This window comes from Solanum pennellii, chromosome 7 (genome assembly GCF_001406875.1).
Source record: "Solanum pennellii chromosome 7, SPENNV200".
NCBI classification, from domain to species: domain Eukaryota; kingdom Viridiplantae; phylum Streptophyta; class Magnoliopsida; order Solanales; family Solanaceae; genus Solanum; species Solanum pennellii.
Window position 1 is genome coordinate 76,900,412 of NC_028643.1, and position 66,881 is coordinate 76,967,292.

At 29.0% G+C, this 66,881-nt stretch overlaps 6 protein-coding genes and 3 non-coding genes across 10 annotated transcripts; 4 read left to right on the top strand and 5 right to left on the bottom strand.

Annotated features, from left to right (window-relative positions):
* The first annotated feature begins 4,064 nt into the window (after positions 1-4,064).
* TRNAE-CUC lies at positions 4,065-4,137 on the top strand. The gene has a single exon. It is a non-coding gene; the product is annotated as a tRNA-Glu (tRNA).
* Positions 4,138-4,360: 223 nt separating this feature from the next.
* LOC114078115 lies at positions 4,361-4,488 on the bottom strand. The gene has a single exon (XR_003579660.1). It is a non-coding gene; the product is annotated as a U6atac minor spliceosomal RNA (small nuclear RNA).
* Positions 4,489-4,813: 325 nt separating this feature from the next.
* On the bottom strand, positions 4,814-9,522 carry LOC107024177 (COP1-interacting protein 7). 2 transcript variants are annotated; one of them, XM_015225090.2, is made up of 9 exons: positions 9,156-9,522; positions 8,889-9,065; positions 8,688-8,797; positions 8,461-8,513; positions 8,316-8,368; positions 8,089-8,241; positions 7,623-7,852; positions 5,891-7,503; positions 4,814-5,790 (listed from the first exon to the last, which is right to left on the bottom strand). In XM_015225090.2, the coding sequence occupies exons 1-9, from the start codon at positions 9,212-9,214 to the stop codon at positions 4,921-4,923; spliced, it is 3,318 nt and encodes a 1,105-aa protein (XP_015080576.1). In that variant the 5' UTR covers positions 9,215-9,522; the 3' UTR covers positions 4,814-4,920. The 2 variants fall into 2 exon arrangements, with proteins under 2 accessions (XP_015080576.1, XP_027774511.1); XM_027918710.1 differs by lacking the exons at positions 8,688-8,797; positions 9,156-9,522 and having other exon boundaries at positions 8,889-9,046.
* Positions 9,523-13,295: 3,773 nt separating this feature from the next.
* TRNAH-GUG lies at positions 13,296-13,367 on the bottom strand. The gene has a single exon. It is a non-coding gene; the product is annotated as a tRNA-His (tRNA).
* A 2,527-nt stretch (positions 13,368-15,894) lies between these two features.
* On the top strand, positions 15,895-16,927 carry LOC107025445 (TIR domain-containing protein-like). The gene is made up of 2 exons (XM_015226233.1): positions 15,895-16,334; positions 16,819-16,927. Exons 1-2 carry the CDS (start codon positions 15,895-15,897, stop codon positions 16,925-16,927), a joined length of 549 nt encoding a protein of 182 aa, XP_015081719.1.
* A 413-nt stretch (positions 16,928-17,340) lies between these two features.
* Positions 17,341-22,900, bottom strand: LOC107025444 (beta-glucosidase 18-like). The gene is made up of 12 exons (XM_015226232.2): positions 22,739-22,900; positions 22,387-22,453; positions 22,186-22,244; positions 22,011-22,086; positions 21,757-21,831; positions 20,792-20,879; positions 20,202-20,454; positions 20,026-20,141; positions 19,317-19,602; positions 18,735-18,837; positions 17,670-17,775; positions 17,341-17,552 (listed from the first exon to the last, which is right to left on the bottom strand). Exons 1-12 carry the CDS (start codon positions 22,898-22,900, stop codon positions 17,363-17,365), a joined length of 1,581 nt encoding a protein of 526 aa, XP_015081718.2. The 3' UTR covers positions 17,341-17,362.
* Positions 22,901-36,678: 13,778 nt separating this feature from the next.
* LOC107026460 (beta-glucosidase 18-like) lies at positions 36,679-40,178 on the bottom strand. Its single transcript, XM_015227432.2, has 12 exons — positions 39,875-40,178; positions 39,725-39,791; positions 38,860-38,918; positions 38,710-38,785; positions 38,558-38,632; positions 38,380-38,467; positions 38,031-38,283; positions 37,846-37,961; positions 37,502-37,775; positions 37,325-37,427; positions 37,148-37,256; positions 36,679-37,057 (listed from the first exon to the last, which is right to left on the bottom strand). The coding sequence occupies exons 1-12, from the start codon at positions 40,025-40,027 to the stop codon at positions 36,838-36,840; spliced, it is 1,593 nt and encodes a 530-aa protein (XP_015082918.1). The 5' UTR covers positions 40,028-40,178; the 3' UTR covers positions 36,679-36,837.
* Positions 40,179-44,623: 4,445 nt separating this feature from the next.
* On the top strand, positions 44,624-48,124 carry LOC107025555 (ABC transporter G family member 9-like). Its single transcript, XM_015226337.2, has 4 exons — positions 44,624-44,901; positions 45,876-46,668; positions 46,791-47,104; positions 47,204-48,124. Exons 1-4 carry the CDS (start codon positions 44,827-44,829, stop codon positions 47,861-47,863), a joined length of 1,842 nt encoding a protein of 613 aa, XP_015081823.1. The 5' UTR covers positions 44,624-44,826; the 3' UTR covers positions 47,864-48,124.
* A 10,485-nt stretch (positions 48,125-58,609) lies between these two features.
* Positions 58,610-60,347, top strand: LOC107024592 (NAC domain-containing protein 72-like). Its single transcript, XM_015225580.2, has 3 exons — positions 58,610-59,000; positions 59,081-59,349; positions 59,441-60,347. Exons 1-3 carry the CDS (start codon positions 58,820-58,822, stop codon positions 60,059-60,061), a joined length of 1,071 nt encoding a protein of 356 aa, XP_015081066.1. The 5' UTR covers positions 58,610-58,819; the 3' UTR covers positions 60,062-60,347.
* Positions 60,348-66,881: the final 6,534 nt, after the last annotated feature.

The following is a 66,881-nucleotide window of genomic DNA, read 5'->3' on the forward strand; positions in this document are numbered from 1 at the left end:
ACTTTTATGCTCAAATCTTGAATCCGAACTTATTCGATAAGATGAGATCCATCAACAAACCAATTAAATCTACATACTTATATAATATGATAGTGGAATTTTTAAATATTGTAACTCTAGGCTCTAACCATATAAGTATATGTATGTCAATGTAATAATTAATTAGATCTTTGATTGTATGTGGGCTTCAAATTATTTTAAGTTTATCTACTTTGTGTACGAACTTTGAACCAAGGCTAATGTCAGTTTAGAAAGGAATTTTAAGAAAATGGAAAATAAAGATACAAAATTGATTGTAATTGATGCTATTTTCCTTTTTCAAGTATATGATCAACATTTTTAAGGATTTTATATTTTTCTTCTATGAAGAAGTTGATAGTAAAAGCACAAAGAAACAATAAAAAAACACAAGATGAAATGGGGTTGAATGATTTGCTCTCTTCATTTGGTGAATTGATTAAAGGTTCAAGATGGAGACACCATTCCAAGTGGTAAAACATCTCTCTCTCATTTCGTTTCTTTGCGGAGTAATAATTTTGATTGAATATTTATTTTTTATTTTGTAATTTTATAAATAGAATCGAAAAGTTTAGAATGTACATAAATTTTACTTTACCTTACCTTACTGTTATCTTTGTTGCGTAAAAGAAAGTTGTTTTTGATATAGTCTCGATGCAAAATAAATGTGATTGCATGATAGAAAGGAAAGGATCGATAACAAAATAACAGGATAAACAAAACAAATGAAACGACAATTATTGAGGATTGTTGTTTCACAATGTTATTATTGAGGATTGAATAATTCAATTGGGAACAATATATGTAGCCTAGCAAACTTGTGACGTTATAGTTAGCACCAAAAATTTAATCTAGTGATTTATGAAATAGATAGACAATTATTTTAAATTAAATCTCAACAAAATCAAATATAGTTGGTGAAATCATTTATCCAAAGATACAAATCGCATTCAATAAAGTTATTCAATGTTTATATTAGCAGAAAATAAAGTGTTATGCATGTTATATTTTTTTCTTTTCTAATATATGATTGTTTCACTGAAATCTAAATCTAATCCTACTTAATTATTCAGTATTTTAATTTTCAATTTCTTTGACTTATGTACTCAAAATTTTAGTTTTACTAACTTTTAACGCTATTAGTGCGATTTAACTCATATTAGAAGATTATTATCTTTATTTATTAAATTATGGCTAGGACGTATTGATTATGAATTGTTACGTGTAATTATCTTTTAAATTTTATAACGAATTTCGTTTCTACAGCAAGAAGCTAATCAAACAACTTAAGGCACGTTTAGTGATACAAAGGAATAGAAGAAATTCAATTATAAAACAATTACGTGAAGACATTTCTCAACTTCTCCAAATTGGACATTATCACCAAGCTTTTGCCAGAGTAATTTCCTCTTCAAACTAGTTTAACATTTAACTTGTTAATATTATAAGCTTCTAATTACTTACTTAATTAGTAACGAATCATCCGTTAATTACTTGTTACAGGTTGAACAACTTTATAGAGATGAGTGTAGGTTATCTGCATACAATCAACTTGACAATTTTTGCGATTCAATCTCTATGAACCTCTATGATATTAACAAAAACAGGTAATTAAAGGAAACAATCTTGTTCTAAATATCCATTTTCAATTAATTGATCAATTTCATAATGTTTAAAATTAGCGAGTTGAGTCGACTTTAATTTTGATAAGACAAAATATTTATATACGTAAATTAAAAATACTAGAATGTGACAAATTTTTAACCTTCGAACTTAAACTTATAACCTATAAATAATTTTTGAAATCTTTCTATATTCAATTGATCCCTCTTTCGAACTCTTTTCATATTCAATTGATTCATCTTTTGTCGAGCTAATTTGTAGCTTACATTAAAATAAATTGGGTCAATTTTAATAAAATAGTGAATAATAATTTAAATTACAATAAATTTTTGTTTTTATTGAAAAATTAAAAGCAGAGTATCCAAAAAAAAAATAAAATTCATAGTACTTTTCTATTCATTTTTTTGGTTTAAAAATACAAATCAATTCACCTTTTTTATTCACTAATATGCTTCCAAAGTATTTTTAAGTTATAAGATTTGTCAAATGAAGGCAGGCAGTTTCAAATTTGACTCTTCGAATGGATGAAGAGATTTCCATTTTACACTTCAATTTCCATTATATTACACATTTTTAATCCAATATTTAAATGAATAGTGTCAAAATCCAAATAGTCTAAATAAAATTAGTAATTTAAAGCTAAAGTATAATAAGAGGCTATAAATATATATACATATGTAAAAATATTATTAATTTGAGATTGTCTTTTTTATTTTTCATATTACTTGTTTTTACGGTATATTTTAGAAATACATTAAGTTTTTGAGTTCACGTAATAAAATCATTATTTATAAAAATAAGAATTAGTTCTACCTAACAACAAGTTTAAATTTGTTTGCAATACATTTCCTTTGATTTTGTGTAAAAAAACTTTATTTATTAATATAAAATTTGAGTGGTTTAACTCAAAGTTTTAAAATGTTCTTGATAAAAAGTAGATAGTTATTACAAAGTGAATTTAATACCATAAAATTGTCTATTAAAATTTTTATCTTACTCTTGAGCCACCCTGACTCAATCTTGTCAAGTTAACAAATGAATCATTTAAAAATGAGTTGATTTTGTCACGTCTAAATTCGTGTTTTTCGCAGCAAATTATCTGATGATATGCGAGAGGCTTTGTCCAGTATGATATTTGCAGCATCGAGATGTGGTGAATTGCCGGAGTTGCATTCTTTAAGGAATTTACTTAAACAACAATTTGGTCAATCATTTGATCGACTCAATGTTGAGCTGTTACCAGGTAAGTCTATTAAATGAGCAAATTATGCTAAATTTAGTTGAAAAAATAAAATGATGGATAATTGACTTACCAAATGTTGAGTTGATAAATCAGTTAATCATCTATAAATATGCTCAAATTATATCTAAAGTTATGTTTTTATGAACTAATTTTACGATCATGCAGGTAATATGGTTAACTCGAAGACCAAGCAATATCTCACACATGTCACAAATCTAAAAGAAGACATAAAGCTCCAAATCATTGATGAAATTGTCAGTACAAAGGACAACAACTCATGGGTTGAAAGCTTAAATTGTGAGATTTATACTTCAAAGAGAACCAGAAGGAATAAAACCGTCAACAACAATATATGCAATGTAATTTCACAGGTAAAATCTGGGGAGAAAAATGAAGAAAAATTGCCTCGAGTACGACTACAATCGCCTCATGTCCATCCGAAGCTTCCGGACTATGATAATTTAGTTGCCAAATTCAAAGATAGCAAAGAAGAAAATATGTATAAGACTAGTAGAAAATATCAATCTTTTTCTAAATTGATGAGGTGGTAGAATTATTTCAATTACACTATGTAAATTACTGAAGAGAAAATATGTATAAGACTAGAACAAAATATCAATCTTTTTCTAAATTGATGAGGTGGTAGAATTATTTCAATTACACTATGTAAATTACTGAAGAGACATAGATCCAGTGACGGATCTAGGATTTTCGTTGAGGAGGTTCGGAAAATAAAAAAAGTATAAACATGTAACTAAAAAAAAAACTGAAACGAAAAAATGTAAAAAATAAAATGCCAACCTAAGGATTCAAACCCTGGACGTTGTGCGTAATTTTGAGCTCAGCTACCGTTGGGCTATCTTATCCATTTGTTATTCAATGTTATTCAAAAAATATATATATGTACAAATCCAGAAAATTCACCTTAGGTATGAACACCCTGGACGGCACGTGAGTTCGCCCCAGCATAGACCGTAATCACTTCGTTTAGTTGATTCTAGATTATATTTTGATTGATGCATAGTTATTATTTTTATCTTGCACAAGAATTGTTGGCAGTGAAAATTTTGAAATTCCGCTCTTATTTTTCTTATAATGTTAGTAGGCGTGTGCTTCATCTATTACCATCCAAGCAAGTTCTTTTATTATATTAAAAAATTAATGTAACACTTTAACAAATTCCGTTGTAGTCTAGTTGGTTAGGATACTCGGCTCTCACCCGAGAGACCCGGGTTCAAGTCCCGGCAACGGAAAATCCTTTTTATTACCTGTACTACTTTTATAAAAACTCTTTATTAGAATCCTTTTTTATTCTTTTTAATGATATTCTTTTTAAAACTTTATAGTGAAATAATAAAGTAAAGTTAAAATTTTAAATTTTTTTTTAATTCTGTTTAATGGTAATAATATTCTTTTTAAATAGTGAAATAATAAAAATATTCTTTTTAAATAGTGAAATAATAAAGTAAAGTAAAAAAAAAAATTGGGTAAGATCCACCAAAGTGGGTAGCCTTAACCGGATGTGTCTGATAACAAGTAAAGCCCGAAGGCTGTTCCCGTCCCTGTCGGGGGAGATGCCAACCATCTCTCCTTTCTACGAACACAACATATGTCAAATTATGTACTGTATATAAATATATAAAACATATATAAATAAGCGATGTGGGATTACTGATAAGGCATAACATAAGAAAAAAGTTGCATTTTAAAGAGTTTTGATAGTCATGCATGGTCAAATTAAATTATTACGAGCGTCTATTAGAAATAACTCCTCTACTCACACAAAGATAGCGATAAAAGGTCTGCATACACCTCACCCTACGTGTGGACTATACTGGATATGTTGTTGTAGTCAAAATAGCGTCTAATAAGTCGCGCAAAGACAAATTCATAAAAAAACAAACAATAATGTTATACAACAAAAGAGAATTGAATGAATTCTTTCTTTTTTGATACAAGATTTTATTGAACAATAACCACAACACTCATCACACAGGATTTCACAGCAATAAGGAATGTCAAAACAAGGAAAAAATTCAGTTTTTTCTACCAAAATAAAGAAGCTTTCTGAATCCTTTCGTAACTCTTAGTGAACTTTCATCAGTTGTCCATTTCCTTCTTCCTTGATTCGTCTCGAAGTTCATTTCATTATTTGGAGGTGGGGTGGAAACTTCATTAGAGAGTATGTCTTGGCATACTGGAGTGTCCAAATGCACGTTTGATACAGAGGAAGTCAGAGGACTTATAACTCCAATAGCATTGTCAACTGCTGCTGAGGTTTCAACTTCAGACAGTAGAAACTTAACAGCCTTGTTAGGACTTTGTTTCTTGTCATCTATTGAATGTTCAGCAGAAATCATAGGTGTATCTATCTTCTTCTCGATTAATGATATGCTATGTACCTCCTCCGTGTTCTTAGCATCAACGACTTCATTAGATACCTGTGGACTCAGTTCTGCTCCACGTTCGTTTAACATTGAGTTTACGCCAGTGTTGCTATCTTTTTCCTTCTGAGGAGGTTCAGATGAAGAGTGGCCTTTAGTATCCGAAGGCTTGGACTTACGGGGACCTTGCTTAGTACTCTCTTTTCCAGCTGATTTCTTTGTTGGAGCAATCAATTTGTTCTCCTTTCGACTTGCTTTCCTGCTTGGAGTGGTTTTTGAGTCAGTGGATCGATACTTAGCTGTCCTTGTAGTTGTAGACGCGAGACGCTCTATAGTGGAACTCTTAAAAACTGTTTTTTGTAATCTATTGGTTGCCTCAGGTTTTGATTTCTCAATTGTTGAAGATGTGGCTGGATTCTTCCTTGATGTTGGTTTGGTTAAACCAGTGGCACCACTTCTTTCTGCGATTCTCTTTTGACGTTGCAATAATGATTGTTCTAATTTCTTTCGACTCTCCTCGTCCTGTTAGTAACGTTAAGAGAGAATTAAATTATCATAATAATAACAATGACAGGTGAAAAGAACAGGAAAAAGTATATATTTAGTACAAGATTGTTCATACCTTGTCAGCTTTGCTCTTCTGAAATGTGGAAGGTGATTTCTTGATTCTTGATGATGTATCAGATTTGGTCCTTCCAAGAGATCCGGTTACGGAAGGTTTAGATTTTGGTTCTTTGGTAACTGCCTTTCGCCCAAGGTCCTTACCGATCCTTTTGTTGGTCCCTTCGCCTTTAGTTTGAAGCTTTGTATCAGCAGAAGCAGGTCTGATATCAGTGTGACTCTTAAGAGTTTCAGACAGGAAGACATCATTTTTGTCATACATTTCAGTATCCCGAGAGGCTGAAACTTGCTCAGCAGCTGAATCTCTTCCAAGAACCATGAAAAGATCATTTGGTTCACATGCATCAGAAGGATCGAGCTTATCTTCCGCGTGATTAGGCATGCTGTGCTTAACTTGTTCAGCTCCGACGATGTCTGAGACCATGAAAATGTCTGTCTGTTGGTGATAATCAGACACATTATCAACCGAATGGGCTCGAACCACAATGGAATCATCAAACTGGACGCCTTTCTTATCTTTCCCCGTTTTCAAATGATCATCACGAGAGGCTGAAGCATAATCTCCAACAAAGATACTTTGATCTGAACTTTTTCCTTGATATGTTGATTTGTTTAGTAGATTGCCAGCTAACCAATCCTCCTCTTTTTGGCTCTTAAGAACAACTCGTTCAGTGGCAATGTTCGACGAGATAGACTGAGGATAGCCCTTTGGTTCCTGAGTTCTATGCGAAAATAGCAACTCTTCATCTGTGCTCTCTCTTATAATAACTGGTCCACGCCTCTTCTCTTCCCACATGTTTTGTCGCGGGATTTCATCTCCGTGTCCCATGTTTCTCTCGTTTATAATAAGAGGATCAGTTGAAGGAGTCATTTTCTTTGTCATCAAGTACTCTTCCTGGACATCTTTTGGCCTCGTGTCATCGGTTCTTGAATCTGCATCTTGCATTAGAATGTTCTGGAATATATCCCAATTCTTACCACTGTTGGTTACTTCATCCTTAGAGGCACCATTTGATATACTCCCACTGTTGTTTCTCTTCTTTCCATCTCGCTTCTTCTTGTTCCGAGACGTTGAGTTATGATGCCTCTCCCATGATCCAACTGCTTCCTCTACCTGCTTTCTGAGGGAACCTGCATCAGTGGATCCATCCTCATCAGATGAACTATCCTCGGTGCTGCTGTGATCACTTTGTTCATTTCTCTTCGAGGCTATATAGTTTATGTTGCGTATAACAACTTTTCTTGATGATTTTTTCCCATGATGCATTTTCTTATCCTCCTCATAATCATCAGAGTCACCGTTAGAGCTTGAATTGTTGCTTTCATTTCTATCCCCGTTTGAATATTTCTTCTTGTTCTTGGAAGGTGGTTTATTCTTCCAATTATAATCTGATTCAGGACCAGGACCTCGACTAGAATCTTCCGGATTTGCAGGCCATGGCATTCCAGGATAGTAACTCGGATTGCCCGAAAACATGTACCCTGGATACGGTGGAATTTGTTGAAATGCAGGATTTTGATAGTTTTGCATGTAAGGTGGCATATTGTTTGGCCACATTGGCTGTGATTTCCCTTCTGTTGAGTGAACTTTGATAGGTGGTGGTAAACCGTTTTCTGCAGAATTTAACGAAGTAATGTCATATTCATGGTAAACGGCGATTGACAAATATCGTTATGTGAGCTCATTAACAAGAAGTTTCAAGCGAAAAAAGCAAGAGGATTGTCATAGGTACCTTGACTAGTATCCAGACTTCCATGACTTAATGTATCATCATTCTGTTTTCTGATGGAAAGACCAACACTTTGATTATCTTGAGTAACATCAGCAGCAAGCGTGATCCCCGACCTCCCAAAATACGAAAACTCAGAAGGAGAGTAGGCTTGAAGAGCAGCAACTTCATCCATCCAGATCCCATCATCTCCCTTTTTGTTGCACAGCTCCATAAACTTAATGCAGGCTTCTCTGGATCGAAGCAACGTATAATTTCAATAGGTATTCGCAATAGTATTATCTACCAATCTTAATTAGTACGATAAACAAAGAGATTTACACGTTGCAGCAAAACGAGTAACTAGCTAGCAATCTACCTCATCGCTCCATTTAGCACAAACACAAAATGAACTACATAGGACTTAGCAAATTAGGTTTCGTAGTCTCTATATAGATGTCACAAATGGCTTCATTCAAGTCATACATACCTTAAACGTAGAGCGCCAAAAGCATTGGAAAAAGATATGAGATCGTCCAAATTATCCATATCAAAGCCAGATACCAAAGCGCGAGCATATGCCATTGCTTGCTCTTTCCTTAAAACTGCTTTTCTGCTTTCTAAAACGCGTTGAAGACGAATCCTATCCATAGCAACGAGCATTTTAGTCGTAAGATAAGTTATAAAAGTAATGATATGGGAAACACAAGAGCTTACTTAGGATTTTCTTCTTTTGTAGCATCACCAACACCATTAGATTCACCGTTGGACTTCAGTATCGAATTATCAGTTGTTAATAAGTAGGAAATTCAAGTAAAAACGCGATACAACATAGTTTTATCTACTCTACAAATCGATATACCTTTGAAAAACCAGCAGAGAATTTGGAATCTCCATCAAAAGCTGATGCATTTCCTGGAAACATATACAAATGACATATAAACAAGGTCGATATCTCAGATAGTCATTTAACTAGTAGTTATCATACGAAAAAGTCACATTTCTTCAACAAAAGAAAAATGACTCTACGAGATAACTGACCATTTGAGAAATTAACTGTTCATATACAAACACATTGATCAAACACACCTTCAACATTGATACTACCATTAGCTTGTTCACTCTCAATCTGCATAATATCTCTTTCTATGCTTACAAATCGCTCGATAATTTCAGGAGTACTAACAAATTTCACAAACCTGATAATATCAACGATGAAAAAAACTACCATATTAAACATCGAAAATCAATCTAACGAACTGCAGTTCATCAAATTTCAAGCATGATTACCTCTGTAAAGTTGCTTTAGTAAACCAAGAAACATTAGCAATCAAAGGTCGAAGAGTAATTGAATATCCTCCTTTAGAAATCTGATCTTTAGCGGATTTGAGATGAATGAGAAAAGGTTCAAGCAAACCAGAAGCTAATTTCTCCGATTTTTCACCAGCAAAGATTACAAGATCGCATCTATGTAAACATACAAATCAAATTTAAGCAACATGAATATGCGATCCAAAATAACAATTCTAACAATAATTAAGCATCGAGCCAATGTACCTTGTTCGTGTTGGAGTAAGCTGAAACAGAGCAAAATCCAAACGAATCCTCGAATCCATTATAATGATTTTGCACTAATAAAACAAGAATTTTGCTCTTTTTTCAACAGTAATTTAGTGTTTGTTGAAGAAAATTGAAATATATAGAGACTGAGTTACTCAAACAGAGCATATATCAAATGGGTCCTGGAAAACCATATAATAATAATTTTTTTTCAGTACAAACAATATTTCAATGAACAATTTTAGTAAATTAAGACTCCTTTCAAAAGTTAAAAAAAAATATAGTTTTTTTTGTTGAAGAAACTGAAAAATGGAGTGAATTAGCAAAAAATGGGGTCACTAAATTCAATGCCGACAAATTCATAAAATTTTAGGATAATGAATCTATGAATTTATGTAAAAACATCTTATAGTAATACTGGATATGGTGTTTGGGAGTTTTTCGTATAATATAGAGGCGAAATCAGAATTTTTAATTCAGAATAACAATTTTTGATATTGATATTTGTATTAATAAGTCTATATTATCAATAGTATGAGCACCTTTTAACAAAATTATGACCACAAATAATTCTGTACCAAATTATTAACGAAAGGTATTTCATGTATGTTGATGATATTTTTTATTTTTTTATAAAAATATCAATTTTGAATTGAAATTACTGAGTTCTGTTGATTTTAACAAAACTATGACCACAAATAATTCTGTACCAAATTATTAACGAAAGGTATTTCATGTATGTTGATGACATTTTTTTATCGTTTTAACAAAAAAATCGATTTTGAATTGAAATTACTGAGTTCTGTCGATTTCGAGTACGATGATGGGGCAGGGGTTGGGTGAGGGGTCGTTTCAAAAGTTTATAATTCTTGTAGTTGAAGACAGCAACAATGGCGGGCTCCTCTTCCTTCTTATCTATTTTGTAATTCAATTTTTATCTGATATTTTATTTCTTCTAAAAATTGATTTTTTCTTTGCTTTACTGTTACTCACAAAGTGTAATAATAAAACTCACAAGGGTGAAGTCCCACTATTTCTGCTGTGTAACCGAATTTACCAGACTTTTACACTGCCTATCATTATGACTAGGTTCGAGTTTAAATTTGAGTTTTGAAAATAAAAAAAATTATAATACGGAATATTTGTCTTCTTAATAATGCTTAATTAAATTAAATTTGAACGAGTCAAGTTAATCAATTATAATACAGACAAAAAGAAAAAATTCAACTTATTTAGGGAAATATTCCAAGTAAACCAAAATTCTATTAATAATGGCACTACTACTTTTTTTCTTTTTCTCTACCCCTATATATATATACTATAAGAAATTGTAATTCAAAGGGTAATATTCAAATAAATAAGTCTTATTTTGAAGAGATTGAATATTCAAACGTCCAAAATTTGACTAAAAAGGTCAAAAGAGTGAACTTTAAACTTATCAATGATGTAATTTGCTAATCTTTTTTTTTGTGGGGAATATATATATATATATATATATATATATATATATATATATGTATATGTATATGTATATATATATACATATGTATATATATACATATGTATATATATATACATATGTATATATATATGTATATATATATATATATATATATTCAAATAAATAAGTCTATTAATAATGGCACTACTACTTTTTTTCTTTTTTCTCTACCCCTATATATATATATATATACACTATAAGAAATTGTAATTCAAAGGGTAATATTCAAATAAATAAGTCTTATTTTGAAGAAATTGAATATTCAAACGTCCAAAATTTGACTAAAAAGGTCAAAAGAGTAAACTTTAAACTTATCAATGGTGTAATTTGCTAATCTTTTTTTTTTTGTGTGTGTGTGGGGAATATATATATATATATATATATATATATATATATATATATATATATTGTTTACTACCGAAAATAGAGATTTGTACTAATTAGCTCACTGAAAAAACACATGATAGGAAACATATTCGTATTGAAATACTTGGAACATTTNGTTGAATAATTTTTTCTAAAAAGATAAATTGTGTATATAAAAAATAATATAGTAATACAAGTCAAATATTTTTTTTATATATTTATATAAATATATACTAAAAAGGGAGATAAGCATGAGATTTATGGAAGCAAACATCACACCTTTTAATCAAAATTGAAAAGATGTAACAACACAAATATCATATCATGAAGGTGGATTAAGAAAACAAAAAAGAGTTTTGAACTAGAAAAGTACCTACCCCTTTAATTAAGTAGCTGGATTAATTAGGACAGCCTTCTTAATGATGATATTCACCTAATGTCTTTGTAATTGCATCAAAATTTCAACATTGCTTGATTAGTTTAATTTTTTTAACCCAAAATTGATTTTGATTTGCAAACAACCACCACTTCTACTAACATCTAAGATAAAAAATTTATCCTTTGCCCTTGCATGTCAACTAAATTTTATGAATTAAAAATATGCAAGTAACAATTTGACTTATAGGTGGATGATGTATGCGATGAAAATCACGGACAATATAACAATAATAGCATATTCAGTGAGATGTAAGTATCGAAGGGTGAGTCTCAACAGTCTTTTAATAGGTGATTTCTATTTTTATTCGTGTGTTTGGTAAATAGACAGTTATCAGATAAATAATTGAAGCACACTTAACTTACTCGACCATTAATATTAATGTTGAAAAAATAAGTTAGAAACATACATAAGCGGATTCATAATACTTCATTCGAATGAACAGATACCTAATGACTATTCCGTTCGAAAAATTTCATATAAAAAATTTCTAACAAAAATATTCTATACTCCGCTATAAAATTTAATTTATAGATCAAGACTTACAATAATCTTGTAATTTACATTTACCTACATTAAAAGGCAAGACAAAAGGGACTCCATGTGATTAAAACGTTACGCCCTATATGTACATGCCTTGGATCTGTTACAATATTTATTACTATTTTTTTAGTGCATATTATAATCTATTTATCTTCAGATGAATGAATATTACATTATCTTAATATTTTTTATTTAATTTGTTGCTATCATAAATCAGTTAGCAAGTTACTATTACTAATATGATGCAATTTTAAGTAACCATATTCTATTACCTTCTTATGGCATCATATGACAATTAGTTTCATATTCAGGTTAACAATGATCTAATCATCATCATTAATTAAAGTCTCGATATAATTTTTTCAAAGATTAATATCATTTTGATATTCTTTCGAGAGTTTATTGGAAACAAACTCTTTTTGTCTTTATAAGATCGGGTTAAAGTTGCGCATAAAAATTACTCTGAATATGTTATTGTTGTATATATTTTAACGTTCTTGTATATTTACCACTATTAATACAAATTAGTACTAGTTAGGTTGTGAGTTATATTTCAATTATACAAATTTGTGAAAATAAATTGTTTGTTAGGTTAGCAATTCACATCATAGTACTGTGGATCAACAGTAGTAATATTATATAGAGCTAAAATAGATTAATACATGGAGGACTTGGTAGGTGATACTACTCTACCAGATAATGTGGCACGAGTTTAAATGTGATGATTTTTTATAATAATTTTGAACTATAGATTATATCAGTTCAACTATATATAGCTAAAAAACAATTCAACCAAACAAGCCAGTACTTCTGAAGTTAAAAGTTAAATATAATTGGCAAATTAGCAAACATGAAGTCAAACTATTGCATCTTCAATCATGGAACTAGAATCACGTGAACTACGATAGAATGATTGAGATTCTTTCACTCTATTAATGTTTTAAATTCGATCCCCCTAAAAATAAAAAGAAAAATCCCTTTGAAGTGTTGCCCTAGAAATAAAACATAAAATGTACAAAAAGAAATATTGAACACCAAATTAAAATCAATTAAAAAAAGATTAAATGTGGCAAACATGAAGTCAGACTATTGCATCTTGAATCATAGAACTAGAATCGCGTGAACTATGATAGGATGATTGAGATTCTTTCACTCTATTAAATGTTTTGAATTCGATCCCCCTAAAAATGAAAAGAAAAATCCCTTTCAAGTGTTGCCCTAGAAATAAAATATAAAATGTGCAAAAAGAAATATCGAACACCAAATTAAAATCGATTAAAAAAAAATCAAATGTGGCTGCTGGGATTCGAGCCCAGGTCTCCACGGCCACAACGTGGAATTCTCACCACTAAACTACAGCCACTTGATGTTCAAACTTTATTAAAGTTTCCATATGAAATATAAAGTTTTATATTTTCAACTAAAGTTAACAAAAAAATAGAAAAAACTTAGAATGGGATAAATTATATATTTATCTGGTTGTTTTTCTATGATAAATATATTGTACAGTGCGACTAAATTTAAATATCTATAAAAAATTTCTACATCTCGAAACCTCTAATTAACAATGAAAGAGTACTCACCATTCCGCCATTCCACAACCTTTTTGGTTATAGGTTATATCTTGAAGGTATAGCTTCTCTATAAGCTAGTGGTTAATATTGTCATCAATTTAGAAAAGATCGTTAATAAGTACAATAACATATTTAATATAATTCTATAAGTAGTGGCGTAGCCACATAGTGATAAGGGTATTTAATTGAACATCTTTCGTCGGAAGAAAATAACATATATATACAAGTAAAATGATATCTAAAATGATTAAATAACATATTTTGGACACCCTTAACATAACAAACTGCTATTTCTGGACACTATTTATGAAATTCTTGGCTCTACTACTGTCTATAAGTTTAAAAAGAGTGAATTGTACGCAAACTTTACCTTTATCTTTGTGAGATACGTAGAGAGACTATAAAAGATCTTTAACAAGTAATTATTTATGTACTAATTTCACAAATCTTAGTATAAAAATATTAAAACATGCATTATCCAATATATATTAATATCCCATCTACTGGGGCATAAGTCCCAACAAATTTTTCTCATCCCATGGGCGTTTAGAGCTTTAATCACACTATAATTAGTCTTTTAAGACAAGTCTCTAGTAAGAATTGACTATCGATAAATAATGCAAAATGAACTAAAACAAAACGTGTATTTCACTATTTTGACTATTAACTAATGCATTATTAATCATCAATACATACACATATGTATATATGTGTATATTACATAAATTCGTCGTACTTAAAAATAATTATTTCGTAGAATTAATACATGCAAAATTGTTTACCAAAATATTTGTATTTCAAATATTACAGCCAAATTTGGGACTAATTAACTTTTTGGTAATGGTATATACGGTCACTAACTAATTTGTGGTGATATTAATCAACTTTGATTCAAATTATTCATATTGATTTAGTTTTTTTTTTAAAAAAAGTTTCCCTCTGGAAGCCCTGATTAATTTCGGATAGTAAAAGTTTACAGGATTCATTCGAAGTGATGTCAGTGGTGGAGCCATGATTTTCACGAAGAGTGTCTAAGTGCTAAAGTAAATTTGTTCTTTTTAAAAAGTTAAAAAAAATTGCTAGTAGTGGAATCCGAACACACAAACACTTTAAATTTTTGTATCTTTACTCTTTCAAGGCGCCTGAAACCAATAGATTACATCATATTGTTGTGTAAAGGGTGTCAAAACATATTATTTAATCACTTAATTTATTATTTTACTTATATATACGATATATTATTCCGACATCCTAAAGATGTCCAACATATGGCTACGCTAATCGCCATTAAGTGACGCTTCCAACATAATATTCTTCATACGCAAAACTTGAACTCAAAACCATTAATTATGAATAAAGCAATTTCACGATTATACCATAACCGACATTATCATATTATTTAAACATTATAGTCATAAGAGTCTACCAAACGTTTTTGAAGGTTCCAAAGAACTTCCTTGTATTTGGAAAAAAATTAAAAAAGTACAAGACAAGGAATTAAGAAGTGAGAAGAGGTCAAAATATTCAAACATATGAAATTCCTTTGTTTTTTATTGTCACCTGTCAAATCACACGGTTATACCCTAAGTAAAATTCAATCTTCTTCAACATTAGAAATTCTCCTTTCACTTTCAAACAAATACAACGAATTTTTTAAATCGATATTTGCGATTTCAATAACGGAGAATTTATTCATTTCATCAATAATTCATAAGGGTCATTTCATTTATGGACAACGTTATTTCAGAATTATAGTCTCAAACAAAACGACCCCTTAAATGAAGTTCAAGTTTAATTTTTAGTCAACATTTCCTTCCTTAAAATTTCTCCTTTCTTGTTTTATTCTCACTTTATATCATGTATTCATTTTTATAGCTCTAAATAATTCAGATTCGTATGGCTAATCAAGAACCACTAAAAAGGAAAATACTCTAGCAGAGTTTTGATTTTAGAATAACACTCATCAAAACATCTGATTAAAAATTAGACAAAATATTTATCCTATCACAATTTTTCGTAATATAAAAAAACTACAAGTGCTTATGTATTATTATTATTATTAAGTACTAGTAAACTCCAAACATATTCCATGTTCACATGTATAACTTTCTCTAAACGAAAAAATGAGAAAAAGAATAACTCATTTGTTGAAATACAACCACCTATATAAATACCACAAGGAAACACAAATTTAGCAAAAACACATTCCAATATTCAAAAAAATTCAAAAAAATAATAATGCAACGTTCATCACTAGTTTCCAACTTATTACAACGCCAATTAGTCCATCAAAGGCAAAGGATTAGCAAAAACCAAATGATTAACAAAGTGATTAGATCACAATTACCATGTGATGTTTTCATTAATCATAGAGGTAATGACACAAAGAGAACAATAGCTTCATTATTATATGATCATTTGACACGTTTAAGGATTAATTCATTTTTAGACAACAAAAACATGAAGCCAGGTGACAAATTATTTGACAAAATTGATAGTGCAATTAATGAATGCAAAATTGGCGTTGCTGTTTTTTCACCACGTTATTGTGATTCATATTTTTGTTTACATGAATTGGCTTTATTTGTTGAATCAAAAAAGAAATTAATTCCTATTTTTTGCGATGTGAAACCCTCTGAGCTTCGTGTTAGTAAGAGTAATAATATTCAACTCGAATCGAAAGAAATCGAGAGGTTTAATTTTGCACTCGAAGAGGCTAAACACACCGTTGGACTTGATTTCGACTCTAATAAAGGGTACGTATCGTTTTTAATATGTTATAGCAGATTACTTACTTTATACTTTAGATTATTTGATTTTACTTATTATTGATTTAACTTTTTAATGAACCTAGTTTTAGTACAAGCTATGAGCATTTAAATATATGTATTAAATGACACATTGTATATTTCTAATCACTTGCATTGAATTCAACAATATGGCTTATAAAATGCTTTTTTTTTTGTTTAACAACATAAATAATACATGCATAAGTTATAGTGTTATAGAGAAATCTTTTTGAATTATACATTGTATACTGATATTATCTAATATATCAAATTATATATTTTAAAAAAATAATTTTTATATAACTTATCTTTGAACCAATCTACGTATATATAAGTTAAAGTACTCTTTCTTAATTATCTTGTTGTTGGATTTATCGACTTAATTAATTACAAAGTGTAATTAACTATGGTTTCTTTCGTTAATTTTTGACAATTTAATGTTGTTTTGTAGGAACTGGTCTGATGTGGTGACCAAAGCAACTGATGTTGTCATTGAAAGCTTGATTGAAATTGAAGAAGCTCAGATAATCAAAAATCCCAAGAAATTAATTATACCATAATTAAATGGTATCATTTTTTTTATTTTTTTTTTTTAAAAACGAAAGCTAATTAACATGAAATTGTTGTTTTGAATAAGTTGTCAGTTTTTGTATGGTTTTGCTAAAATGTTTTAGTGAACTATTCATGTTGTTTTTTATAGTATACAATTAACAAGCAGATATTTTTTTATTATTGTAAATGTTCAAAGTTCATCCAATAAAATTTATTTAATGTTATTTTTTTAATAAAAATCCACAAATAGAAAAGTATTTTTTTTTGTGTGAGTGTATATGTTATTTATTTAAGAGATGTATGTATAGACAATTATTTTTGTAAATATAACTTAATACATTACATACGTATTTTCTAAATACCATGTATATTAATTCATTCAAAAATTAAAATTAACATGCGCATATATTGCCAAAAAAAATAAAATAAAAAAATTAAACTCCTTATATTGATTTCTCTGCTTGTATATCATTGGTGAGAAAATTGTGATACCAATGGGCCGAAAGTTTTGGGCTTCGATCCAACGTAAGTGGATCAACATAATAAAGCCCAAATTTAATTGTGTAACCAAAATTCCATTCAAAATTATCCATTAAACTCCATATGAAATAGCCACGCACATCAGCACCATTCCTGTTCCAACATAAATTCATAATTACATGAATGAATCGTGGTTGTTGCAAATTCGCTTTCGCTAAAAAAAAAAAAAAAAACTTACGTATGAATACTAATATTTAACGATAGAAATACCTGATTGATCGAGCCAAAGATGCAAGGTATGCTTTGTGAAATTTAATTCGATTAATGTCTTTGTCCAAGTCATATCCTCCTTCTTGGTTATCATTTGAACCATACCCTGAATATTAAATTTTTATTACATACTTTTAAGGGAAAATTGTATATAATAGCAAACTAATAACCTAAAATAAATGGAGTAGCTAGGGTTTGATTTAATTGTACTCCATAGAAAACGTTTGCAAAAAATTGTCAGGCGTCTCTCTCCCAAATATGTCGCTCGCCACTCTCCTCCAATCTCTCGCTCGCTTCCTTACTTTTTATACAAACACAAGTGTATAAAAATTGTTTCTAATTGTATAAAACAGAGAAAATTGTATAAATACATATATTTTTGTTCCCCCCTCTCCCCTCTTCCAGATCTCGCTCGCCACTCTCCCAAATCTCGCTCGCCACCCTCGCCTTTCCTTTCTACTTATACAAACAGAAGCGAAATGTATAAATTGCGTTTTCGTTTGTATAAAGCGTGAGAAAATTGTATATACATATGCAAGTACATATATTTTCGTCCTATACACTTATAATTATACAATAAAAATACTCCCCTGCCCAGTTTCTTTTGCCTTTCTCTCTTTCTCGTTTTATACAATTTTCAAATTGTATCTAATTTCTCTCTTTCTCGTTTTATACAATTCGATTCAATTGTATATTTCTTGTCAAGTCTCTTTTGTCTTTCTCTCTTTCTCATTTTATACAAATTCAAATTGTATATAATCGTTCTATACACTTATAATAATACAATTCGTTTTATACACTTCGTTTTTATACAGTTCTCTGCCCAAGTGTCTTTCTCTTTCTTGTTTTATACACTTCGTTTTATACAATTTGCTTCAACTGTATATGTATAGCGAATTATACAGTTTCTATGTTTGCTATGAAGCGCAATTATGCAAACTTTGCTATATCATACAAATATCAATTTTTTATTTGCTATATGTGAAAGTTGCCCTACTTTTAATTAAGTAAAAATCCATGATAATGTGTGAAAAATTCTAGAAGTATAAGGAGATTAATAATTACCATTTTCAGTCACAAATATAGGCATGTTATTGTATCTCTTCTTAATATAATCAATAATATCCTCCATGCCTTGTGGAACCACATACAATCCAGGCAATCCCATCTGAAAGAATAAATAAATTTAATTATTACTATCATATAACACAATATTATACATAAAAAGATAATTCAGTACATCAATATTCCACTATGTAAGTTACACGTGATTCAAAAAAGAATCGCACAAAAAAAAGTATTATATAGATAATCTACGTCCATGTACATGACACAACTCACAAGCATTAATAATAAAGTCAGAGCCCACCAATAGCCACAAGAAGGAAGTAATGCCTAAATTACCCTAGAGCTAGAGTATTGAAGGGGGGATTCGTCAGTCGTTAAAAAATTACACTATATATATGTATATACTCAAAATTATATAGTAGACATAATTACTCTTATTCAAGTTTGATTATTGTAATGATGGAAATGATTTTTGTATCAAATGAAAATACATTTCTCATCAAAAAAGGGAATATTACGATTTCACGACCTATAAATCATACGAAGACAAAATTATCGATAATATGAATAATTTCTTACCGGATCTCCTATGAATTCACCATCTTTATTCTGTCCAGAAGTGAGCAAAAACCCTACAATTGCATGATTTTCACCATGGCTACACGTAGGATTATTTTCATGCATGCACGTACAATTTGAATGAAGACAATCCTTGACAAACAATGTTGAATAATGATTAATTCCTATAAAATCAATGCTCTTTTTTATAAGTAATTTTTCTTCAAAGCTAAATCTTGGTAATTTCTTCCCATGATAATGTCGCATTTCTATTGGATAATCTCCGTGCACTAGAGGATCAAGAAGCCTGTTCATTTAAAAAAATATCGTATTATCATCAGGACAATAAAATTAGCTCATTTCCTAGTTTAAGTAATTTTGACCCGTTGATTTATTTACTTAGATAATATGAACCTGTCTAAATTCAATTCAACACGTCTATTTTTGACGCTCTTAATTATTATTTGATTTTATGTTTTGAAAAATTATTTTATCTACATTCGATGTATGTGTCAAATCAAGTAAATATATCATTTCTATACACATTTTTACCACTTAATTATTACTAATTAATGTATATATTAATTTTGTATAATATAAGTTTTTTTTTAATGTAAATCTCATGATATATGTCTTTTATACACATTTTTACCACTTAAGTACTAATTAACGTAAATATTATCATAACTTGGTATGGTGTATACGTATATTTGGTGTTATACATACGTACCAAGCCACATGAAACGTCAAAGCTCTAGTTGCTGCCTTCTTGTCAACTTCATCATCTGTCATTGGCTTATACATATACGCGCTCGCAACCATTCCTATCATTCCACGTTGTTCCACCTGCTCGATCGTTAGTTATTATATCATTCTTTTTTAAACAAAGTAGACGCGAATACTTACTTGAAATTGGTCACGATAAATTTTGACAGCCTTGGCATGGGCCAAAATTGAGTTGTGGACAATAAGTAAAGGCTCAATATCTGAATTACCATAACAACATTTTCCAAATGGAGGAGAACAATGGGAAGGAGGAAATATCCCCTTCATATAGGCTAATTCTGAAAATAAATTGGGCTCATTTATAGTAGCCCAATACTTCACTCTATTCCCAAAATTCTTAAAACATGTTGATGCAAAGTGCACAAATTCTTCCCTACAAAAACTCAAAGTTATATCTAACGTCAATTGAATTTACTGTTTACTTTCTTAACCAATATACATAGATATATATGATTGTATACATGGTTATACATATGTGATACACAGAGGTGGAATTAGGATTAGGAGTTTGGGGGTCATTAATTTCATAGTACCATTGAGTAGTCAGCTAATTTTGTTAGGGTTCGCAAGTTAATATACATAATTTTTCAGTACAAATATAGAATATACGAAAAAAGTTATTGAATTACCCACGAACCTCCACCTAGCTCCGCCTCTGATGATACATATATTATATTCTTGCTGACTATTTTTTAATAAATAAAACTTACTGCATGAAAGGACTAAGCCATGCCCCATATCTTTCCTCAAGTTCTTGAGGATAGTCATTGTGATGAATTGTCACAAATGGTGTTATTCCTGCAATATATATTTTAGGGAAAAGGGTCTGATATACCCCTCAACTTTGTCATTTAGAGCTGATATACCCCTAGTTATGAAAGTGGCTCATATATACCCTTACTTGTAAACAAATGGCTCACATATACCCTTTTCCTCTAACGGAAATGAAAAAAAAAATAATTTTAATCTAAATTTTTATTATTTTTTTCTAAAAAATATAATCTCATATGAGTAAATTTAATCCTCGTCAAACATATTATTTTGTTTGACTTTTTTTTGTTTCAATGACTAATTTATAATTATTATTTTGATAATCAAATTTATTTATGTTTCACTAATATTCTTGTAAAACTTATTGTAGATGACCAAATTTTTTCTTCGAATACGAAATTAAATTACAATACACACAAAAAAAATAATTTAAATTTTTTTTCTTTAAACTAAGGAATAAAAGACAAAAACAAAATAAGAATAAGAAACTCAAATAATTATAATAAAAGAAGTCAGAAAATAATTTATGTATAAAAAAAATTAAAATATACCTTGAACTTTGGTAGAAGAATCATATATACCCCTAAATAATTTTTTAAAAAAAAATTAGAAGTAACAAATATAAATTTAAAACTAATTTTTTAACTTCCGTTAAATGAAGGGTATATGTGAGCCATTTTGTAACGACAGGGGTATATGTGAGCCGTTTGTATAACGGTAAGGGCATATATGAGCCACTTTTATAACGAGGGGTATATCAGCTCCAAATGACAAAGTTGAGAGGTATATCAGACCCTTTTCCCTATATTTTAACCTACTAATATTACTTTATAGTAATCTTGAATTTTGGTCAACCCTAGATTAAGAAATGTGTTATGTATATTATTAATATATAAAAATTCACCTTTGAGTAAGAGATTATCAATGATATTATTGTAAAACTTCATTCCAGCAGGATTCATGGGTCGGAGGCTCCCATCTGTTTAGAAAATAAACACAATTTAAGAATATATTATGATTTCGAGTATCATCAATTATATAAAGACATTTTTTTTTGTATAAATATCTGAAAGTACCTTATTTTAAATTATTTTTACCTCTCGAGCTCAACTTTATTTTCTTAATACAAACAATAAGTTATAAGAAAAAGAAACATACTAGGTAGAACTCTACTCCAAGAAATGGAAAATCGATAGGCATTTACTCCAAGAGACTCCATTATGTCAATGTCTTCCTGCCCAAAACAATTAATTAATTATTTAAAACAAATTTATTAAAAGTCGTTGTTTTAATTAAATTTATATTTATATGACATAATTAATTTTATTATTACCAGGTAACGATGATAATGATCATCAGCTATATCTCCATTTCCTCCATTTTTTATGCTACCTAAACCAAAAATAAAATAAAAATAGATGCATTATTATCAGATTATATTAAAGGGATATATTAGAGAACTTTTTTTTTTTAATTGGGTACATGTATTAGATATCTTTGTACAAATTAACTGAAAATAATGTTAGAAAGATACCATTTGTATGAGAATAAACATCCCAATTGCTTAGACTTTTTCCATCTTCAATATATCCTCCTTCAATCTAACACAAATTAAATGTTCATCATATGCATTTTCAACGAAGATCGTCAATTCTCTCTATAACAATCATGTTTCACGTAGAATCATTTCAAAATCTTTCATTTTCTTAACAATACCGTTTCTCTAAAGCACCCAAAAAATATCTGAACAAACGATATTAATTGTTATACAAAAAATTGACTTTATATACACAACAAGAGAAACATACTTAGAATTTTTTAACGACGGATCGATAATTTCTATCACTAAACAACAAAAATTAAAGGTGAAAGAATGTATGAAGTACTTGATATGCAGAAGTTGAAGTTCCAAATAGAAAACCATCTGGAAATTCTGATTTCTTCACTTCTTCTTCAAAGCAATTTTCTCCTAATTGGCAATTAATTATACCATTTGAATAAACATGTTGCAATATTAAGAGGTGAAAAATAAAATAGGAGAACTTCATTTTTTTGTCATAATTTAAGATAGAGCCTAAGTTGTATTTATAGGATTAGTAATAAAATGATTAATTAATTACTAGCAGTAGTTGAAAGGAATATTGAATTATTGGAGGTTTATATCTTAATTAGTTTGACATATTTCTGAATAAAATATATCCTCAGCTGAGTTGTACACTTTTATACATTGAAAATATTTTTATTAATAAAAAAGATTTACAAGTTTGATGCACCTTTCCTAATTGGTTGCTATGTTTTTTTCCATATTATTATTTTTCTATTGTTATGATTTGATATATTTGAATCGAAGATCTTTTCAAAATAAATTTTCTATTTTTATATTATAATGATAAAATTTATGTGTATTTTACTCGACTTATATAGTGTTTTATTAAATGTATTATTATTGTTATTGTATAATTCATTATAATTACTTCTTTATTGGTTGTTATATGTTCTTCAGATTGTTTTATCTTTTATACCTATTATAATTTGCTATAATCCAACCAAAAAACTTTTAGAAATAACCTTTTTCTCCTTTATTGACTATGTTAGTTATACCCTTTATTAAGTTTCTTTTATGTTATAACTAGTTTAATTAGGCTTGAAAATAGAAAACAAAATGAAAGTAAAATTAATGAAATTTTTAGTTTTAAACAAGTGATGGACAATTTTTGTGTTACTGAAATTATGCATGAACATAAAGTTAGATTATTTTTAAATATAAAAATTAACATCTTTTTTTAAAAAGTTCAAAATATAAGTGTTGAAAATATTAACCGTAAAACACCTTTGTTACTTTGAAATATAAAATTTACCTCTTTATTTTAAAGATAAACAACTTTACTCTCGTATTTTAATCTTTAATCTCTTAATATATCACATTATGTTTAGATAAGAACAAAGTTAAAAGAAAAAAAAAATGTAATTAGAGGGAAACTAGTGGTTGACCCAGCTGGTAAGTTAAAATTAAAAATCTTAAAAGTTGCCATCAAGAGACAAGAATCAATAATTAGTAGATTTTCTCCAACAAACAAATTAAAGTCAACGATAATTTAGTTATTAGTTTCACTTTCTAATAAAAATTGAGAATAAAAAACTAATCCCCTAGTGTCAAAATAGTTTCCTCAAAATTATTTCCTTTATCTATAATTATCTGTTGTGATTTTTAAATAAGTATCTCAAATTATTTATCAGTTTAGGAAAATAGTAATTGTTCTTGGATGAAGTAGTAATTAATTAATAAAATCCTTCCTAATCAATATATTTGTTAAACAATTAGAGATAGGCTATTAGCCCATATTATAGTTGTAGCCCACCACTTTAAATTTGATTTATAAACGTATATTCGTATTTTAATTTAGAAAATATCCCAACTAGAATCATACAAATCCAATAATATTGAATGATTAGCATCAAATTAATAATTATATGATAACTAATAAATAGAGAAAATTATTTATATCAATTAGCCAGCAACGAGTAATTGGTAAAAAATCTTACAAATTCAGTAAAATATTGGCAAATAAGTGAAGTCCAATAACATTGATAAACCACAACTGACAAGTAAATAAAACTTACTATCAAAAGCGATTTGTCTCCAATTTTTTTTTATAATTTTTTAAATCAATTTTTTAGAAAAGTTTTGATTGATACTTATTTTAAAAAATTATTAAAAAAAATTATTTTGGAATAAGTAGTAGAAAAATTTTAAATTAAAATTTCTTTAAAAAATTTTAAAATTTAATTTTAAAAATTGTAAAAAAAAATTAAAAAAATTGATTGGAAAAAATAAAAAAACAACTTGGAGACAAATCGCTGCCCTTGCAGCGATTTGCTCTTAATTTTTTTTTAAAGAAATAATTTAAAAATTAAAGAAATCGCTGATTAAAAGCGATTTATTAAAAAATTATTAATAAAAATTTGTTTTGGAAATCGCTGCTAAGACAGCGATTTTATTTTTTCCGGCGAGCAAGATCGCTGCCCTTCCAGCGATTTTGCCCTTTTGGTTAAAATAAATATTCATATACCGTTTTGAAAATTTTGTTAACATTTCATACCCTTTAGGTTTCGGACTCGTGTTTGTCGTGGGTTTAACACATCCAGAGGACTATTTGAATTGTTTAATGTACATCGTGGAACTCAAGAGGGATTAGTTTATATGGAAAGTTTTATTTCTCCAAAATTACTTATTTCATAGTAAGTTTCATTACTTGTCAGTTGTGGTTTATCAATGTTTAGAGCTGTCAATATGGGCTAGCCCACCCCATCCGGGCTAACCCATACAGACTTTGACATTTTACGGGTCAGGCCGGGCTAGCCCATTTTTTGTGTGGGCCAGAAAATGGTCGGCCAAGCCCACAAGTACGTGGGCTACAGGCTTGCCGGGCCAGCCTACTTTTTAAAAAATTATATTTTTTTTATAATTATTAAATTAAATTATAAATTATAATTTAAACATATTATCATAAATATTGACAGAACAATATTACATTATGTTAGGCCTCATTTGTTTTTGAATCTTAATCATTCAGATTTGCCTCATTAAGTATGTTTGTTTTTAAGAACTGGATCTTAATTATTCAGATTCAGTTCATTAAGTTCGTTTTTTTATTTTCTTATAAGCTTCTTAATGGGTCTGAATATATCTGAATAAATCAGATCTGTAACACACCCTTAATACTATTCAGACTAAAAAATAAGACTCCTATCTTAATTCAACTAAATCACAACAACTCATAAAAATTGTTTTCTTATTTAATTAATATTTAATTACATGCTTGCCATTATAATTTCCTTTATACATATTAACTTAATATACATCTTTTACATTCATAAATTAATCAATATATTTGAATTGATAAGCACTCCCATGATATAATATTTAGCACGATTTCAAAAAATAAGAAAGTATTAGTTATTTGATCGATAACAATAATAAATTTCTATAATAAAATAAAATAAAATATTTTTCTAAACTATATATTTACTACTCTATATAAACTATTTTAAATTGCATTATATTAGATTCTCAAAGTATTTTGAGTGCAAAAAATAGTCATACTAATGTTGTAACTTGATGTTGAGTTCTTAAAAGATAAATCATATTACCTTGTTACGGTTAAAAATGTTCAAAATATTATTTTATATGAAAAAAAAACTATTTTACTAACAAGGTTTTGATAATATTTTATTGATATAATATTTAATTTCATATGTGCATTCATATATTGAAAACAAACTGTCCCAATAATTTAGTGTTCAAGTTCAGAGACAATATTTTAATATTCAGATGTTTATTCAGATTTACACATCTAGATCTTAATGCACATCTTAATATTTAAGCGCGTATCAAATTCAGACGTCTTAATCTTAATGTAAACAAATGAGACCTTAATGTCACTACTTGTTAATCTAATTCACAAATAAAATTATCTTTATAATATTTAGGGAAAATGCACAATTACCCCCAAGACCATGATCGAAATCACAAAGACACACCTTACTAAGGTCGTATTACCCCCCTGAACCTTTTTTTTTTTGTAATTTTGTGTACCTCTTTGGCTTACGGGGCATCCAAGTATCTCCAACGCACCTCAATTGCGCGGAGTCACATAGAGTGCCACATAAGACAAAAGTTGTATAAAATTACAAAAAAAAAAAAGAGTTCAGGAGGTAATAGGACCTTAGTTTAGTTAAGGTGTGTCTCTGGGATTTTAGTCATAGTCTAGGGGGTACTTGTGCATTTTCCTTGATATTTCTTTTTTTTTTTTCAACTAAAAGTATAAATATGTAAATAGAAATATTAAACTAATTGTGTTGATTTGGGACTCTCTTTATTTTTAAATTTTAATATTATATTATATTTTTAATTAATTTTTATTGGCCCACGGGCCAGCCTACCGATATTTCTCAAGCCCCCAAATGAGCAGGCTTATTCAGGCCGGGCTAAAAAACCCTTTTCTTAAATGGACTCCAAAAATTTTAGCCCAACCCTATTAAATTCCGGGTTAGGCCAGGCCGGCCCAACGAGCCTAGCCCATATTGACGGCTCTATCAATGTTATTGGACTTCACTTATTTGCCAATATTTTACTGAATTTGTACCAATTACTCGTTGCTGAATATTAATTAATCATGGCTAATTGATATAATTATTATTATTAGTTATCATATAATTATTAATTTGATGCTAATTATTCAATATTATTGGATTTGTATGATTCTAGTTGGAATATTTTCTAAATTAAAATACGAATATACGTTTATAAATCAAGTTTAAACGTATATAAGAAAATAAAAACAAATTCAATCATATATTTTTAAATAAAAAATGGGGCTCCTCGTCGTACACCAGAAAAGTTTGTTGACACGTTATATTGTGCATGCCATTGGTCACGTACGTGCAATGATAAATGTTAATTTCTTTAATTAGTTAATTAAATAAAATTACAATTTTAGAAATGGTGATTATTATATAATAGAAGACGACTTTTTCATAACCTTTGCTAGAGTGAAAAAAGATATATATTCTGACTTACAATCACAATTCTATATTAGTGCTATTAACGGTTAAAGCATTAAAAGTAATAATAAATCACACGGTATTCTGTGTATTAATCAATCTTTAACTTTTTTATTTCACAAAATTATATCGGTAATTGGAATCCTAACTAGTAGTACTACTGATTAGTTATTACATACGAATTTTTTGGTATTAATTAACATAACAAACTAAAAGTTTTTCTTTTTTTTAAATAAATTAAAATGATAATGATTTAAAACAAGTCATATTGTAAATTTTCTTCGGCAATTGTATTTCTTCATACATTTCACTTGATATATTAAGCGAAATCATAAAATGCTTTTAATGTAATTGTAATGTAATATATGAAATTTTGATTATATATTTATTATGTTCTAGACTTGTATTATAGTTTTTGTTTTGTTAGTAAAAAATTCAGTTAATTTTATTTTTTAAAAGTGGGGCCCATTACTCATACACCAGAAAAGTTTGTTGGCAAATCATGTTGTTAGAGTGTCAATATGGGCTAGCCCACCCCATCCGGCCTAATTCATACAGGCTTTGATATTTTACGGGTCAGGTCGGACTAGCCCATTTTTGTTATGAGCCAGAAAATGATCGGCCCAACCCACAAGTACGTGGGCTACAGGCTTGACGGGCCAGCCACAATAATCCATCATTTTCCAGCAACAATTTCTTCAAATAAAAGACAAAATTGATCTTCCCAAGAAAGAAATTCGATAAGAACGATAAGATTTTGTTCTAGTTAAACATTTACACAAGCGAAGAAGAAACATGATCCAACGAATAAAGATAAATCATTAAAAAATAGATCTAAACATTCATATATAAGGGTAAATTTGTCAAATCTAAATTAATTTATATTTATTTAAATAGGTTTAAAGAATGGTTACAAGAAAATGAAAATAAGGGAGTTAGACGTAATATCGTAAACCACAGGGAAGGTGAGTGTTATAGAGCGAAGCCTGAAGGGAGATCTCTGAAATTATCTCTATTTATTAAGTTTTTTTTTTCAAGTAAAAGTATAAATATATAAATAAAAATATTAACCTAATTATTTTGAATTTGAACTCTCTTTAATTTTAAATTTTAATATTATATTATATTTTTTAATTAATTATTATTGGCCCACGGGCCGGCCCTACATATATTATTCAAACCCAACAAATAAACAGGCTTATTCAGACCGGGCCAAAAAGCTCTTTTCTTAAATGGGCTCCAAAAATCTTAGCTCAACCCTATTAAATCCCGGGTTAGACCAGGTTGGCCCAACGGGCCTAGCTTATATTGACGGCTCTACATGTTGTTTAATTGGTCACGTGCTAAAGAATTCTTAATATATATTTTTTTATTTTTTATTATATAAAAGAAATGGGTGGGCCATCCTGTATATGCAGTGTAATTTTTATATATAATGTATTGTATCGAGGAGGTTTGAATAAATTTTTTTTCATGTTTAATCCTCTGGGGTGTGTTAAATTTTTCATCGAAGAAGTTTAAATAAATTCCAATTATTTCCCCAACTTTCTTTATGTTTGTATAAACATATACACAATAATTTTTTAAAATTAAATTAAGAAAATACAGGAGCAAGTGTTTCTTTTAATAACCAAAAGATGTGTTACCCATGCACATTGTGCACAAACTTGATATCTGCTATGTAGACTATGGGACCCATTAATAAAAAGAATAGTTGAATTTTGATTACATTAAATAAATGAAAAGAATAAACTAATTCTTTCTAATCAACTAATTTTATTTTTAAAAAACATTATTTGATCTTTAGTTTTTAAATTGATCGTTATGGCCGATCACATAAGCTAGGTTCACGTGATCAAATGTTAAGTCCTCGTAATTCATCACTATCTATTACGATATAAGAAAATATTTTTCTAAACAAATAGTATAATATGTAACCAATAATAGATTAGTTAAGGATTTTTTTCTTGTATACAATTATTATCTTCATAATTTAGTAAAAATAATATTTTTTAAAAAAATTAACTATTTACGCTAAGAATATAAGAAATTTGATTGCATACTAGCTATAATTAGCGTGACAAATTAACATTTTTTTAAAAAATAAATATAATAATTAGAGCCGTCAATATGGGCTAGGCCCGTTAGGCCGCCCTATCCTAACCCGAGATTTAATAGGGCTGGGCTAAGATTTTTGGAGTCCATTTAAGAAAAGAGTTTTTTTGCCCGGCCTGAATAAGCCTGCTCATTTGGGGGGGCTTGAGAAATATTGATAGGGCCGGCCCGTGGGCCAATAAAAATTAATTTAAAAATATAATATAATATTAAAATTTAAAAATAAAGAGAGTCTAAAATCAAAATAATTAGGTTAATATTTCTATGTAGATATTTATACTTTTAGTTGAAAAAAAAAACTTAAAAAATATCAAGGAAAATGCACAAGTACCCCCTAGACTATGACCAAAATTCCAAAAACATACCTAAACTAAACTAAGGTCCAATTACCCCTGAACTTTTTTTTTTTTTTTTTGTAATTTTATACACCTTTTGTCTTATGTGGCACGCTATGTGACTCCACGCAATTGAGGCGCGTCAGAGATATTTGGATGCCACGTAAGCCAAAGAGGTACACAAAATTACAAAAAATTAAGTTCAAGGGGGTAAGACGACCTTAGTAAGGTGTGTCTTTGGGATTTTGGTCATAGTCTAAGGGATACTTGTGCATTTTCCCTAAATATTATAAAGATTATTATATTTGTGAATTTGATTAACAAGTAGTGACAAGGCCTCATTTGTTTCCATTAAGATTAAGACGTTTGAATTTGAATACACATTTAAATATTAAGATGTGCATTAAGATCTAGATGTGTAAATTTGAATAAACATCTGAATATTAAAATATTGTCTCTGAATCTAAACACTAAATTATTGGACAGTTTGTTTTCAATATCTGAATGCACATATGAAATTAAACGTTATATCAATAAAATATTATAAAAACCTTGTTAGTAAAATAGTTTTTTTTTATATAAAATAATATTTTGAACATTTTTACCTTAACAAAGTAATATGATTTATCTTTTAAGAACTCAACATCAAGTTACATCATTAATATGACTATTTTTTGCACTCAAATACTTTGAGAATCTAATATAATTCACTTTCAGTTTATATAGAATAGTAAATATATAGTTTAGGAAAATATTTTATTTTATTTTATTTTATATTATTATAGAAATTTTTTATTGTTATCGATCAAATAACTAATACTTTCTTATTTTTAAAATCGTGCTAAATATTATATCATGGGAGTGCTAATCAATTCAAATATATTGATTAATTTAGAAAGTAAAAGTTGTATATTAAGTTAATATGAATAAAGGAAATCATAATGGCAAGCATGTAATTAATATTAATTAAATAAGAAAATAATTTTTATGAGTTGTCGTGATTTAGTTGAATTAAGATAGGAGTCTTATTTTTTAGTCTGAATAGTGTTAAGGGTGTGTTACATATCTGATTCATTTAGATATATCCAGACCCATTAAGAGGCTTATAAGAAAATAAAACAAACGAACTTAATGAATTGAATATGAATAATTAAGATCCAGTTCTTAAAAACAAACACACTTAATGAGGCAAATTTGAATGATTAAGATTCAAACCCCATTAAGTGCAAACAAATGAGGCCTAACATAATGTAATATTGTTTTGTCGATATTTATGCTAATATTTTTAAATTATAATTTTTAATTTAATTTAATAATTATAAAAAAAATATAATTTTTTTAAAAATGGGCTGGCCCGGCAAGCCTGTAGCCCACGTACTTGTGGGCTGGGCCGACCATTTTCTGTCCCACACAAAAAATGGGCTAGCCCGGTTTGAACCGTAAAATGTCCCTGTATGGGTTAGCCCGGATGGGGTGGGCTAGCCCATATTGACAGCTCTAATAATAATGATTTAAAAAAGAACGATATGAATGGCTTTTTAATAAATAAAAGAAGAAGTTTGTGTACAAGAAGTTAAAAAAAAAACACACAGAAATTGTGTTTTAGAAAATGGAAAACAAAACATTCTGTTTTAGAAAATGGACCCCACCGGTCGTACAAGAAGAAAAGTTGTGCATGGCCATTGCCTACGTGACTTTACCAACTTTCATGGGCACATTTTATTTTGAAAAAAAAAAGGATAAATTTTCAATTTTTTAATGGGGTCCATCGTGTACACCACACCAGGTTGAAATTTTTTGTTCTATAAAATAGAAACCGACCGCCATACCTTTCTTTATCACATCACAGCTTGAAAAAAAATCAGTGTTACTCATGTCTAATCTTACTCACTCTGCCGACGACATGATCACTTCAGGCGACATTATCCCTGCCGACGAGACTAATCGCCCTCCCCTTCCCACTTCAACTCCCTCTTCCGGCGAGACTACTCACCCTCCCACTTCCGGCGACATTATCCTTGCCGGCAAGACTAATCGCCCTCTCATTCCCCTTCCCCTTCCCACTTCAACTCCCTCTTCCCGTGAGTCTACTCGCCCTCCCACTTCCGGCGACATTATCCCTGCCGCCGATACTAATCGTCCTCCCATTCCCGTTCCCCCTTCCGGCGAAACCACACTGAAACCCCCGACCGTTGCTAGAATGGACAAAGTTGTATTCAGCTGTCCTCTTTGCAGGATGATATTTGCTGCTAATAATGGTTGTAAAGGAGGAATTGACTGTCAAATTCTCAAGGTTGAGGACGTTACTTTTGATGCCACTCTGTTCATATATGGTGATCTTCTCAACACTGTATACCATTGGAAAATGAATTTGTTCAAATTTCATTTTCGTTTACTACATTGTAAAAATGGGACCAATGGAAAAACAAATGAGAGTGAGAGAGTCTCTAAACAAGAGATTGAGATGGCCGAAGGTTTTATTGAAAAAACATGTGACAAGTTGAGTCATGCTTGCGAGACGATTGGGGAAGAAATTAGTTCAATCGATCGCAGTCGGGTTAGCGGTGGCGGTGACAGTGGCGATAGGGGTGGAGTTGCCTTTGGAAGTTATCATTTTCGATGTTTGGTTGCAATGGCGGTTTATACTTGGCAGTAGTGGTGTCAATTGCAATAGTTTTAATTTTCTTCTTCATTAATTTTAGTGTTATTCTAGTTGATTAAATTCTATGTTTTTACTCTAATCAAATCATCAATATGTTTATTTGAGCATAACTTTTACTCCTAACTGAGTTGATATAAGCATATAAAATACTAGCTATCACTTCAAGCACAAGGGGAAAAATAATAGTATAATTCCATCATCAACGTAACATACTATTTTCTTATAGCATATAAAACGATTAAAATTTTGAAAGTTAACAAAAAGCTTTTTATGAAAATGATAGTCAAGAGTCAATTGTTACAATTTTTTATTGCATTTTGGAATAAACAGTGTCAATCACATAAGAGTCTAGTATGTTTGAATTTTATTTATTTAATTTTAGAGTTGATCTATAGTGCAAAATAGCTTAAAATAATTATCTTTTTTATTCTAACTTCCATTCGATGCTAAATAAAATTTTCAACAGATAGTGATGAATCACCGAGGACTTAACATTTGGTAATGTAAACCTAGCTTGTGTGGCCGGCCATAACTAGCAATTTAAAAACTAAAGATCAAATAGTGCTTTTTTAAAATGAAATTAGTTGACTAGAAAGAATACTTAAAATAAATTACACGTTAAGTTTATGAAATAAAAAAAATATAGGTTAAATCACCTCTTTTATGAAATTTTAAAAAAATAGATTATTACAAAGAGTAGTGTGTGATTTATTACTATTTTAATGCTCCAATCATTGATAGCACCAATACAGAATTTTAATTGTACGTTGCAATATAACACATAATTGTAGTGTGTGGTTTTCGTTTTTATTTCTTCTTAACAACTACGGGAAATTCATATAACACATAATTGCTAGAGCTGTCAATATGGGCTAGCCCACCCCATCCGGGCTAACCCATACAGGCTTTACATTTTACAAGTCAGGCCGGGCTAGCCCATTTTTTGTGTGGGCTAGAAAATGGTCGGCCAAGCCAACAAGTACGTGGGCTACAGGCTTGCTGGGCCAGCCCACTTTTTTAAAAAAATTATTTTTTATAATTATTAAATTAAATTATAAATTATGATTTAAAAATATTATCATAAATATCGACAAAACAATATTATATTATGTTAGGCCTCATTTGTTTGCACTTAATGGGTTTGAATCTTAATCATTCAGATTTGTCTCATTAAGTGTGTTTGATTTTAAGAACTGAATCTTAATTATTCAGATTCAGTTCATTAAGTTCGTTTGTTTTATTTTGTTATAAGCCTCTTAATGGGTCTGGCTATATCTGAATGAATCAGATCTGTAACACATCCTTAACACTATTCATTACTAAAAAATCGGACTCTTATGTTAATTCAGATAAATCACAACAACTCATAAAAGTTATTTTCTTATTTAATTAATATTTAATTACTTGCTTGCCATATTAATTTCCTTTATTCATATTAACTTAATATACATATTTTACTTTCATAAATTAATCAGTATATTTGAATTGATAAGCACTCCTATGATATAATATTTAGCACGATTTCAAAAAATAAGAAAGTATTAGTTATTTGATCGTTAACAATAATAAATTTCTAAAATAAAATAAAATAAAATATTTTCCTAAACTATATATTTACTACTCTATATAAACTAGTTTAAATTGCATCATATTAGATTCTCAAAATATTTGAGTGCAAAAAATAATCATATTAATGATGTAACTTGATGTTGAGTTCTTAAAAGATAAATCATATTACCTTGTTACGGTAAAAAAAAGTTCAAAATATTATTTTATATGAAAGAAAACTATTTTACTAACAAGGTTTTGATAATATTTTATTGATATAACGTTTAATTTCATATGTGCATTCATTTATTGAAAACAAACTGTCCTAATAATTTAGTGTTCAGATTCAGAGACAATATTTTAATATTTAGATGTTTATTCAGATTTACACATCTAAATCTTAATGTACATCTTAATATTTAAATGCGTATTCAAATTCAAACGTCGTAATCTTAATAGAAAAAATGAGACCTTAATGTCACTACTTGTTAATCAAATTCACAAATAAAATTATATTTATAATATTTAGGAAAAATGCACAAGTAACCCCTAGATTATGACCGAAATCCCAAAAACACACCTTACTATGGTCGTATTACCCCCCTAAACTTATTTTTTTTTTTGTAATTTTGTGTACCTCTTTGGCTTACGTAGCATCCAAATATCTCCGACGCGCCTCAATTGCGTGGAGTCACAAAGAGTGTCACATAAGACAAAAGGTGTATAAAATTACAAAAAAAAAAAAGTTCAGTGGGTAATAGGACCTTAGTTTAGTTAAGGTGTGTCTCTGGGATTTTGGTCATAGTCTAGGGGAAACTTGTGCATTTTCCTTGATATTTATTAATTTTTTCAACTAAAAGTATAAATATCTAAATAGAAATATTAACCTAATTGTTTTGATTTTGGAGTCTCTTTATTTGTAAATTTTAATATTATATTATATTTTTTAATTAAGTTTAAATGCCCTCGGGCCGGCCCTACCGATATTTCTCAAGCCCCCAAATCAACAGGCTTATTCAGGCCGGACTAAAAAGCCCTTTTCTTAAATGGGCTCCAAAAATCTTAGCCCAGCCCTATTAAATCCCGGATTAGGCCAGGCTGGCCCAACGGGCCTAGCCCATATTGACGGCTCTAATAATTGCAAATAGACAGAGCTCAAAAGATGGAAAAAAAAGGCTAAATCTTTCAAAACGGAAAATTGTATATAATGACAAAATAATAAATTCAATTAAATGTTATAATCACACTTTCATTTAGTTGTGTTCTGTAGCAAACTGTTTGTCAGTCACCTCTCCCTCATACTCTCACTCGCTGCCTCTTGCTTTTATACAAATACAAATGTATAAAATGCGTTTGTGTTTTTGTAAAGCGAGAAAAAATTGTATATATAGATATATTTTCGTTTCCCTCTCCCAGATTTTGCTCGCCAATCTCCCAGATCTCCCTCGCCTCTATCGCTTATACAAACAAAAACGAAATGTATAAATTGTGTTTTTGTTTGTATAAAACAAGAGAAAATTGTATATACACATGCAAATACATATATCTTCGTCCGATATACTTATAGTTATACAATACAAATATTCATCTACCCAGTTTTGTTTTGTCTTTCTCTCTTGGTTCTATACATACACAAATTCTACAATTGATTTGTATACAACTGTTTTCTTTTGTATATGTATAGCGCAATATACTATTAGTTTATTTGTATATGTATAACGAATTATACACTCACTCTCGCTCTCTCTCTCTCTCTATATATATATATATATTTATATATATTTCGTATCAAATATTGAATTTAGATCAACCCTAAGTTAGTATCTGTTCATGATAAGATAAATAGCAAAGTTAATAATGGTTGTCTTTTTTTATATCTACGTATTATACTTGACTGGTCATGTTTTTTTTTTTAAAAAAAAAAACTTGGATTAAGATATATTTTTCAATTATTTTCTCATTAATAAATATCTTGCTGGACAGGAATGGTGCTGATGTACGTGGTTATTTCGTACGGAGTTCAATGGATAATTTTGAGTGGATATTTGGTTACACTGTCAAATTTGGGCTTTATCATATTGATCCTTCTTCTTTGAATTGAAGCCCAAAATTATCGGCCCATTGGTTTAGAGAGCTCAATATGAAAACAATTAAATAGCGTATGTCTCAAATATAAATGATTTTAGACCTTTTTAAGATATATTTGATCATCAAAAATATTAATATTTTAATTTTATCTTTGAAAAGAACTTTGTTGATTTCGTTGTCTTTGAGAAAAGACAATATGTGATGCCTTGAACTTTTTATGAATATTTTGTGAGTTTGTAGAAATTTTGAAATATATATTTATTATCAATTTAAAAATGTGTGCTAGAAGCCTAGAACCATAACAGGGGCTAGTACTCCCCCCGGTATCAAAGTGTGTGTCATATATTTTCTACACGTCATTTTAATAAATATTAATTAGGATGAGGTTTTGAACAAAGAAAACTAATTTGAAGAAATACTTCTTTAAAATTTGATCATTTTTTAATTGAGGGTGTAAGTTTTTCTCAATTAATATCATTAAAAAATAGAAAAATATAACTCTCCATAAAACACATACCAAATTAAACCACAATTCTTATTGTTTCTCTATAACCTAATACTATTTAGAGCAAATAGAGAAAGCTCTCATTGGAAAAAAGGCTAAATTTTTCAAATAATTATTTTTTGACGAATATAGTTAATAATAGTACTATTTGTGTGATGTATGATTTAGTTATGTAGTATACTTGAATGTAACAAAGTTTCCTTTTTTTTCAGCATTGAGGCTCTTGTTAGTCAAGAAATCTGTATACCATTTTGCTGAAAGCTTGGGAACTCGATCTAATGTATCGCGATCAACGTAGTATAACCCAAATTTGAGCTCGTATCCACTATTCCACTCGAAATTATCCATCAGGCTCCAGATGAAATAACCACGTACATCAGCGCCCTTCCTGTAAATGCCATTCGAAGAAAACAAAGATTTCATCATTTTGGGTTGGTTGAGTCATGATTCAGGCAACATATTGTTTTGGTACATTTACCTGATTGCTCGAGCTAATGATGCAAGATATGACTTATGGAATTCAACTCGCTTAGTATCATGTTGTAGCTCATCCGCTTGTGCTGTAGTAGGATTCAGAGAGGCGTAGCCTGCAATGTACCTCATAAATCAGTTTTTTTCGACAAATATGCAAGGTAAACGAGGCTCGATGGTTTACCATTTTCAGTAACAAACATAGGTTTGTTATGATATCTCTTCTTCATATAGTCCACAATCTCCTCCATTCCATTAGGAACGACAAAAAATCGAGACATTCCTGTCTATGGAGAAGAGGATAATAAGTGTATCATGACGAGAGAAAGCAGAGTTTAAGGATTACGAAACAATTTCATACCGGTTCTCCAATAGAAACGCCATCTTTCTCTCCTAGAGTAATGAGATAGCCATGGATAGGGTGGTCTCCACCCGCGATGCAACTAGAATTGGAGCAAACGCAGCTAGAATAAATGCAATCTTTCGCATACAGAGTGCCATAGTGGTTTATTCCCATGAAGTCAATACTATCTTTAATAAGCTTTCGTTCATCTGAGGTGAAACTCGGTAGTGCATCTGCAAGATATTTACGCATTTCTGGAGGGTAATCACCGTGTACTAAAGGATCGAATACCCTGAGATTTATGCTACTGTCAATGCGCGAACCAGCTTGTTAAGGCCAAGTTTTAAGCCAGTAAGACTTACCAAGCAGCGGTAAATAGCACAGCCCTATGAGCAGCATCACGATCAAAGTCATTATTCCTCAACGGTTTATACATAAATGAATGCACAACAATTCCTATCAATCCGCCATGTTTAGGCTGCATAAAAGAGCATCAAATTCGAGCAATTAACACTATTTGAGAGGTTAGGTGAAAGTAGATCCTTACTTGAAAATGCTCGCGATATAGTTTTGCAGCCTTGGCATGTGCCAATAACATGTTATGCATTGCAACAAGAGGTTCGGTATCAGAATTTCCAGCTGAACAGTTGCCAAAAGGCGGGGAGCAACGAGCAGGAGGGTACACTCCCCTCACATAGGCCATTTCTGCAAACATATTTGGCTCATTGATTGTGGTCCAATACTTCACTCTATCACCAAAACTCTCGAAACAAATCTTAGCAAAATACGAAAATTCTTCCCTGTATAGTAAAAAATGGGACAAAACTATAAAAAGTACATCCTTAAGATCAATAGCAAATGTACCATACATAGTATTTACACAGAGAAAAACATACTGCATCATAGGATTGAGCCAGCCCCCATGTTTTTCCTCGAGTTCATGTGGATGGTCGTGGTGATTAAGAGTCACAAATGGTGTTATTCCTGCAATTATGCATCAAAATTTCTGTTATCTAACCGCGACATCCATGAATTTACTAAGCAAAAATTTGTAACTATCTGCAAACGTTACACCTCTGAGTAAGAGAGAATCAATGAGTTCGTTGTAGAACGTAACACCAGCAAAATTTACTTTACCAAATGATCCTCCTATAAAACATATAAACAAAATAAATACTAGTCCGATCAATGGAACAAAATACAAACAAAAGCATAATGGGAAGTACTAGGAAGGACTCTGCTCCACGAGATAGAGAAACGATACGAATTCAAGCCAACAGAGTGCATTAACTCAACATCTTCCTGCAATACTTCATAGAATCAGAATGTAAAGTTAATTTCATTCAACAGAACTATTCAAAGTCCAGATATTCGACCTGAAATCGATGGTAATGATCATCTGCTACATCTCCAGTATCTCCATTATTTATCCTTCCTGAAACAATTTAAAAGTCGAAAATCTTTCTAAGTGTATGCATCAAAACAACTAAATCAAATAAACTTCATACAAAAATAACTAAGAGAAATAGACCTTGGCTAAATTCAACTTAAAAGCTAGCTCTAAATTCCCAACAAACGTGACATCTAACACCCCTGTGCATGTCCAAGACTAGACATCTAGAGGGTCGACAATATTCCCAAATCAAGGGCGGAGCCAGTAAAGTTACATTGTTTATACATGGTTAAAATTATTAGCTACATACAGTAACTATTGAACCCCTGTTGAACTCCTTTAACTTCTTCATATGTTTAATTTTTTATATTATTTTGAATCCGTTAGTAAAAATCTTGGCACCACCATTGCGTCAAAAATCATAGTAACCCATGGTAGGGTCCAACATCAGATAAACTACGAAATGGGATGAAAACATAAAACCATTTTGTTCCATAGGAGTACGAGAAATAGTTGGGACAATGAAGCAAGTGAAGTGGTTGGATTTTGTGAGTTATTCCAACTACTACCAGATGGATGTGATATAAGAGCCGAACGAAAACGAATATCACATGCAAAAAAGTCAAAGCTATCCATATATATCCTACTGACATTAAACTCAAGGAAGATTCAAGAAGCAAAAAGTCACTCGACTGCAGGCCAACCATAGACAATGGAAATGACAAGGCATAAATTTTAGTATGACAAAATAAAGTAATATTCGATCTAACTCAATCCAACAGCTAGTTCACGAAATGAGGTGAGTATGGTTTGAAATTATAAAAAATATAAAATAAAGTTGTATTTACCTTTAGTATGACTAAAAACATCCCAATTACTCAACCCTTTTCCATCTTCAAGAATTGCCCCTTCAATCTGAAAAAGAATAAATAAAATCAAATAATATCCAAAAAAGGAAAATAATTTTAGTGATAAATAAATAAAATAGAAGAAAATACTTGATAAGCTGAAGTAGTAGTTCCAAATAAAAACCCATCTGGAAATTCTGATTTCTTCAAATTTTTCTGTTCCTCAAATGAATTTACAAATTTAAATAATAGTAAACACAAAAAAAATAAGCAACTGAAATAATTAGTACTGCTAATCTTCATTTGGGGTCTAATTAACTCTATTTGTTGAGAATTAAATCCACTAAATATCAACTATTTATGTGAATTGCTCTAAAATGAAATACAAATAATTTGAAGGTAGAGGAAGATAGTGAATTTTTTGTACCGAAAATAGCCTTAATTATTACAATAGGAGACAAGGAGAATATTGAATAGAAATACGTAACATCTATAGGGACCATATAATCCAATTTTTAATTAAATTTTATTTATACTTTTAAAATTCGTGCAAATTTAGCTTTTAAAAAATTATCCTCCACACAAACGTTGCTTTATTCTATCATTTCTAATGATTGTAATGTATTTGTTTCATAAATATATTGTATCACACTATTATTATAATATATTATTTTAGTGGATATAATATTAGAAAAATGTTATTATTTTTCGTCGTACATAATTTTATACATATATATATATATATATATATATATATATTTTATTTTTTTTTACTTAAACTAACAATACAATATAACGGATAATAATTGTCTAATTAAATTATGATTAAAAAGTTAATGTTAAAAATATATATAAATATAAAAGGTCATCAAGGAATAATAATGATGAATATAAAATCAGGGTAGGTGAGTGAGCCTATCAATTAAATAATTTCATTTTATAATATGATAAATCAAATAAAAATTGGTCCAATAAATAGCATTAAATTACAGCACGATAGGTAGACTATTTGTATTTTAATTGTTGAATTGAATATTTATACCTTTAACAAAACAATTTGTGTTAATTAAACTCAAAAACTCTAATTCAACTCAAAATATTTGTAGTGGGCTTTAAATAATAAATAATGTATCAGTGGACATACAATGATATACACACGACATACAAAAATATAATTGTATTTTTTCTCTATGTCACTTGTTTGTTAGATTGTACATATTTGTGGGGAAAAAAACATTTGTTATTTTTTAAATAAAAAATTCACTAAATTGAGTAATTTCACCCATAATTTATATCATTTTCTAGGTATAGTCCCATAAATATATATACTATTATAAATATCATTTTATATCAATTCCTAGTAATGGGCCACTTAAGGAAGCAATTGGGCCCGGAAAATATGGGCCTTGAGAGATCCCATTGAAGTACCTTAAGGCTTTAAGTTTGTCTTTTCGAGCCGAAGTTGGCTAAAGAGTCCAACTCAGAGGCCAAAATGACAGGGTAGATATCGAATTATCATATCAAAATTGAATTCTTTTATATCATAATTTTGGTATGGTCGGTATTTATTATTCATATTTTTTTAGAAAAATGATACCCAATACGATATTGGGTATTCATTAAAAAAAGATGTTGATTATCGTACTCAAACGTATAATTATGATTATTTATAACTATGTATTTTAGATCTTTTATAAGTACATATTTTAGATCTTTTAATTATTAATTCTCCTAATAGCTATTATCATACAACATGAAAAAATTGAAAAATCGAGCCCATAAAGATTATATTATAATAATAAGTTTTGACTATATATAACATGTAATATCCCTCGAAGCTACAATTCTAAATCTTGGATTTACCCAAAGTTCACATAAATTGCATGATAACTTCTTTGCGTTATTTCTCCTACTTCCATGGAAACACATCCACTATATGTCAATATAATAATTTTCGATATGACTTTATTTGTCATACTTCACTTGATGAGAGTTAAACAATATAAATTTTAATTGATATTTCATAATTATTTTTTTAATTATATTAACATAATTGTCAAAGTTCATACAGATTTAACTTTTCATAACGTAACTATAAAATTAAACTAGATATTTATTTCTTGTCATGTATACGTCTAGATAAACATATTAGAACCAAAAAATAAATAGGAAAAGAAAATTAATGGCAGCAAAGCTTTTTTGATGGTTAGAAGTTTGAATCAATTGTATCAAAAAATTTAAATGATACTCCAAAAACAAAAAAAAAAAGGAAAAAAAATAATTAATGCCAGCAACTATATAAATATATTATTTGGTGTGAACAACACACAAATATATTATTTGCGCTTACTCAAGTAAGCATAAATGTACTACTTGTGCATACTCAAAATTGGAGGACATAAATGTCAGTTGAAATCAACTTAAATGACATATTTCTTTAACGAAAAAAGGCTCAAAAATACCCTTAAACTATCCGAAATAGCTCATATATACCCTTAAACATTATTTTGGCTCAAAACTACCCTTCCCATCATACTATTGGATCAAAAGTACCCTTCTTATTAACGAGAGTTGTTAAATGCCACGCGGATGCCATATAAATGCCACATTGCATGCTAATAGGATCTCACTGTCACGTAGACTAAATAGAAAAGGTCAAAAATACCCTTAAGCTATCCAAAATAGCTCATATTTACCTTCAAACTTATTTCGGTTCAAAACTACTCTTTCCGTCAATCTATTAGGTCAAAAGAGCCCTTCTTATTAACTGAAGTTGTTAAATGCCATGTGGATGTCACGTTGCATGCCAATAAGCTTCCACTGTCACCCGTTTTCCCTCATTTCGCGGCTAGGGTTTCATACTTTTCTTCGTGGCTGGGTTTCAAAGTGTATATTCATGCTTGTAGGTTAGTGTAAAACCCTATCCACTTTGAAACCCACCGACAAAGGAAAGTGTGAAACCTTAGCCACGAAATGAGGGAGAAGGGGTGAAATAGTTTCTAGAAAATAATGAAATGAGGGGAAAATGAGTAATCAAGATTTAGGGATTTAGTCAATGTGGCAATGGAACCCTGTTGGCGTGCAACGTGGCATGCATGTGGTATTTAACAACTTCCGCTAATAAGAAGGTCACTTTTGACCCAATAGTTTAACGGGAAGGGTAGTTTTGAGCTGAAATAAAGTTTAAGGATAAATATGAGCTTTTCGGATAATTTGAGGTCACTTTTGACCCTTTTTCTTTTAGTCTATGTGACAGTGAAAATTTATTGGCGTACCATGTGGCATCCACATGCCATTTAACAATTGCCGTTAATTAAAAGGGCACTTTTGACCCAATAGTTTGACGGGAAGGGTAGTTTTGAACCAAAATATAGTTTAAGGGTAATTTTAACCCTTTTTCATTTATTTAAATAAATAGTCAAAAAATTTGGCGAGAAAATTAAAAAATCTAGAATATCTTTTTTTTAAAAATAAACTAATTTTTTTTTGTTAAAATGTATTAAAGTTAAAAAGATAAAAATGTTCAAAAAGGTAAAATAACATATTATGCCAAAAAATTATTTGTATTATTTCTCGTACTTCGTGGGAACACATCCACGGGATGTCAACATAATAGTCATATGTGCACTTTTACTTGTCATACTTTGCGTCATGACAGTTAAATTGTAAAAATTTTGATCAGCTTTTAACAATTATTTTTTCACCATATATATTAACATAATGATGAAAGTTCATGTAGCTTTGACTTTTCGTGATGTAACTGTAAAATTAAAAACTTCATCACATCTTTAGAATTTTAACTAATATTTGATATTAGTTTTCACCATATAACATAATAGTCAAAACTCATGTAGCTTTGACTTTTTGCGACGTAACTATAAAATTAGAAACTGTCACATTTCTAGAGTTTTGAAACATAACAGTCAAAATTCATGCAGCTTTGACTTTTCGTAATGTAACTGTAAAATTAGAAAATTTATCATATTTAAAATTTTGACTAGTAATAAAATATTATTTTTTCACCACATCAACATAGTCAAAGCTCATCTTGATTTGACTTTCCAAACGTAAGATAAAATATTTTTAAAAAAAAAAACAGAAAGGAAAATAAAAATTAATGGCAGCAAAGCTTTTTTGATAGTTTGAAATTTGAATCATTTCCACATATAAATGTCTAAAATGTTTACAATTTTAACTAATATTTGATATTAGTTTTCACCATATAAACATAATGGTCAAAATTCATGTAGCTTTGACTTTTTGCAATGTAACTGTAAAATTAGAAACTGTCACATTTCTAGAGTTTTGAAATATAACAGTCAAAATTCATACAGCTTTGACTTTTCGTAGTGTAATTGTAAAATTAGAATATTTATCATTTGTCTAAAATTTTGACTAATAATAAAAAATTATTTTTTCACCACATCAACATAGTCAAAGCTCATCTTGATTTGACTTTCCGAACGTAAGATAAAATATTTTTAAAAAAAAAACAGAAAGGAAAAGAAAAATTAATGGCAGCAAAGCTTTTTTGATAGTTTGAAATTTGAATCATTTCCACATATAAAAAAAGATTTAAAAGTTAAAACAATTTTAACCCCCAAAACCTTAAAAGGGAAAAATAATAATAAATCACCAACCAATAAAACCACTATCTTTTTTCCTTTCTTAATTTTGGTTAAAATTGTATATTTTTTCAAAATTCTATATATATGCACTTATATTTGACTTGATTCATATTTTATGATTTACAAATAAAATACTTATTTCACAATATCAATCCTAGTAAAATTATAAATTGTCTCTTCATCGAGTTATAAATAAAATAATAATTTTACTACATCTGTCCTAGTTAAACTATAAGTCATCTCACTCATCGGGAAATTAAGAACCCTAAAAGTGATTTGAGTAAATCATTTATTACACCTCAAAATATATTGTAACACGTCTCATATCCCCTCCAAACTTTACGTATACCCAACAATATTTATCACCGATATATAAATACATCAAATTGTTCTATATTTTCAATCACATTTTATTTATTTTTTTCTCTTTTCTTCTTCAAAGAAGAGAGGGGGGGAAATTATTTACAAAAAGAAATGGAGGAAATACAAATTACTCAGCTGGAAAGTGCAGCCATCTTCAAGAAAACTAATTTTCCTGTCACTCTCAAGGTAATTAATTTATTTTATTAATGTGATTTATGTTAAAATTTATAAATTATTTTGATAATTTGGTGGTAGTTCTTTTGATTTTTTTCCCCAGAAAATTACATGCATGTATCCGTTTTAATCTAAATTAATGAAAAAAGAAAGGTACATTCTTGTTTAAACACATTGATTTTGTGTTTCATTAGTTCTATAGTTTTAAATTTGTCCAATTTCTTCTTTGTAAAAAAAATTAATTGTTTTTAATCTAAACGGTGTGTTTGGGATGAAGTACTTTTTTTTTTAATGAAAATGTTTTTCAGGAAAATACGTAAGTTTGTTACTATTTTTTTGTGTTCTATTTGATTTTACTTAGTCAAAACTGACTTGGCATTTTCGTTGAGAAAATATTTTATTAAATTAATTGGGAATCTAAATTTGACTAGTAGAAATGATAAATTTCTCTTTTACGTTGCTAGAATATACTAGTAAAAAATCGTAACGGGTGGACTATAGTATATAGTTATAAATATTCTATGTTGAATCCTAGTTATTAGTAGTCCTTCTGTGTCGTTTTACTTGTTCAATATTGACTTGGTATACCCTTACTGATAAAATTACATTTTACTATATCACTCTGTTTGAATATAATAAGGAAAGTGAACTCTGTCTATTTTTACTCATTCGGTATTGAATTGTGACACCCTTAAGGAGGAGCAATAAACAAAATGATAATTTTACAGTATTACAATGCTTAAGAAAGTAAACTAGGAACTACGTGATAAAGTATTTCTTGATTCTAAACTGAAATCTAATATGGACGAGTAAAACAAGGACGAAGTGTTAAAATTAGTAACTATGTGATAAATTGTCGGTGTTTCTCTTTACTGAACAACTATTTTTAATATGATAGACGAGTTACCTTTTGGTTTCCTATGATGCTTTTGATGTTGTGAAGTCTAAATTTTGTGTTTATGTTATTTGTATCACAAAATGTGCAGTTTGACAATGTTGTATACAAGATTAAGCCCAAGACTGAAGGGATGTTCAAAAGTTCCTCTAAATCACAAGAAGAGAAAATAATCTTAAAGGGTGTTACTGGTATAGTGTTCCCCGGCGAAATGCTGGCCATGTTAGGCCCCTCAGGCAGTGGTAAAACAACGTTGTTAACGGGGTTAGGAGGTCGTTTAAGTGGTCGTCTTGAAGGTACTATAACTTATAATGGAATGCCCTTCAAAAATGCTATGAAACGTTACACCGGATTTGTTACTCAAGACGATGTTCTTTACCCTCACTTAACTGTCACAGAAACACTAGTATACACTGCCTTGCTTCGGTTGCCTAAAACCTTATCACACATGGATAAAGTCGCGCATGCTGAGGCTGTGATTTCTCAATTGGGATTAACCAAATGCAAGGATAGTATCATTGGAGGTCCGTTATTGAGAGGGATTTCGGGAGGGGAGAGGAAAAGAGTCAGCATTGGACAAGAAATGCTTATTAATCCGAGCTTGTTGTTTTTGGATGAACCAACATCGGGCCTTGATTCAACAACAGCTCAAAAGATTGTGTCGACTCTATGGGAGTTGGTGAACGGTGGGAGGACGATTGTTATGACAATACATCAGCCTTCAAGTAGACTGTTTTACATGTTCCACAAAGTGTTGTTATTGTCTGAAGGAAATCCCCTGTACTTTGGCAGAGGTGAAGATGCTATGTCCTATTTTTCGAGCATCGGATTTTCACCCTCTGTTGCTATGAATCCCTCCGACTTCTTGTTAGATCTTGCAAATGGTATGTTCATCTACGCTTTTACTTGATATCACTATAGAAAATGACATAGGTTCTCACACGATTAGGCGTGTTCATAATATAGCAAATGTCATATATACATTCGTCGTGATCAATTTGTGCAGGTGTTGTAGATGATCCACAAGAAGATCAAGCATCAATCAAGCTGACTCTAGTAACCGCGTTCAAAACCAATCTGTTGGATGTAGTGAAGGAAGAATTGCAAAGGTATGATGATAGCGAAGATCATCAAAAAATACAGAAAGGGGAACTCGATCGATGGTCTAACACTTGGTGGAACGAAGCTGTTGTGTTGTTTAGAAGAGGGATGAAAGAACGAAAACACGATTCCTTCTCATTCCTCAAGGTTGGACAGGTCCTTATTGTATCTATACTTTGTGCAATGTTATGGTGGCGATCGACTGACATACAGGATCAGGTTATATTCTCTACTTCCTCTGCATTACAAACTACAATCCCTTGCAATAACGTAACGACTCCTAACTCTAAAGAGTTGTAATTTTATCGATTGATGCAGACTGGGCTCATGTTCTTTATCACTTCATTTTGGGGGTTCTATCCTCTCTTCCAAGCTATTTTCACGTTCCCACCAGAACGAATGATGTTGGAGAAGGAACGAGCCTCAGGTACCTATCGACTCTCTTCATACTTCATGTCAAGAATAGTTGGTGATCTTCCAATGGAGCTAGTACTTCCAACTATTTTCGTCATCATAGCATACTGGACAACGGGCCTAAAACAATCCCCGGTGAATTTTTTCTCTACCTTGTTCACCGTTCTATATGGTGTATTAGTAGCACAAGGCCTTGGACTTGCAATTGGCGCGATGATCATGGATCTAAAATCAGCTACTGTACTCGCCTCAGTAATCATGCTATCGTTCACTCTAGTCAGTGGATTTTTCGTTCAACATGTTCCTAGCTTCATTAGTTGGTTAAAGTACATATCGCTTACCCAGTATACATTCAAGCTCTTGGTAGGGTCACAGTATGAGGAAGGGGAAATGTATCATTGTGGCGTAGTGGATGCAACTTGTTATGTGCATGATTTCCCCGCGATAAAGTCTGTAGGGCTTGGAGGTAACGCGATATCAGTTGTTGCATTGACTATAATGCTTGTGGGATATAGAGTCTTGGCATATTTGGTACTTACAAGGATTGGTGTGACGAAGAAATAGATGTTAGTGATCGTCTGATAATGAGGAAGGAATACTCGTGTTTCTGCTAACCAGGATGGATTTGAGTTTTTCTTTCATATTTGCAAGTCCTATAGATTTCAGAGTTGAGATATTATCTTTACCTTACTATAAAACTTTTAGGTATAAGGTAGAATGGCATAAAGATATACTATTGACAAATTTGAAAGTCCAAATTGTAATTTTTGATTTGTCATCATATACAATTTAGACATTAAAAAATTTGTATGGGTTTTATATTCAGACTCAATGTGATTGTAATTTGTAGTAGTAACATAATTGTTTTTAGTACTTGGCCAACATCTATTCTCATGTTAAAGAACAGTTAAAAGTAAAGAAGAAATTAGTTGTTTTTTTTCCATATAATTTGGAGGGCAAACTAGGACAACAAAGGCATTTTGAACCAAACTATCGATTGAGACATTTTTATTCATTTCATTTAGTTTAAGAGCATTATTTTATCAAATTATTAACGACAATAAGGATATTGTTGGATCAAGCTGTCAGTCGAGAACATTTTTGTTCATTTCATATGGTATAAGGATTTTTATTTTATTTTACCTTTTTCATTTTTTTAAAAAGTTACTATTTTCTGAAAATAAATTTTGATCTAATATGTCAAAAGTACTATTAAATAGTAAGTGCTAGAAATCTTGAGGATTAAGCTAGTCTAATTTAAATTGTGTATTTGTCTCTACCTAGAAAGGTTGTTAATATCAAATGGACCTTCAACATATCTTAATTTTCAAAAAGTCACGAGACAATATAAGGAGACTAAATAATCAAATGTGATATTTAAGATTGGTATGGACAATATAAGATAGGGCTTATACTAGAGTAAAAATCATAAAATAAGATGTTTTCGACTTTTATACTATAATAATAAAAATAAAACTTTGATCTAATACAACTTCAAAAACTAGTTTTTGATATGAGAATTATCTGTTAGAAATCATATAAGAAAACCAAATAACTAGTCTCTCATCAATGTGCGTGAACTCAATATTATTAAAATTCGAACTCGTGACACTAATCATTACGAAATACATACCAAATAATAAGAAATGAGAAATGAAAGTTGCAAAAGAGGTGTGGAACAAATTAGGATAAGGTCTAAATAATTGGAAAGAAAATGAGGGACAGAACAAAAAGGGTGCATTAACAAGCTCATACTATTAGATTCATCTAATTGGGGCATATACATATATAGTTTATCAGACCACAATCTCTGCACCTATTTCTATGTTAAGTTTATAACCTAATTCTAAACAAAAGTTGATTTGTTTCTTTGCTATTTTTGAACTTCTAGTCCCCACATCATCACTATACACTATTCCCTTACTCTTTAATTGTCTATTCTAAGTTCACATTAATTGGGAGAGATTGTATGTAGGGATAACAAAGTATCATTGAGAAATCTAAGTTATATATATTATGTATAATTCATCTGTATTACTCTCTTCGTCTCATTTTATGTGACACTTTTGGCATTTCGAGATTCAAATAAGTCTATCTTTGACTGTAATTTTTTCATAGATCCTTTTAACATTTTGAACTATCAATTATTGCATGTAACTTATAGTACTCTTTACGTAGTTTACAAATATATAAATTTTATTTCAAAAAATTTGAAGATTCATACGCAAATATCCGGTCAAAGTTAAACTGTTTGACTCTCTAAAAACGAAAAGTGTCACATAAAATGAGACAGAGAGAGTAATAAACTAGATATTCGAGAGATACATTTATCTAAGTTTCTCTAAAATCAATCCTTGTATTTTATTTATTTTTCATTAGTTTTTAAAGGGCTAAAAAGTAGTTTGGTCCAAGTACAATCATATACTTTATGATGATTTTCATTAATATCAAAAAATGTATCTAAGTCTTCAACAAGTCATATTATTCTTTTATGGTTTTGAATAAAAAGCATTCAAGGAGAAAAGCATCAAATTCTAAATAGTAAATACAATCAAAGTCGTAATTGGCTATCGACTGTAAAAAAGATATCTGAGTTTTATCCCAATTTATATTAATGTTGAGAGTTTTATTCATGCAAATTATTCGTATGATGTCCTTTAAATATTTTTAAATTTTCATTCTTGTAATTTGTAGTACTTAGATGTACACTATTTTACAAAAACTATATCATGTTCAATGAACGATCAAGATAAAGAAGATTGTTTCTTGAACTTTGTCACGTATATTGAAATAGAGTACCTAAAATGAGGTCGGAAAAGCATATAGATATTTTATTTCACCAATAATTTGGAATTATTTCCATATTTATCTGTTGAGGAATGTGATACTTGTGTTGTTTACAAATGAACTCCTCCATTGGTCCAACCCTAATAATATCAAACAAAATTAGGCAACCAGCATACTTTTTTGGACCACTAATCAACATTTAATCATTGTTTTAGAAGTTATCCTATGTTTAACCACATTTTAATAAACAAAATAACTTTGAGATAAAATATCCCTGACTAAAACATGGAAAAACAATAATAATAATTTTTTCACACATTTGTTTTAAAATTCAATAATTTTTTTCCTGGTATTGTAACTACTACAACTAAATGTTTTTTAATAAGTTTTTTCGTGTTTTAGTTAGAAATATGCATGTTTAAATTCATTTTTTTATTAAAAACTAGCTATTTTTAGTGACATTTCAAACAACGAATAAACTTAAATATCGATCTGATCATTATCTTGCCCACCCTATTTTGGTTTGGTTAAATTGTACTATTCAAAAATTGAAATCGAACATGTAAATCTAAATCGAAAAATCAAATTCACACCCGTAGGACGATTAAATAGGTATGCATAGCTACCTAGAAACTAAAGATTCCTTCCTCGTATCGAAATGAAATGTATAAGGACTATAATTGATAGAAACAGATACGGTGTCTTGAATGAGAATAGTTCTTTTTTAATTAAAAATTTCGTATTCAAATTTTGAGTATGAGTAAATTTTGATAGGAAGAACTATCTTTCGAATAAAATTCTACCCAACACAAAATTAAAATTAAGTAAATTTTATTATGAGTATCAGATATGGAACGAAAAATCAAAAATAAAATAAAGTTGGTAGAAGTGAAATCAATAGATGCAGCGCATATAGTCTTTAACGCTCGAGCCATAGTACAATGGGTACTAGTACTGTGTTTATTGATGAGTCAATATAAATGGTTTTTTTAAAAAAAAAAAAGAATTGAAAAATATTTGATAGTTAAAACGTGTTTCTTTTATGATATCATATATAAAGTAATTTAATTATCTAAATAAAATTTATTAATATCATTAAGGATTATGTTGATGTATTATATATTATTTTTCCTTATTGACCTTGCATCTAGTAGACAATATAAGTGAAGGTAGATGTGAAAATTTTAGCCCTTAAAATTATGGGAAAAAGTATGTAATTATGTGATTAAAGATAATATAATCTTTAAAAATTCATACTATTTGAATTAATAATAAGAATCTCTTTTTTCCTTTTTTTTCTTAATATTTGGATACATCACTCCACTTCTATCATATACATTATAACTCTGTTTTTGTGTATAATGTATTTAGTACAAATATTATTGTTTATGTTGATACATAGTCGTACCCTAAATATTTCAAACCTAAATCAGTATGAATCTGAATTATAGTTATATATAGTTTGCTATGTATCAGAAGAAGAAATAATGTATCTGCGTATTTTTTTGAAAAATTTAAAATTATTATTATTTAGAAAATTTTCAAAATTGAATGTGACCATCTTCCAAATTGTTAAAATTTATGTACTTTATATAAAATTATAACCCGTTCAACGTGCTCTAAATTATCCAAATAACTTTCGAACAAGTTAGCAACTCAAAAATTTATTATTTCAATCTATTTAAAATAATTCAAATTTAACTCAATCCGCTCGCGTCCGCACATAGTGTGGACTACCATCATTGGATATACAGATGAAATTAACAGGTGCAGAGTATATAGTCACTAACACACGTACAATACTTCATAGGACTATTTTGATTGGTCGGTGTGACTCCTAGGTACAAATTATTTATAGCATTGTTTGGTGTTGTAAAATATAATTTCCACGTGTAAGTAGGTAAGGTCAAACTTCTTAATTAGGAAAGTTAAATTAAATGATAAATAATTGTGATGACTATATAATATATATTTGTATGTCTTATTTGTCTAGCAAATCAAATGTTTGAGAATATGTGTGCTTTCATAATTTTCCTATAGGAACAAGTAATTAAACAGTTTTAAATAAATCCAATTAAATCATAATCAAAAGTATATTAATAAATGTAGTGTGCACGAAATAGTTTTCTAAAAGAAAAGATGCCACATACATACATATCATGTAGACATAAATTAAATGTAGTAAAAGTATAACTCTAAAAAGATGGTCAAATGGTCAATTATACATTACCTTTATTAATAGATTCATCGATTATCCGATTCAAAAATTTTATTACATTAAAATCAAATAAAGAATGGTCAATAATGTTTATCATATATATACCTAAGTTATAATTTAAATATATAGCTTTTCATTTATAAAATTTTGAATGAACCCCTCAATCTTACTTGACTCTGTCCTATTTTATTCTATTTTTATTTTAAGATTTCGAATCATTTTACCTGAATCTGTTGAAGAAGAAGGAAATTGACGATTAGAACATGTCCACAACGCAACTTACTGACGTGTCTACAATAAGCTGATTCTAAGTTAACTATATTTAGAGTCGCACTACAATACCTATTACTACCATAATAATAATAATGCAATTATAAATAATCTAAATCCTAATCATACTATAATTTTAATAGTAATCCTAGTCGTAATATAATCTGAATCATAATATAATTGTAGGCAAAATATAATTCTAATTAACATAAATAATCTTATCTTAGTATGACTCTAATTCTTGATCAGTGCAACATGTTTCAGTGTTAGCTTCCTTCTTCATCAACACTTAATGTAGACACATCAGTAAATTATGTTAGACATGTTCCTTTAACATATTTCAATCATCAGCTTCCTTCTTTTTCAACAAAATCTACGTCAATATATTCATTCTATCACCAAAATTATTTTCATTCTATATAGCATCAACTTGGCATAAAGGTATAAATCTTATTCTCCAACTACATATCTTTGACTTACGTCTCTCAGAGAGATTATTTATTTTTATATAAATAAAATACTTATTATTCTGGTTTGGATTCAACAGTTCTAATTAATACAATAACGGTGTCAAATTGTTGTGGCAAAACGTCTCTGTTACTTATTCAAGAAAAAAATGAAGTTCGACTAAAAAAATAAAATAGTAACATAAATGATCTAAGGTTAAGCTATGTATGATTTAGCTTAGTTTAATTATTGCATCATTTTGTTATAGTGCTATTCCGCTATTTTCTATTATTACTTATATTTTCATTAGGCTTTTTCCTAAACAGTTTTAAATCGAATTAAGAGTCTATTAAAAATCACTGATTTACCTTACTTCTGAGAAAGAAAAATAAATTGCGTAATACTTTATTTTTTCTGGAATCTCGACTAAATTGAATATGTTTAGTGTGGGGGCATGTTGGTGATCAATTAGACTATTAACTAAGAATTTATATAACTTAATATGTTATCGTGGACCAATAAGAAAACAGCAGAGTAAATAAAAAAAGATGAAGATGACTTAATTTAATATTGTAAATGTAGCACGTGGCATTAAAAGAACTCAACAAATTTCAACTTCAATTATTAATTTTATGAAAAAGCAATCGACGTGCCACTTTGACCTACCAAACAATTGCTAATTCTTATCTACTATACTATATATTCTTCATTTTATTCAATTTCCTCAAATAATGCCACGTCCACTAAAGTTCATTAAAAGATCCAATCATACACACAAATATTATTGTCCATACTTTAGTTAAAAATTGACATTCCATTTTTCCATTTAAACCTTCGAGTCCTTGACCTTTGCTACTTCGACTTTCTACTTTTACTAGTATATTTAATATATCGTACTCGATATTTATATTAAATTATAAATTTATATAAATGATTAAGTAATTAGTAGAAGTCGATGCTAGGGAGTATATTAGGATCTTACTTGATTAGCTTTCATAACAATTATTATTGTAAACGAGTAACGAATGATATCATACAAAATATAAGGGAAAATTACGCGGATAAGTAAATTTATACTATTAGTAAGCTATAGTTTGCTACAATTATCACTCGCGATTAACATTGTAATTAATTACGTGGGCTGACTTCGAGTTTGTATAATTAATCATGCTTGTATACATATAATTCGTCAGGATATACAAATAAATATGTATAATATACAATTTTTTAGTCTATATACATATACAATTCACCTCTCTCCCACTCTCTGCCCTCTCTCGCTAGCCTCTCTCCTCCCTCTCTCAATCTCGCTCGCCCCTCTCCTCCTTCTCCCAATCTCGCTTGCCATTTATACGAATATATATATGTATAATATACATTTTTATACAATTATATACACATATAATTCACCTCTCTTCCACTCTCTGCTCTCTCTCCCTCGCCTCTCTCCGTCCTCTCTCGATATCGCTCGCCTCTCTCCTCTCTCTCCCAGTCTCGCTCGCCTCTGTCCTCCCTCTGCCATATATACAATTACATATGTATAATATTCAATTATATATATATATATATATATATGTATATAATCCATCTTTCTCCCACTTTCCCCCCTCTCTCTCTCCTCTCTCTCCCAGTCTCGCTTGCCTCTTTCCTCCATATAACATGTAGCTACAAATTATAATTATCAAACTATAGCTATGGGAGTAATTAATTACTCCCTCCGTCCGGAATTGTTTGTCATGTTGCTCTTATCGAAAGTCAATTTGACTAATTTTCAAAGGTAAATTAGATTACATTAATTCAATATTTTAAACCAAAAAAAGTAGATATTCTAAAAGTATATGAAAAATATAATAAATTACAATTTTTTGCATATTAATATAATGAAAAAATACATCTTAAAATGTTAGTCAAAGATTTTATAGTTTGACTCTAAAAATAGAAACCATGATAAAATACGGAGCGAAAAGAATATTTTTAGGTAGCGATATGTGAAAGTTTCCTAAAATATAACTTTGAATTTATTAATTTGATTGAAAAATTAAATGCGAATAAATTATTTTCCTTCTAGGTACCCCCACAAGAAAAATAAAACAAAAATACCCCCAAGTCCGCACTCTAGCGTAAACACAAGACTTTAGAGTACTCACTATATAATAGTATTCAAATATTTGCATATAAAAACTATTAAATATTTTTAGTATGTTTGGCATGAAGAAAATTGTTTCATAACTTTTTTTTTATGGTTGGTTATTTCAAATATATTATTAAAATATATGTACACATTTAATCTCTATGTTGAAACAGGAAAATTAACATTGTTAGTTTGAAATTGTGACTCCAAATATTAATTTAATTCATGAAGAAAATGTTTTTCTCTATTATTTACCACTTGCAAACATTTTGAAAATATTGATACTTTGTTACTTTTTATTAACGTCAACAAGTTAATTGATGATATTTGTCAAGGTGATATATCACGTTTTCTTTTTAGTTTTAAAAAAATAATTTCTTTTTTCAAAGTTTGTGGTTCTAATTAAAAGATACACATAGTATTTTAATTTGATCCTTGGAGAATTGATATTATTTTTCTTCATAACATGTTTGTATTGAGAAAAACGTTACGTAAAAAATTAAACGGAGCCCCGTTGAGGACCACAACCCATAATTTATGAGTTGTCACACACATACATGACAAACATGTGTGCATTAGCGGTGCGATTGATACGATCCATCCATTATTTAATAAAATGCAAAATAAATTCAAATTTTAATATTGCATAATTTCAAAAGCCTAGCTCTTAATTCAGTATATTAATTTTAATATTGAGCATTTGAAGTTTGGACTAAAATATTAAATTTCATCAACTCATTTTTCTGCTCGACCTTTTGCTTCTAACAAGAAATTTCATGTTTAAACTTTTTAAAAAAAATTAAATTCGTCTTCATTGACTGACCTTACACGATTATATTTCAAAATAATCGGGCACAAAACAAAGTACCATAACTAAAAATAATTATCAATATAATTCATATCTGTAAGAATTATAATAGAGATCATCGCTTCTAAATTCATTTAGTAAATAATTCAAATTTAATTACTATAAAAATAATTTATTTTGGTTCGCATAAAAGAATGATCTTTATCAATCTCAAATTTTCACTTATTAATATTAAAATTTGATGAAATAACTCTCTTTCTTTCCAATTAAGTACATACTAATTTATTTATTTTTATCAAAAATGCAATGTTAAACATATTTCAATATCACTGCAATTCTTCCAACTATTAATCGTGATAAATTTTTTATTTAAATCTTCACAATCGAAAACTCAAAAATAAAATAAAATTAGGACTAGAGAGTGATTATTAAAAAAATAAATAAAAACCAAGTCAAAATACAATTTTTTAAGAAATAAACAAAAAAAAGAGAGAAAAAAAATGTGTGACGTGTCACCGATTGTGACACCGTTACAATACCTTTTGTCTACACACCCTTTGCCCATCCCCTTGTAATATGAAAACAAAATTGTCCTACATTTTATTTTCCAAAAATTTTATTTTTGTAAGTCGTAAAATTAAAATTATTTTATTACTCAATAAATAAATATTTTCTTGGTTTAAATAAATTTGTGTTTATGAACTAATGTTGATTTGTCATCTTGTAAATATCCTTGTAACTTTATTAAAAAAAAATTATACAGTACATACTTTTAACATTTATCAAAAGAAAAATAAATTAATAAATTCTGTCTAATTTTATTATATAAAAAGCTATAATAAATATGTATGCTTGAGTTGTATGCGTGCAGCTGAGGTGTCTTTTATGGGCCACTTCAAAAGATTTAGTATTTTAGTTTCTTTATTTTTATTTATTTATCTTGATTTTTAGAAAATTACATCCAATGTATTATAAATTACAATAGCTAGTCACTTAAAATTTTTATTATATTTTTGTTTAATGCTTTGAAAACAATAAGTATGTGCACTAATTAAGTAATGCACATTGCACAACATAATATGTTCCACTAAAAAAAGTAAAATTCATTTTCACATTTAAATAAAAGTTACATCAATTTTAATACCAACTTCTTTTATATATATATGTATGTATAATGTATTATATGTGCATTATTAAAATTAATTAAGTAAAATAAAGTCTCATATAAGCAAAATTTATTACATAACTAAAAAAAAGCGATTTCTCATAAAAAAAAAAAATTTCCAGTGATTATTTAAAAAATAGAAATTAATAATATCTAAAACCAAAATTTTCATTACATAACAAAGATTAACTATAACATATTCTATTCAAGAAATTCAACTCTTTTATATGACTAAAATAACTAATGCTATCACCAATTTATAAATATCAATCGTTTTAATTTATTTTTCTCGATAAATTTATTTTGCATATATCAATAACTTTAATTTAAATTTTTTTATGTTTAAAAGTTGCAGACTCATAAACTCAAAGTCTAAGTTATTATTCCTATTTTTTTTCATTTTTTTATTTTTGATTTTTCAAAAACCAACAAATGGTTCTTTAATTATATAATATATTTAATTGGTTCGACATATACGTGCATCTAAATTATTGATAACAGTCACTAGCACATTCAATAAAATTAATAATTTTAATTAGAACTTTTATATTTTAAATATGATAACATACATTTAAATTGATGATCGATGGCTAACTCCATAAAACAATTTTTTAGATTTTGATGACACATAACTACTTACATTTAACTATTTAATTATGATAAAGTTATATATTATTATATTTATTTTACTTAATATAAATATTTTGCCTCTCCAAAAATAAATTCATTTTCTTCCTTAGCTATTATGGATCATGCACTTTGTACTCTCATTTTTACCATTGGATAAGGTCGGCCAATTGATAATATCGAACCTTTACTACGTGTCGACTTTTTAATCTATTACTATAAAAAATATAATAATAATTTTGAATCGTGATGCATTGGTGAGAGTATCTTATTCTTAATCAGTCATCTCAGATTTAAATTTTGAACATATGAAAAAATTATGTTGAAAGCGCCACTCTCAAATGCAACCTGCAATGCATTTGCAAATTAAATTTCTCAAAACTCTAATATAAATTTCAAATATCAATCAAAAATCAAATAAGAAATAAAAAATTTGGGTCCCATCGAAAAGGACGACCGTACTTATCTCTAGTAATTATCTAAGTTTATTTTTAACTTGAATGTATTATTCGATTTTACTCGTGGTCAGATTCTTCCTTAAACCCTACAAATAATAAAATCTTTACACTTTTGTTTGAGTAATAATTATTATCTATTTGTCCATAATGTCTTATGCTAAATATTTTTTATCATTTTATAATGTCACATATGCATAATTTAAATATTTAATTTATAATAAAAATAGAATACAAAATAGAGATATTATGAAAAAAATATAATAAAATTTTAATATAATTATCAAATAATATTAAAGACAAATAAAAAGTAAATATTAAAGTAACGATACAATCTCATCATATCATTCGTTATATAAGATAGATTTTTTCATCCTTATCTATCGAGAAATATAAACGATACAATAACAATCAATACAATAGATTAACAACGATATGAATTTTTCTCTAATTCTACACATAGTAAAAATTTAATACACCGACTTTTTTTTTTTCTATATAAACAACCTTATAGCTCACAATTTAAGAAATTTCAAAAAAAAAAATCTATATTTTTCTTCTCTCCAATTTCTTCTCTCTCTACATTTTGCTTACTTGTAAGAAGAAAAAAAAATGGGTGTTCAAGAAATGGATCCTCTTACACAGCTAAGCTTACCACCCGGGTTCCGGTTTTACCCGACTGATGAAGAACTTTTAGTTCAATATTTATGCCGTAAAGTTGCTGGTCATGATTTTTCTCTGCAAATTATTGCTGAAATTGATTTGTACAAATTCGATCCATGGGTTCTTCCAAGTAAGATTTTTTTTTTTCAAATTAATTTTTTTCGACTTGATTAAGTAATTAATTATTTTGATATTGTTGATTTTTTACAGGTAAGGCGATTTTTGGAGAAAAAGAATGGTATTTCTTCAGTCCAAGAGATCGGAAGTATCCGAATGGATCTAGACCAAACAGAGTAGCTGGGTCTGGTTATTGGAAAGCAACTGGAACTGATAAAGTTATTACTACAGATGGTAGAAAAGTCGGAATCAAAAAGGCTTTAGTGTTTTACATTGGTAAAGCACCTAAAGGAACTAAAACAAATTGGATTATGCACGAATACAGACTCAGTGAACCTACGACGAAAAGTGGAAGTTCAAGGGTATGTGTGTTTTCAAATTTCTCATAATTTGAAATTTATGAATTCGGTGTAAATTTCCGTATATATTGATATTTGTTTGTATGTTTTTCAGCTCGACGATTGGGTTCTATGTAGGATTTATAAGAAGAATTCAGGTGGACAAAAATTGAGTTGTTCTGATTTACAGAACAAGGATATAAGTCATGCTTCGTCATCGTCGTCATCATCTCAGTTTGATGATATGCTGGAATCTCTACCAGCAATTGAAGATCGTTATTTCTCAATGCCGAGGGTGAATTCTATAAGGAATTTTCAACAAAATGACAAGCTCAATCTTCAACAATTGAGTTCTGGGAACTTCGATTGGGCTGCTATAGCGGGATTAAACTCATTCCCGGAATTACGTACCGGAAATCAAGTTCCAACACCGGGAAATCAAACTCCGGTGCTGATAAACACCAATCAGTATCACAATCACAACGACAATTTGAATAATTTCAACGAATTTTTCGCCAATTCAACGGCGTTAAATTTTCACGGTGAAGTTAAGTTTGAAGGAGGAGTTGATCAAGAAGTAGAAAGCAGTGTTAGAGCTCAACGACTTAACAGCGTTAACCCGGGTTTCTTCCAAGAGAACTCAACCGGGTTTTCAAGTTCTTATACAAACTCGGTACCCGACCCATTTGGGATTCGGTACCCGACCCAAACAGTAAATATGGGTTTTACTGGCTAAATAGTGGAAGGGTAAAATGTGGATGCTCATAAATTAACTTGAAGACAAATTTGGAAAAATTGTCATGGTTATTGAGGTTGAAAGGGCATTTTATTCTTTGGTTGGGGACTAAAATAGCAAAAAAAATAAAAAAAATAGTTAACAAGATTTTGTTCATGCAATTATGCACATATACAATGTATTTTGTTGTACTAAAATTTATAGCTTTGGTAATGTACTTGTTATAGGAATGCATATTGGAGGATTTTAGCTTATTTTATTTTGTAAATTTTGAGCTTCAATTTGATTTTGTTGTTTTCTTTTTGGCGGTTAAGTCTTATAATTTGTTCATTATTTTGACAAAATTAAAAAATCAAAACATGCAATTTGATGATAAATTTAAGTTTTAATATGTACGTGTACTTCAAATATAAGAGATGATTTTTGTAGTTTTGTATGATTAACCTAATCAATTCATCTACAATCAAGTTGTATCAATCTGATCAATACGTTCAACTCGTTTAAGTATGACTATTTGATTTGAATATGCAATAAAAAAGGATTTATAACTCATTTAAAATATAAATAAAAATATTCATTAGGGATATACTCATCATATATTTGTTAGAATAAATCATATAATTCATTAGTAGGACCAAATTTAATATTATTGTGATCCTATTTTATCGAACCAAGTACAAATTAAACGTGATCGATTTTATACATTTATAATTCCTAATAGTAATTACCAAATTCATGATGGGTGTAGAGGAAAAAGAGACACATTGAAATGACTACTGGAAATTAATTTATTCAAAAGTAGTGTGAGTCACAAATTTTTATGAAACTCTACTTATAAGGGGGTTAGATATGTAATAAATAAGAATAAGTTATGAAGTGTTTCTACCATAATTACATGTTGTGAACTTGTGATTGTAATATAAAATATTTGAAGGAATAGCTTAGGCCTTAGAATATGAATTGATAAATTTATTTTTCTGTCATTAAGAGATTATGAATTGAATCTATAAAATTAAGATCTCGATAAATGTAAAGTAAGACTATGTTAATATAAGACCTTTATGATCAATTTTTTTTTTATAAATTTCAGGTATAACAAAAATTTTGTGCGTTATTTTTTTCAGTTTAGAATTGGACTAGTTGAGTATGATAGTTACTCAATTAGATGCAATCTTCGTATGACACTCCTAATTTTAAATTGAATAGGAATGAACTACTTTGGTGACTTCTCGAAAATCAAGACATCCAGTATTTTTATATATTTTTCTTTCTCTGTTAATAATTTTTTTAAGGTTCTACTTGTCTAGAGTTATACATTTAATTTAATGAAATACAATCACATGAGTAAAAAAATTATATCAAATCAAAAGAAATAAGGCATAGGCTTAAGTAGTATGACACCATACTCAGAAACAGAGTCAAAATTTGATGTTTATGAGTTTGAACTTCTAATTTTTAAGCTATTAAGTTCTAGACTAAATAATTTATGCATAAAACAAATATGAATTTTGAATTGAAATTACTGTCCAAGTTCCATTCATGATTTATACATATCTATCACAACTTTCCAAATTGAAAGTTGGGTTCACAAGTCTTGATATACACTTGTCCTTCCACATATTACTCCTTTATACAAATTGGTTTTATTTGGTGACATATGGACTTCATTTTTTTTACGTTACAATTTTGGTTTTTTGGCATTTGGAGGTGGTCCTTGTCTTATGCTATGACAACATTACATACGTTTTGTACACACATAAGACAATTATATTTTTTGGTATTTATTGGGTCTACTAATTCCCTAATGAATCATGACAAAGATTGCATATACTGTGGATTTCTCTTGGAAGTTTCATGATTCTATATAGAGTGATCAATACTTTTAGTAGTGTAAAGCATATTTGGGTGGAAAAGTGTGATCTAAAGTTGATAATGTCATATTATGTTACGTGTGTTTTTTTATTGTCTGATCTCAATAATTGATATCTGAATCGATAATTCACAAAAACAAATATAAAAATGACGTAGTGAAAACATGATGCACGACGTCTCTGATCATCTACGAGACAATTTTCTACCTATAGATATAGCGTTTGACGACATGAAAATGAAGCCAAAAAACTTAGGTGCCATAAGTATTAGGTTTATGTGGGTGACACATAGTTAATTTCTAAATTAACTCGTGAATTATGATAGATCATGTGGTACCTAGTGTAAGCAAGAGATTGTTTGGTGTGCGTGAACCATATTCCACCTCGATAGTAAAAAAAATAATTAAGTTGTAAGATATTTTGATGGACAACATGTGAATTTGATCTGAATCAATAATATAACATCATATTAAAAATATTTTTGTGGTATTTCAGCCTAGTTGAGTTTAGCTTGTGAGAATTTCAAATTCTAACATATAATGCTTACAATTTTTTTTTTTCATTCCATATTTTATTCAAGTAGTAACAACTAATTTGGATCTTGCTCAACTATGAATATGAATTGGGTTTCAAAGTTACTCCTGGGCTTAGCCCATCCATTTAAAGGCCTAGATTAGCCATTGTGGCTTCAACTAAATATAGGGCCTATTTGTAAAGCCCAAAGACAATTCTCTAAAATATTTGCGGCTGATTTACACAAATATATCATTTTAACCCCCTAGTTAAAAGAATTTTTCATGAATAAAATCTAAAGACTCAAACTAATCGTATGTGACTCTCATCTACGACAAATATTCTTTTCTTCTTATGGACTCTCTCAATATATAATAATTCATAGCTGGCTAAATTTTTTTTTAATTTTGGATGTGTATCGTAGATTTCAGAAAAAGAAAATCACAAAAGAATCAAACTTGGAAATGGGTCCAGCCCCATACATGAACAAAAGAAAAAAACTATGTTTCTCCAAAAGGCCAATATTATGAGGCCTGACTTAAATTTTGTTCTCATGAAAACTTTTGAATGATAAGAATGCTTGTGATACTTGGCCGAGATAATATTAGGTAATTTTTATTTAATATCACTCACGACTAACATTATACATTGATTACGTGGGCTGACTTTGAGTTTGTATGATTAGTCACATTTGTATAAGTATAATTCGCCAGAATATACAAATATATATGTATAACATACAATTATCTAATCGATATACATATACAATTCACCTCTCTCCCACTCTCTTCCCTCTCTAGCTCGTCTCTCTCCTCCCTCTCCCAATCTCGCTCGTCTCTCTCCTATCTTTCCTAATCTCTCTTTCTATATAAATACATATGTAAAATATATAATTATCTAAAAAAACCGATATACATATACAATTCGCCTCTCTCCCACTCTATCCTCTCTCGCCTACCTCTCTCCGAATCTTGCTTGCCTCTCTACTCCCTCTCATAATATCGCTCAACTCTCTCCTCCCTCTCCCAATATCGCTTGCCATATATACAAATACATATGTATAATATACAATTATCTAACCGATATACACATAGAATTCACCTCTCTCCCACTTTTTGCCCGCTCTCTCGCCTCTCACCTCTCTCTCCCAATCTCGTTGGCCTCTCTACTTCCTATAACATGTAGCTACCAATTGTAATTATCAAACTATAGCTATAAAGAGTAATTACGCTATTTTTAAGTGTCTATATGTGAAAGTTTCTTTTTTAAAATTAGTGGAAGAAAGATAATCATAAGTAATTAAATGCAACCTTTCAAAAGTTAGCTAATAGATTCAATATTTATGTGCATGTCACTCAATCCTTTCCATGAATTTCAAACAAAAATAATCAAAGTTGGTACTATAGTAGACAAATTAGTTTATACTCATGACAATACATTGGATATTAACAAAAGCAAAAATTATATTCCTGGAAATTAAAGCTTATGAGAGACCTAATATTCTATAGTCAACAAAATCTAGCATGTTGTGAATTGAATCTAATTACTATATATATTGAAAATGTCAAAGATAAATACAATAAATTTCAATCAAAAAATGAAATTAGAATTGAATTTGCGAACAAAGTCTTCATTGATATATGAATAATATCACACTATATTATATATTAATGTGGGATGCGACTTATTGCAATAGCTTACAAATTAAATCAGTTTATAATTACTTTTACTCGTTATTCTAAAACACATAAAAAATGTGGGCTTTGATGATAAAAAAAAATTATGGACTCAAGATCCATGAATCTACGTGATGGGCTTGTCGAACTTCATTCGAGATTATTATATACAAACAAAGTATCATATTAATATATAGTCGGAATGAAAAATGAAACTACATATATAATGTATGTAGAGAAATACTCTTGATAGTATGAAGTTGTATAGAAAACGGAGGGTTTCACAATTATATTAGAAAATATTATTTGAATTTTCGCACAAAAATTAAAAACGTACGTAACATATCTTATATATTAAATAGCTTGATAATATAAAAATTCTTTACACGCGATTAGTAGAAGTAACTAAGTTAAATCTTATTCAATTTAGTTTTTTTCCTTTTTTTTCCATCAATCCAATTATCATAATCTGATTCTGATGCATTTTATCTTATAGTATGTGTTTCCTATGGTCATTCTTTATTATAAAAAATTACCTCAAAAACATTTTTTTAAAAAGCGTACAGTAAATATATACTATTCTCATCCATAACATAAATATCAATATGAATTTTATTTGTAAAGAGCATCTTTTATCTTTTTCTCAAATATAAAGTGAATGGATAATAAACAAAGAAGACTTGATCAATTTTGCCTAAATTTGGTTAAGCAGTAAAATCAAATGAAGATTAAGGTGTCTAATTATCACTTCAAACTTAATGAATTGAAAGCATGTCATCATAATATCGTCACATACCACTAATTTCCAAAATATGGGTGATTTATTTTTTTTAAATTTTATTGTTTACATAAAATATATATCTTACTACAAAATAAAACTGGATTTAACTATATATGAACTTTATCGTGAAAATAGCTCTTAGTTAAGATATATTTTTAGTAATTTGTTGTTAATCCATCGCTAAATTGAATTAGTAATAAATTTGGTTATATATCACCCTAGCTAATTCCTCTTTTTATTTAAAAAGATAGTGTATATGGGTTTAAATAATGACAACATAGTGGGAAAAAACTAAGGTGTTTGGCTATCACTAGTAGAAAAAAAAAAGACATTGAATTAGCTATGAGCTTCATCGCTGATCTGTCGTTATTTTATTCGTAGCTAACGAAAATTTATCGCTAAGTAAGAAAGATAAGATACGTTTTTATTTTGTTTAACTATAAAATTTATCTGTCGCTGAATCCAACCTTTTATAGTAATGTATATATTTCAAATATTTTTCATTTTACCGAAATTTCTGAATTTAAAGTTGTGTTTGATTTTACATTTCAGAAGAGTATTTTAATATGTTATTCATACTTGAATGTAGATACAAATTAAAAAAAGTGAAAACCGAATATTTATCTATTTTTTCAAATTTAATATACAAATTTTCATAATCAAATACTGATTATTTTTTTTCCAAATAAAGTGAAAAATTATTCTGATTTTTTTTTTAATGGCCAAACGGATCCTGATCAATAAGTAAGTTAGGTCATTTTAATTAGTTTGATCAGGTGGTTCTTGGTGATATTTTATTTCATTTTTTATTTAATTTTATTTTATGTTTGCCAAATGATTCATTGAACAAAAAAGACTAATGGTTTTGTCTTGATATACAAAAAATAGAAAATGGATTGGAACCTTTCAACTCTGAGATTAAGAAATACTTAAGCACAGCTAATTAGTGAAAACAACAATTAATGGCACATCTTAATCACATTATCTCAAATTACTTTTTTAAGGAAAACAAAGCTGGCCTAATTTCAACATCTTGCTTTGCAATTCTTAGCTCTTTTCTCTTTTTAATAATTAATAATAGTCTCTTCTGTTCTTTTTTTTTTTAAAAAAAAAAATTACTGTCAGATGTACTTTTAATTTCTTGTTGAAAATAAATTATCCAATATTTATACATATTTTCCTCAAGAGTTATGAGGTGAGCCCTTATAGTCAGCTATTATGTTTTTGAAGTTATGAAAAAAGATTTAATTTGATTGCTGAAATTAGTAGTGGTGTTAATTTTTCAAAAATGCATTTACTAGGAATAAAAAGATAGAGGTGTGAGGTTCAAATTCCAATATTTTTTATCTGTTTATTTGACCTAATATTTTCAACGAAACATAAATTTATATGTAAAAATTTCACTTTAAGTTGCCATAAGTATGTAGATATCAAACGTTCATAATTTGAAAATGTAATAGGTTCGTGAATGTTTAAAAAAATCGACATTGAACATTTATTAATTATATATTTTAAAATAGTAAAATTAATGTATGTATTAATAGAAGATAAATATATAAATTAATTGAGATACATATAAATATAAACTGACTGGACTAGATTATATGAAGAAAATATTTTGCCCCCTTGTGACTTTTTGGGTTATTGTCGAGTGAAGTCTTAAAGTCATGATAACTTTGATAATTAGTACGTGAATAATTTTTTTTTTAATTTTTAGTTGATACAAAATATAAGAAAAGAAAAAGAATCTTATATATTACATTAGGCAAATGTCTAATTATTATTAAAAAGTTGCCAAGAAAAAGGGGGGAAATATTTTTTGAAATGAAATAAAAATAAAATAAATATATCGAAACTGTAACGACCTGTTTAGTCGTTTTGAGCAGCAGATTTTATTTCTGGAAAAACTGGGTGAGTGACGGAACCCACGACGGACCGTCATGGGCACGACGGGCCGTCGAGGGGGTCTCGCTCCAACA

Excerpts from the sequence above, each read along its gene's own strand:
- LOC107025444 (XM_015226232.2), bottom strand. The coding sequence starts at position 22,900 with ATGAAGTTCTCCTATTTTATTTTTCACCTCTTAATATTGCAACATGTT. Across the intron at positions 18,838-19,316 it reads GTGAATTCATAGGAGATCCG|ATGGGATTGCCTGGATTGTA; the intron begins GTAAGAAATTAT and ends TTATTCTTTCAG. Across the intron at positions 17,776-18,734 it reads TATATTTGTGACTGAAAATG|GGTATGGTTCAAATGATAAC; the intron begins GTAATTATTAAT and ends TTTAATATTCAG.
- LOC107026460 (XM_015227432.2), bottom strand. The coding sequence starts at position 40,027 with ATGAAGATTAGCAGTACTAATTATTTCAGTTGCTTATTTTTTTTGTGT. Across the intron at positions 39,792-39,874 it reads CTACTACTTCAGCTTATCAA|ATTGAAGGGGCAATTCTTGA; the intron begins GTATTTTCTTCT and ends ATTCTTTTTCAG. Across the intron at positions 37,776-37,845 it reads GTGCTATTTACCGCTGCTTG|GGTATTCGATCCTTTAGTAC; the intron begins GTAAGTCTTACT and ends CATAAATCTCAG.
- LOC107025555 (XM_015226337.2), top strand. The coding sequence starts at position 44,827 with ATGGAGGAAATACAAATTACTCAGCTGGAAAGTGCAGCCATCTTCAAG. Across the intron at positions 46,669-46,790 it reads CTTGTTAGATCTTGCAAATG|GTGTTGTAGATGATCCACAA; the intron begins GTATGTTCATCT and ends CAATTTGTGCAG. Across the intron at positions 47,105-47,203 it reads CGACTGACATACAGGATCAG|ACTGGGCTCATGTTCTTTAT; the intron begins GTTATATTCTCT and ends CGATTGATGCAG.
- LOC107024592 (XM_015225580.2), top strand. The coding sequence starts at position 58,820 with ATGGGTGTTCAAGAAATGGATCCTCTTACACAGCTAAGCTTACCACCC. Across the intron at positions 59,001-59,080 it reads CGATCCATGGGTTCTTCCAA|GTAAGGCGATTTTTGGAGAA; the intron begins GTAAGATTTTTT and ends GATTTTTTACAG. Across the intron at positions 59,350-59,440 it reads CGAAAAGTGGAAGTTCAAGG|CTCGACGATTGGGTTCTATG; the intron begins GTATGTGTGTTT and ends TATGTTTTTCAG.
- LOC107024177 (XM_015225090.2), bottom strand. The coding sequence starts at position 9,214 with ATGGATTCGAGGATTCGTTTGGATTTTGCTCTGTTTCAGCTTACTCCA. Across the intron at positions 8,369-8,460 it reads TCTCTGCTGGTTTTTCAAAG|TCCAACGGTGAATCTAATGG; the intron begins GTATATCGATTT and ends TCGATACTGAAG. Across the intron at positions 7,504-7,622 it reads AAGTCTGGATACTAGTCAAG|AAAACGGTTTACCACCACCT; the intron begins GTACCTATGACA and ends TAAATTCTGCAG.
- LOC107025445 (XM_015226233.1), top strand. The coding sequence starts at position 15,895 with ATGATTAACAAAGTGATTAGATCACAATTACCATGTGATGTTTTCATT. Across the intron at positions 16,335-16,818 it reads GATTTCGACTCTAATAAAGG|GAACTGGTCTGATGTGGTGA; the intron begins GTACGTATCGTT and ends GTTGTTTTGTAG.